The 60948-nt window shown below is 43.1% G+C and overlaps 5 protein-coding genes across 7 annotated transcripts in view; 4 read left to right on the forward strand and 1 right to left on the reverse strand.

Annotated features, from left to right (window-relative positions):
• Positions 1–6170, forward strand: part of LOC120497836 (protein-glutamine gamma-glutamyltransferase E-like) — a 17307-nt gene extending 11137 nt beyond the window's left edge. For all 3 annotated transcript variants that reach the window (XM_039699779.1, XM_039699778.1, XM_039699777.1), the window contains exons 8-13: positions 904–1007; positions 1474–1719; positions 2703–3008; positions 3665–3822; positions 4038–4171; positions 5790–6170. In XM_039699779.1, the coding sequence (XP_039555713.1) occupies positions 904–1007; positions 1474–1719; positions 2703–3008; positions 3665–3822; positions 4038–4171; positions 5790–5937 (1096 nt within the window). In that variant the 3' untranslated portion in view covers positions 5938–6170. The remainder of the gene's footprint in view (positions 1–903; positions 1008–1473; positions 1720–2702; positions 3009–3664; positions 3823–4037; positions 4172–5789) is intronic.
• A 5656-nt stretch (positions 6171–11826) lies between these two features.
• Positions 11827–23164, forward strand: LOC120497842 (protein-glutamine gamma-glutamyltransferase 6-like). Its single transcript, XM_039699787.1, is given in 12 exon segments — positions 11827–12040; positions 12754–12993; positions 16678–16796; positions 17035–17160; positions 17494–17674; positions 17912–18047; positions 18414–18517; positions 18707–18949; positions 19617–19934; positions 20878–21041; positions 21703–21827; positions 22866–23164. Coding segments are annotated over 12 exon segments (2121 nt in total). The 3' UTR covers positions 23017–23164.
• A 2376-nt stretch (positions 23165–25540) lies between these two features.
• Positions 25541–39495, forward strand: LOC120497843 (protein-glutamine gamma-glutamyltransferase 6-like). Its single transcript, XM_039699788.1, has 13 exons — positions 25541–25547; positions 28228–28401; positions 28745–28984; positions 29493–29611; positions 30764–30892; positions 32078–32255; positions 33691–33826; positions 34208–34311; positions 35089–35331; positions 35793–36119; positions 37091–37248; positions 38904–39037; positions 39342–39495. The coding sequence occupies exons 1-13, from the start codon at positions 25541–25543 to the stop codon at positions 39493–39495; spliced, it is 2103 nt and encodes a 700-aa protein (XP_039555722.1).
• A 4678-nt stretch (positions 39496–44173) lies between these two features.
• Positions 44174–53703, forward strand: EPB42 (erythrocyte membrane protein band 4.2). Its single transcript, XM_039699774.1, has 13 exons — positions 44174–44326; positions 45802–45987; positions 46673–46903; positions 47495–47613; positions 48308–48430; positions 48794–48968; positions 49252–49390; positions 49774–49877; positions 50169–50411; positions 51247–51564; positions 52025–52185; positions 52423–52556; positions 53446–53703. The coding sequence occupies exons 1-13, from the start codon at positions 44317–44319 to the stop codon at positions 53594–53596; spliced, it is 2094 nt and encodes a 697-aa protein (XP_039555708.1). The 5' UTR covers positions 44174–44316; the 3' UTR covers positions 53597–53703.
• A 487-nt stretch (positions 53704–54190) lies between these two features.
• On the reverse strand, positions 54191–60296 carry CCNDBP1 (cyclin D1 binding protein 1). Its single transcript, XM_039699775.1, has 11 exons — positions 60146–60296; positions 59995–60054; positions 59172–59251; positions 58513–58594; positions 57962–58058; positions 57628–57701; positions 57254–57330; positions 56376–56629; positions 55939–55999; positions 54921–54967; positions 54191–54568 (listed from the first exon to the last, which is right to left on the reverse strand). The coding sequence occupies exons 1-11, from the start codon at positions 60210–60212 to the stop codon at positions 54460–54462; spliced, it is 1008 nt and encodes a 335-aa protein (XP_039555709.1). The 5' UTR covers positions 60213–60296; the 3' UTR covers positions 54191–54459.
• Positions 60297–60948: the final 652 nt, after the last annotated feature.

Consider the following 60948-nt stretch of genomic DNA (forward strand, 5'->3'; position numbering starts at 1 on the left):
GGATCAATAAAAAATACTACAGAATAATACTACAAGACTTGGTGTTTTCACTCTTTCTCAGTTAAACAAAGAACTGTGACACTAACTACAACAGCTAATTGAAGCCAGGGCAGGCAAAATTACAGTTATGATGCCACAGATGGCTGAAAATTTGCAATATTTCACTACATGTATCAAACAGTGGCAACTTAACCTAGTTTGAAATTATTCTTCAGAACCTTTTCACGTTAAACTGTAAAAGTCCAACAGAACCAGCTTTCTTGCAGTGACATCATTTGCACTGAAAGTAACTGCTGCCTCTATTAAGCATCAAGTATTGCACTACATGTATCAAGCAGTGGCAACTTAACCTAGTTTGAAACTATTCTTCAGAACCAGTTCCCGTTAAACTGTAAAAGTCCAACAGAACCAGCTTTCTTGCAGTGACATCATTTGCACTGAAAGTAACTTAAGTGCTGCCTCTATTAAGCATCAAATGCAGTTCAAACAAGCTTGCATTCAGCAAAGAGCAGAAGTAGTCCCTCAGTTTCTTGTCTTGTTTACTTCCCTTCTTGTTCTGGACCCTTTCTATCTACATGTGACATGTAGAACTGTAGCATTCTGCCAGAAGCAAATCTAAAGCTAAAACTAAGGAAGTGTATGGGCTCAAAGCTTTTGGAGAAGAATAGGCTCAAGGCATTTTTATAACTTCACAAATATGTTTTCTGCTCTTGATGTTTATTCCACAATGCAATTTTCAACACCTTTCTAGTTAATGTAGTGAGGGTAGAAGTGGTGAGTCTCAGATAAGAACTGTGCAAACAAAGACATTTAATCCACATAACTAAGATAGCTGATTAAAGAAGGTGGACAGGAATCCATAAATATGTACTAGTAGCTTACTTAGTTGATTTTTGCACACAGGAATTTCCATGTCTGGAATGAAAGCTGGTTTATACGCAACGACTTGGGCCCCTCATACAGTGGATGGCAAGTTCTGGATGCAACTCCCCAAGAAGAAAGTGGAGGTACACAAATTTTATTTCAGGATTAATGCTGAAAATGTATAAAGTCAGTCACTTTTAGAGAGAAGGAAAAAAAGTAAAAGCATTGTAAAATGCAATTTGTCAGCCTGCTCAGAAATAGTTGCAGAAGAAAATACTTCATTGGTTGCATTAGAAAAGCTTCAGATCATCTGTGGATGCCAAGAAAGAAACTAGAATTCCAGGAGCAGTTTTTACAGCAATTCCTATATTTCTAATGTAGGTATCAAATGCTATTAAAAATTGAGGGAAAATATAAAATAAATCAAGTGTACTTTCAGAATAAACACAAGATACATTGATGAGTGACCTTGTATGAGGGTTTATGTGAATGAAAGGGCTTGAACAGGACAGCAGCACAGGGCAATTGAGGAGTCAGTGATAAATATCTGTCTAATAATCTGCTTACTGTCAAAGATTATGCCTAAATTCCTTTTCCTTGATGCTGTAGGAATTTATCAGTGTGGTCCTGCCTCACGGCATGCCATCAAAGAAGGAGAAGTAGAGCTGGACTACGATGGCCCATTTGTGTTTGCAGAAGTGAATGCTGACTGTATGTACTGGAATTATGACTCTGCAACTGGAAAGAAAACTTTGATATTCTCTAAGTCTACAGAAATTGGTGCCTCCATCAGTACAAAGGCAGTTGGTAGAGATGCTCGTGTAGATGTCACCAGAGATTATAAATATGAGGAAGGTAAGTAAAACCACTGGTTCTTCTGATCACATAGTTGCTTCATTCCCAAAAATATATAACTTTTCAGTTAGGAGTCTCTTAATGCATTTATAAAGCAGGAGCAGAATTTATAATTGATTTATTCAATTCCTACACAAAAGGGAAGAAAAGGTACTGAGTAAAAAAATTAAACAACTGCCTTGCCCTTTCTGATATAGAGCTGCTTTGTGGGATCTAAATAAGTCAAGTCCAAGTATCCCCAAAGTGATTCACTGTTCCATGAAGTGTTAAATAGATATAATTAAATAGTTAAATAGATAAAGTGTTCACTGTACCATTTGCCTGTTGCTGACATGCACTGTCTGCCTCTGCTTAGTGAGAATTATGCTACAGCCCAAATATTTATCTGTAGGATAAAAGGTCTGTTGCAGAAACCTGAGCTAAATCAGCACTTAGGCCCAGGAAAAGCAACTCTTTCAAAGGGTGCAAGAGCACAGCACCTTCTCAGTCCTTCAGGTCTGATCATCCCCATGATATGTTTCTCTTTTTCCTTTGCTCATGAGCAGCTTCTGCTTTTGTTAAACTGTCATTACCTCAACCCACAAGGCTTCTCCCCTCCTATGGAAAAGGGGAGTGAGGGGCTGGGTGGATGGTTGGCTGCCAGCCAACCCACCCCACAGTGCCATCAGCCTTCCCCAAAATTTGGGCCTTTCTCTGTGCTACCAAATAAGAATTCACTTCTAAATGTTATAGCCATAAAAAAGGATCGAAATGGGAAAAGAGAAACTTTAGAGTTAAGGCTTTATGTTTGAAAAAATGTTATAAGAAGGAGAGTGATGTTACTGACTTCAGATGCAGAAAATAAGGTATGGCTGTGGAAAACAGAGGGCTTGTTTATCTCTAAGCACAGACACTATGTCTTGGCTAGCTTCTCTCTAGCAGCCATGTAATATAAGAAATGCATATTAACTGTTGAGGATAATTTCCATGGTTCTCCCTGACAGGCTCTGCAAAAGAAAGAGAAATTTTTAAAAAAGCCCGTAAGAAGCTAGGACTTGAGGATAAATTTGATCCTACAGCACCAAAACAGGAGGAAGTTGAACAGAAGCCTGACATCTCAGGAAAATTCAAGGTGGCTGGCTCTTTAGAAGTTGGCAAAGACCTCAACCTACTTCTGGTTCTTGAAAATTTGCAGTCTGATGCTAAGACTGTAAATGTAAATATGACTGCATGGAGTACTCTGTATACTAGAAGACGAGTTAATCAGATCTGGAAGGACTCCATATCTGTCACTCTGGCCCCAAAGGAAGGTAATTTTTCAAATACCTTTTAATCATAATGGTTTTATCTGTAAAGGGGCAACGGAGGCTGCTCAGCTTGGGGGAAAAAGCTCTAACAAACTGCAATCCTAAATCCCTGGGTAGAAGAAGCTGAGAAAAATATTACATTACACATGAATTAACAAGGCATGTTTCACACTATCATCTCCCCAAGTGCTTTTCACATTTTGGAAAATGTTACCATTAGGAGCCTGGGATAAGAGATATGTCAGCATCTCCAGCATGAAGTGAAAGATCATTGAATCACAATTGATACTGTCTTATACTAATCTTAGGCTTCAAGTCATTAGCGAGAAGCAGAAATAATTCATTTTTTTAGTAGGTAATTTAACTTCTGGAGAGGCACCAGTAAACTCCTTAAACTCCAGCTGTTGCATCTTTCAGAGCAATAGGGGGGGAAAAGAAGCCAGGCAATACAGTAGTAGTGAATGGAGAAGGGATAACATTAAAGAAATCACTATCTCTCTAAAGCAAACTGATAGATTTGCATTAATTAATTAATATTGGTAGTGATGGCTGAAAGCCCTCCTAGTCCTAGTCACAGCATAAAAGGAAAATACTAATTTTAGATATGAAGCTCCGTGGGTTTATAAAGGTGTGTAACAATTCATTTTTTTTCCTTCTAGAAAAACAATTTCCCATTAAGATAAAGTATCCTGAATACCAGCAGCAGTTAACTACAGACAAAACAATCCAGGTCACAGCATTATGTCATGTAAAAGATGGCATTCAAGTGCTTGTGAAAAGAAACATCATCCTGGACAATCCTGACATTGACATACAGGTAAATTCCCTTTGTTGTAACTGCAGTGACAGAGAAAAGGGAGAGTGAGTTCTTTGAGAGCACTTTCTGCCCTAAATGAAATGCTCTGCTCACATTCAGAAATTCTGCCATGGTTCATCACAGCCCCTCACAATAGCTCCTCTCCTGATGCCTGAAAAGGCTCAGCTAGAAAAGAGCACTGAGAACCTGGCCTCACCAGCATTTTCTTTGCACAGGTGCTTGGTGAAGCAAAAGTGAATAAAGAGGTGTTAGTGGAGGTGGCATTTACCAATCCCATCAATGAGGAGGTGAAGGACTGCGTGCTGCAGGTGGAGGGCAGTGACCTGCTCCAAGGGATCCTGGAGCTACGGTGAGTACCAGAAACATCTGCTGCTATCAAACAAGAATGTGGGCATGGATGAGTTGGAACTGAATTGTGGGATGAGACATCATTTTCTTCTAGCTGTAACCTGGGAGGCACAGATTATGAGCACACAGTGATGAACCAGCTCTTCATCTAGGCTGGGCTTTGGCTCCATGGTTTGGGAGGTCAAATAATTGCTGTCATAATTGGATAGAACTTGTTTTCCTGCCTATCTAGCAGGACCACACACTTCCAGAGAAAAAAATCATGCTTACCCAAGCTGTAAATGTTGCTGAAGCTGTCTGTCCTGCTGTAGGACAGAGAGGTTGCACCTTCTTGTTTGATCAGAGGCCAACAATAGGATACACGGCTATTTCTGTCCACACTTACCCAAAATACAACATATTTAAACCAGGATATTTTTTTCACTGTATTAAATGGACTGCAGGTGCCAATCTGGGTACAGAGCATTGTAAATAAATTGTATTTATATCCAACAGATAGAAATACATGTAAAAAGCAGATACAGCAGTGTCTCAACTTTGGGAACAAAAATTAGCACTGCTTAGACACAGGTTGTGATCTCAAAGGGTGGGACCTCTGAAAAGCACAAAGCCAGGTCTGCTCCATGCTCAGCTTTTCCAGATACAGCAGATCACAGTGTCAAGAAACTATTTGATGATGTTGAGATAGTGATTGAGAATTCTGGAATAAGATACCTTTTTTTTTTTTTTTTTTTCACTGTCGATCCCAGTTCCCTATTATCTGCTTTGGTGATTTTGTAACTTTTCCTGCCCTTTTCCCTTCAGTATTTCATAATTGAAACAGAAAGATTAAATTTTCAGACTGTCCCTCATTTTGTACGGACAAGAAATTGCACAAAAATTTCAACATATCCTCACAAATGCAGTTATTTCTGGAAAATACCTGGGATATAGGAACATGGTCTTTAGCTGAATGCACAGACAAACACAAACAAACACAGCAACTTAACATTGCCATTTGCACTTGAGCAATTAGGAAGGGTTCATCCCATCATTTATAAGTTCTCCTGAGGGAATTTACCAACCTCCTGTTGTCTCTACCACATAATTTTATCCTCAGGCAAGACAAGACAATATGTCAGGGTAAGGGAAAAACATTAACAAGTTTCCAAGAGTTACAAAACACACTGGTGTAAAACATTTTAACTTCCATTCAGAATTTCCTGCTCTGTAAACACGGAGGTTTCCTTGGTGCTATACTCCATTCTAATTCAAGAGTTGGTATTAACATTCTGCATGGTCTCTGATTATTCTTTTGCAATGATTCAGTGATGTGTTTTACACCCTCTATTCTGCATGAAATCTTAGATCTCATTTATTATTATGTCCCCCTTTGTGGGCTTATCTGGGTTACTGCATAATTAATTTGGGAGAGCCTTTAATGTATGGATTTGAGTCTTTAAATACTTATCAGATAGTCAAGCCATGTGTGATCTTTTCATGGCCATCTTACTTTGAAGTGATAAGAGTAAGAACTCTTATCACTTCAAAGTAGGTGGAAGATGATTAGTGAAGAAACTAAGCATGATGCATAAGCCTGTTTTCAACTTATATTTTCCCTCTGTTTCCTTTTTTTTTAGCATACCACCACTGAAAGCCAGTGAGAAATCCAGTACCAAGTTTAAACTTATCCCTTCTGAGGCGGGTCCCAAACATCTACTTGTTAATTTCTCCTGTGATAAATTTGCAGATATTAAGACCTTTAAGATGGTAAATGTGATTAACTAACATGAAGATATACAAGGAGTGGTCTGTGTGTGTATAAACTGAACAAAATATGATAACAAATCTTGTATAGAAAACAATGAGATGATCAGCAAAACAAATCTTCACTTCCTCTGATAAAGGGTCACCGACACCATATAATTGCAATTTTACATTGTAATTTTAAATAAACTGAGGAATGGTTGATTGTTCATTTACTGTTGTGAATATCCATGTTATTAAAAAGAACATTTTGCCTTCTACTTAGAGACTCTTTGAGTTATGTCTGGCTTTCTTTGGAATGAATTCCTCCTGGCTCCAGATGCCTCTGCACACACATTCATAAACTCATTGTTACTTATTGAAAGCATTATCCAGTGGACTTCCAAACACTTCCAAAATATTTCTCCTTACTGAAAATGTGATACTACAACATAGTGAGGATGACTTGCATGATTTCTGTCATTTAGTTTTGTCTTCTTTGCTACAAACTGTCCTGACAGTTTCCTTTTTTTTTTTTTTTTGTTGGTAAATCACAGTGTCCAAATGAGGCATAGGAAATGTTCAACAGGAATTTGGGTGGTGTCCAATTTGAGAGCCATTCAACAAACACGGGGGTAATTGCCCAGCTCAGCGTACATATTTTGTACATATTTTAGATTGTTGATATTTTGCACTTGCTGAAAGTCTTCTTTGGGAATAAAAGGCAGGGCAATCTTAAATCTGGGTGTATTTTTATTTGAGGAGAGTTAGGAATTCTTTACTATAGGTGATGTGTCAGGAAGTCATCTCTTAGATTTGAGTTTAGTAAATCAAACTTCAACCTTTTATGGGAGACTGGTACAGGCTAAATGATGGGTTCCAGTGGAGTAGGTGTAGCCCAGTGAGTGACTTGGTTTATGGGCAGTAACTGTGTAACAGTAAGTCAGGCTCTGACTGAAAATGACTATGTAGGTAAAATGGATGGAAAGACAAGCTGCTGCTCTGGCACTGTTGGGCCAGGAAGCAATAAAAGCTTAACTCTGTGCCCCAGCTTCCACCCTAAACAGGGTACTGTGAGCTGTCATGAGGGCTTCTCACCGTTCAGGAGCACAAGAGCAGACTGGCTATAAAGCTCTTTTGTCCTTGTAGCCAGCAAAATTGCTGTAGCAGGGCACCTGCAGGCAGCCTGGTTTCCTGCTGCCATCACAGGATGTCAGTATGAGACCACACTGGACATCAGATGGGATGAGCTACAGAGAGGCTGTGCAAGGAGCCCACAGTGGTTCCTCCTCTTTTCTCCTGCTGTTTCTCAAGGCTTGCCAAGAGCTTTCTTTGTGTAAATCACAGATTCATGCAATGGCTTGGGTTGGAAGGAGCCCCAAAGTTAATCTGGCTCCAATCCCCCTGTTGTGGGCAGGGACAATTCTCACCAGACCAGGTTTCTCAGAGCCCCATTCAAGCTGGCCTTGAACATTTCCAGGGATGGGGCAGCCACAGCTCCTCTGGGCAACCTATGCCAAGGCAAAAAAATAAAATCTTCACGGGGAAGATTTTATTCCTAATATCCAATCTAAACCTAGTCTGTGTCAGTTTGAAGCCATTCCCGTTGTCCTGTCACACCACACCCTTGTAACAAGTATCTCTCCATCTTCCTGGTAGGCTCTTCAGGTACTGGCAGGCCACAATTAGATCACCCAAATTCTCTTTTCCAGGCTGAAGAAACCCAATTCCCTCAGATTTCCTCACAGGAGAGGAGCTCCATCCCTCTAATTATCTTGGTGGTCTCCTTTGGGCTACAGTAAACCACAATAGAAGTTCAAGCTCAAGCACAGCCTTGAGTTTAGAATGTAGATATACATGAAATGACTTCTTTTTACATCTCTTGTGTGTGTGAAACACAGATTTTGCTAAAGTCAAGTGAATTGCACGAGCAGAAATGAAACCTTCAAATCAGACCCTCCCCAGCAACACTCACTGCACATGAAGTGAATGAGTGTGAGTAAAAGACAACTCCAATACAGTCTTAAGGAGGAGATTCTGCAATGGGTTTTTGTTGGGTTTTTTTGGTTTTTTTTGTTTTTGTTTTTGGGTTTTTTGGAATTTAAATTGCTTTCCTCTTTGTAGCAAAAAGTAGTAACAAGACAATTATAAGATGGAGTTAGTTGCTCTGGGGATATGAACAGTAGACAAAATTATAAAGGAGATAAATAAAATCTAAAAGTTTTTCTCTGAAAGTTAGCAAATTGAACTGCAATTCCAAGACTGATACAAGGCGAAAATAGGAACAAAGTATTTTGAACCATTTTGGATGACGGGTGGGTGGCATTGAGCTAGGAAAAACACCTGTGACAACGTTCAGTCATTAGTCACTTAGGAACCATGACTGCTGCATTCCAAAGGGATTGCAACAGCAGCTGCTGCTGCTTTGCTGTGGTGAAGGTGAGACTGGCAGGTGCCAGTTTGGGATGTAGGCCAGTCTGAGAGAGGTTCTGGTGGCTCGGTGAGCACCACTGTGGGCGTGCCTTGCAGAGGTAAAGGAGGTGGTTGCAGCCAAGACAGAAAAAGTGTTCTGAGACTTAATTACGTGTATGAGCAGCAAGGAAGAAGAAAGGAAACAGTCAAATGCCAGTGGGAGCAATGTGTAACATCTGAGGCAATCACTGTAAGTACTCAGAGCCTGAACTTAAGAACTGGTCGATGCGGTTTGTCACTAGGGCCGTGTGTGAGGACCGGGGAACATCAGAGGCTTGTGGCTCTTATGGTTTCCAAGGAATATGAATTAAGGAAAAGAGAAAAAGACCAACTGAAGTAGCTCTGGACAGCAATCAAACCCATTTGAGGTGATTCCCGGAAGAAGCCTTGGCAGCCTGAACATCCTGGAAGCTTCCAAGGGAAGGAAGAACCGCTGAATTATAATGTAAGTGGAGATGTGCTGTGCCAGGTGTGCCACTGCCTAGTGGGAGAAGCTTTGGGATAGGGCTAGCATGACTGTCACATTAGTAAGGACTCTTGGTCTTTGTGATAGGAAAGCAAAGTTTCTCAAAAAGGTACAAAGAAGGCTATCTTGTAAAATCAACCTTAAAAAACAGCTGCTGGAGCTTAACTTTTGCTATTTCAGTTGGTTTTTCTTTCTCTGTAACTTAAAATTCAGACTAATTTATTTTAAAGTCTTTACTGAGTGCTAAAACATGATCAGTGGGGCTGCAGAATCTTAAGCAGATAATCCTCTTCAAAACGACATAATTTTATTACTCGTACTCTTTTACAAGGTGATGGCACAACACCAAAAATAAATATATTCATAAACCCCAAAAGAAATATAATCATGGTTGTTAAAATAGACAGGCTTAAAGTTTTTGCTGAAAAAAAGTACTCAAGGTTATTAGTTTTGTGTTCTTTTTGAAATAAAACTTTTGGGAAATACTAATATATGGAGCTAACTTAACAGGTAAACAGATAAACAGGTAAACAGATACTTGTTTCTAGTGGGAGCTTTTAATTCTATTTGTCAGAGGTTATTTGAGATAATATTAGACCAAAGAAAAAATCCTCTGAACTGAAACCAACCCACAGCTATTGGACAAACCCAGAAGTGACATTAACCAACTTGGAAGTTATGTCATCAGGAAATGCTCCTTTTTCCTTCAGACAGCTTTTACATCCCACCACGCTCCCCATTTCCTCATCCTTAAAGATAACTTATTCATGGCACACCTATTATCTTTGTAGGAAGTTCTTCTTGACTTGGGATTCAAGAGCATGCATTTCCTCTGAGTAAATAATTTTGGTATCTCCTCCCATAATTACACCCACGTTGAGTAGGAACTCTGGCATTAGACAGACATATATTATAGGAACCAGTTAATTCGTTTGACAACTTTACAGGTATTAATAACAACTGCTAAGTACCTCTCCCTTCTCTCAAATTTCAGCTGACAGCACAAAAAGATTGCTGGGTTTCTTCTTTTTATGATTGATGTGACTTGGACATCCTTGAAGAACAAAGTAGAAGTTGTATGCAATTCTAATAAGCTGAGGGAATGGCAGGTGAGTTCTGCAAGTCATTTGCTTCCCTTCAGCAGATATTTACTCAGGGCTGTTTCCTCAGGATTCATGCCCTGTAGGTATCTGCTCAGATTTCTTATCTAAAGGTAATTTTATATTGTAATTTGTTCTTGCACTTCATTTTCAAAGTTTAAATGTTGTTATTATTAAGAGTTGTTTGAGAATAATTTTTGAGTTAAACAGAGGATATTGGGACATGGAAGAGAAAAGAAATTTTCATTACTTGAAAAGGAATAATTTTTAAGTACTCTGTAAGAGATGTGTTATGCTTGGTATTAACAAAATGCATGTAATCCATTCTAATGAAGCTGTGAGTATGGAACCTATAGATGGGAATACAAGGATACGTTAAAACCCTACCAAAGGAAAACAGTAATTGAGAGCATATCTGCTTTTTCAAGTTTAAAATAAAGATGATTATTGAGCTGGGCAATTGCAAAGCAGGGTTCTTTCTCATTTAATGCTGGAAAAAACATTTACAAATCAGCTTTGCAGGGAGAGCAGCAGCTAAGTACAGTTTGCTGTTGTCCCATACATTCATGCTAAAAATTCTCTTTTTCAGCCCATCAATACTTTCTCACATTACCTTTGTGTGGTCTTAAACTACCAGAAAAAAAAAAATTCTTCCTTAAATTTAATTATAACAGTTTTTTGTAAAGTTAGTTTTACTTTTACATCTTCTTCAAGGATTAGATGTAAATTGTGGTTTAATATGCAGATATGTTGTTTCAGATCTGACTTAATATTTCACTGATAAGCTCTGTGGGATAGACCTAGAAGCTTGTTTGAAGATCCCTAAAATAATATTGCATAGGCATTAATCCATCCTTTCCATCCTATTCTTTTTGTTGTTAATATTGTTATCTTTTGATTTCCCTTTAAAATGGTGGTGGTCATGTGTCCCCATCCTGACCCACTCCCCCCACCCTCAGCCTCATTGCACTTATGACACTGACCTTGATAAAACTGACTTTGAAGAGCCTTCACCAAGGTACTTGCCCTGAGCATTTGTGAAACTTGAAACACAGTGCTCCAGGTGTATTTTTCAGAGTCTCCCAGGGGAGATATAAACACAGAAGGTGCTTCTCAGCATTCCCAAAGACAGCATAACTGCTCAGGTTTGAGCATGGCAAGAAAACATTGAAGGGAAAACAATATTGCAAGGGATATCATATTCATATTTGTTTGCTAACAAGGCAGTTTAGGATTTGAGGTGTCAGGAACCACTTTATGGGTTTTAAACCACAGACCATAATAACAGCATATGTGCAGGAGGACACAGTATCAGGGAACTCCAAGCACACTGCAAGAATTCTTCTATGACATGAAGTTACTGCCTACTAGAACAGGAACTCCAGTGGTCCAGCTGCCACTTGGAACAGAGCTGCACTCAGACAGATGGATTGATTTGTCAAAAGCTTCAGCATGTCCTCAAATACCTCTTGTTCATCCATGTAAGACAGATGATCTCTCACTATGCATTTTCCCTTGCATCTAGGCCAAATGGTATCAGGATCTAAGCAGAAAAAGTAAGATGTTCTAATTGCCATTCCTGTGATCCTAAAATAATGTATGTTGAAAACATAGAGGGGCTGCAGGACACTGTCTTTGGTGCTGATTGTGAAATGACACCAATTTGCCCCTGTTAATTTCTTTTTAAGTCCAGTGGTAAAAGATCATCCAAACCTGTATAGGAAGTACATAAGTGCTCTATATGAGGGCTCTTTAACAAAACCCAAGGAAATATTTAAATTATTGACCAATAGACTTAATTTAATGGGGCATCTGCTTTTTAGTTGCACTTCCTCCCACAAAAGGTAATTGCTCTTACTAACCTCATCATGCCACTAAGCAGCAAATGACCTCATGCCAGTTGCTTCTTCGTGACTTTTCTTGTGTTTTATAGACCTGACCCCAACACACATCAGCTGGCAGCCGTCAGTGAACGCAGCCAACCACCACACTGACAGATATGCCAACACCGAGCTGACTGTGAGGCGAGGACAAGCCTTCAACATCACCCTGTACTTCAACAGGCCGAAGCAGAATGGGGAGAGCCTGGGATTTGTCACTGAAATAGGTAACACTCCCACAGCTAATCCATGCTCTCAGAGAGCTGCAATCTTTACTCCTTGTAGTTCTCTCCTTATTTTATTTAGGCACACGATTTTTCTGCCTGTATTTTTAGTGCTTCCCGCACCCCAATGTGCTCAAGTGTGAGGTTAGTGTTGAAAGCACCCTGTAGCAGGCCCAGGGCCTGCAAGGCCTCCTTGGAGCTCAGAGGCCTGAGCTAGGAAATGCCAAGTCATCATGACTGGGCCTTAGAAGCCCCTCTCTTCCACCTTTTGGACCCTGCTCATCTCTCTGTAAGCCTATAGGTCATTTTCCCCTGACCCTTACTATTGGACAATCTCCAAAACCCCTGTAAGGTATATAAACCCCTAATTCTGCCTGGTTCGGCAGAAGAGCTGTCACTGAGAACCTTTGTGGCAGACCCTAATAAAGAATCCTGCGGAACCTCATACAGCGCTTCTCCTCTCTCCCCCTGCATCTGCTGCTGCGGCACCTAGCAAGCTAAAGAGCTGAAATCACAAAGAGCTGATAATCACAAAGAGCTGAAATCACTTCAGCTTGCTTAGGCTGTCGGCAGCTGGGAACTGCTTGGGAGTTCCTACGCTGTACTGAGCCCACTGAGCTGTCCTGGCCACGGCGCCCTGCTGGGTTTAGCCCGGCTGGAAACTGCCGCGATACCACCCTGTGGGATGGAAAGCAGTGACTCCTTCTTTCTGGCAGGGCCATCCCCCTCGGAGTCTCACCGCACCAGGGCAGCATTCAACCTCTCTGAGGCGGGGGGCAGCGGCTGGAGTGCTGCCCAGGGGCCCAGTGACTCTGCAGCCATGAACTTCACCATTTCCAGCCCAGCCAACGCCGTCATTGGGAGGTACAACCTCAGCCTCCGTGTCACCTCAGGCAACAAGATCTTCTCCAGATACCTGGGCCAGTTTGTGTTACTCTTCAACCCCTGGTGCCCAGGTAGGTGCCAATGCCTTTGCTCTTGAGCACAGCTGACCTTGTTGTTTTCCTGCCTGCACAGAGCTGCTCCCTCAGGCTGTCTCTCTTTGGGTCACCAGAGGCTGCAGTCTCAGCTCTGTGCTCGGAGATCTGGTGTCACTACATTAAAAACCTGCTGCCACCCCCCTTGTACTCTAACTCAATGTGCTGTATGGGGCTGTATCACAGACTCTTCAGAACTGAGCAGATCACTTTTTCTGTTGACAAGGGCTTCTTTGGGCAAATTCTTCCAGTGCATCACTGTCCTCTGGTAAAGGATTTCTTCCTAACAGCTAATCTGAATCTCTCTCTTTTTAGGTTATAACAGCTCCCCCTTGTCCTAGCACGCTCGGTCCATGTGAAGCATTGCTCTCCCTCCTTTCTATAAGCCCTTTAGGCACTGGAAGGCCACAATGAGGTCTCCTTGGAGCCTCCCCTTCCCCAGGATGAACACCCCCAGCTCTCCCAGCCTGGCTCCCGAGCAGAGGGCTCCAGACCTCAGAGCAGCCCTGTGGCCTCCTCTGGAGGCTCTAACAGCTCCTCATCTTCCTTGTGCTGAGAATCCCAGAACTGGATGCAGTGTTCCAGGGGTGTCTCACAAAGGCAGAGCAAAGGGGGACAATCCCCCACCTCAACCTGCTGCCCACCCCTCTGCTGGTGCAGCCCAGGATGTGGTTGGCATTCTGGGTGACAGGCACACTGCTGGCTCCTGTCCAATTCCCATGTTCTCCTTTTGGGTTGAAAATGGAGACCTCTTGTTGCTCCAACTTTTCTTTTCTGCATTTCTCCTGCAACATGCTGAGGCTGCAAATTTCTAACCTCATATTTTGCAACTATGCAATAGTGTAGAAACCTGGATTAGCCTGAAAACATGACACCCTGGTGTTAAGAGAACTCTTAGCCACCCCAGTGAGTAAACAGCTTATAAGAGAAAAGTAGCCACAATCATCCACTGTTTTTCCCCATGACCATATGTTAGTCAAGAGCCACTAAGAAATGCGTCAATAGCCAAGATGAAAAAAGCTGCTAATTAGCTCAGCAAGTCCTGGAAGACAGAAATAATTATACAAATATGTTCAGGAAACTCAGACCATCTCTGCACAGTCCTGAGGCAAAAAACCTCCCCAGAAACCTCTGAAAAATAATTTGTGTGTAACTTGTAATTGATGGAAGCCACAGTGCAGGGACAGCAATATGTGACAGCTCCTGAACTGGAGCACCAGCCTGGTCATGGTACACAAGAGACCAAACTCTTCTCAGATGAAAACAGAAAAATTAAGCTGTGCCCATTACAATTTTAAACTAATGATTTTGTGGAAGTGTCCTCCAGATTTACCAGATGATGCATTGGCTACTGACAGATAAAAGGGAGTATCCTTAATGCTGAATGAAGGATGCTGCTGAATAAGTTCTGCAGAGTGCAATAGCTCCCTGATCCTGAAAAACAGGAACAGATTCAGTTTGAGGGTATGTTACCACTATTGTAAGTGTCATAGCAGAAGGGAAATGGGAAATTTATTTTCTTGGCAAAGGATAAATGGCAAATCTGGCCTGTGGATATGGTTCCAGGTGGGAGATTAGTCCTTAAGCTGAGGAATACAGAAATTAATTCATTAACTGTGGTATCAATAAAGAACTACTTATAAGAAAACAGTCAGGACTAGAGATGAAAGAAAAAATATTGAATTGGAGCAAAGCTACTAGAGTGTGGATCCTCAAGTGTCATCTGAAAAAACACTCAGATCAAATAGTTCATCACTGACTTTGGCACAGTGACATTAAACAGCATTGTCCATGCCCAGATGGGCTGGGACAACACACAGAAATAACTGGCTAACCTTAGAGAGTGGAGAAGGTGAGAAGAAATAAGATATAATAATAGGAAATAAAAGACCACACCTCTAGGGAGAAATAACAATGATTTCAGTGACAGACTTATCATCTGGAAATCATGAAGAATGTGAAAGCCCTTATTAATCAGAGAACAAGAACCAAAGTGAAATGGCCCTGAAAAAGGAAAATGCAATCTTAAACTGTGTAAGAGAAAATAGTTAGTCAGATTTAAATATTAATGCCATTGGATAAGACGACAAAAATTAAACCATGTTCAGTGAAGGATAAATTAATACATGAAAAATCATCTGGATGAGAAAAAAAATTCTAGTTTAGTAAGCTATAAAGGTTTATTGAGAGCACATAAACCTTAGTAAAAAAGAGATGTTCTTCAAGTGATTATACAAGGACATTTAGATTGCTCAGAATAATAAAATCACAGGGCTAGAAGGATCTTAGAAAGTCATCTAGTCCCACACCAGGGCTCTGAGGCAGGTTCAGTTCAGCACTTAGATCATTCCTGAGAGGTCTTGAATTCCTTCTCAATGACCAGCCATTAGGGAAGCTCCAGCACCTCCCCTGGCAATTCCCTCCAATAAAACACAAACCTTTCTATTAGATCTTTATCCTATTAACTAACCAAATCTTTCTTGCTTTGACTTCAGTATATAATTTCTCATCCTACGTATGACAGACACTGAGAATAGATTTTATTTCCCCCTGCCCCATCCTCTTCACAAGAATTTCTGGAATTGATTACAATGCTTGCGCCATTCCTTGCTCCCATTTGCTTCCTACCTTAAATAATTCAGAGTTAATTCATACTTCAGATTTTCAGGAATGCTGAGCATTTTTAGTGCTCCTCCCACTTTTTCCAACTGGTCTACACCTTGAAATGCAGCACCTGAAACTGCACACAGGTCTCCAAGTCCATGCTACCCCAAAACTTCAGGAATCAACAGTGATGATATTATTTTTTAAAAGTGTGGACAACAACCACAAAAATAGATTTCTATCACATGATACAGTTTTTAAAATAAACTACAATTTTTTTATTTGCGGGAAGGGAAGGATGGGAAGTTCCTATAGGAAGGTAAAGAAGTTGATTCAATAAAATAGAAAAGCTGATCTTTTTCTATGTATTTCCTGTAATCCTGAACCTTTCAGAAAATATCTTTAAACATTATGGAATTGAAAGCAGAGCTAAGCAGATATTGCTGCCTAAAGAGTAACCAAAACAACCTAAACCTCTGTGGGAGGAGCCAATGCTTTCATAGCAGCTAAATACTGTGCCATAAGCTTGGAAAAACAATGAGGAACAATAAACTCCAAGTGAATGGCTGAGCAGGTTATCCTAATAACATTCCTGGTAGGACTTTGGAGCAGGCAAGCAAAGGGCTTCATTTAGGAATCTTAAAACAAGAAAAACACATCTGGAAAAAAAGAGAAAAATGTCATCTTTGTTGTTCTTTTCAAATATTTTTCAATCTGTTCCACTTCTAACTACCCCGAGAAGACAGGAAAATGTGGTGAGCTAGCCTGGACTTTTGTCTATCTTCCTCACAAAAACGCAATGTGCAGACAGGGGACATTTAGACAATACACAAGGCTACACTAAAAGTAGGGGAAAAAAGTTAAGTAATATAATATGGATCCTTCTTTCAGCCCCCCACATCTTCCCTGGCCATATACAATAACAGACATTACCACTGAACTGCACCTGTTCATTTCTATTTTGCAAATATAAGTTTTCTCCTTGCTAAATCAGGACAGAAATGTTTCTGAGAGGTTTCTGGTATTCTCAGCTTTAAGCCTGCCCAACTTGGTTTTCAGGTGATGATGTCTTCATGTCCAATGAAAACGAGAGACAAGAATATGTTCTAAATGAAAATGGAATAATCTTTGTGGGCAATGCAAGGTACATTGAAGCAAGAGGGTGGTATTACGGACAGGTAAGTCACAAGGAATTTGTTTGGACTCTCATTCTGTCTCCAGCAGCATTTATCTTATCATTATTTGCTGTTTCTATAATAACTGCACCAACCTGGGTAGCCTTACTTGTGGTTTCCTCACAGTGTGCCCCACTGTCCTTATCACCTTTGGGCTGGGATATCTCATGCAGTAAAATCTCCTTTAATTCTGCTTGTGAAACCATCCATTTCCTTAAAAATGTATCTTATTTGATCACAGTTTCAAGATCTCCTAAACATCTGTCTCACCATGCTGGATCTGAGCCTGTACTACCGCCAGGACCCAGCCATGGACGTATCCCGAAGGGGAGATCCCAAATATGTGGGTCGAGTCATCAGTTCTATGGTAAGGAATGGACAACCTAACCCCAACCCCATAGGAGGAAGCAGAAAGCACCACTGAGACCCAGCCACAAGGAACAGAATGAGCTGGGTACAGTGCATTGCAGAGAGTTCATTCCCTGCATTCTGTCCACTGGCCTCCCTTTAGATCAATGGAAATGACAACGACAATGGAGTTCTCCTGGGGAAGTGGCAAGGAAGTTTCCACTCGGCCCCAACCCCACAGGAGGGAGCAGAAAGCACCACTAAGACCCAGCCACAAGGAACAGAATGAGCGAGGTACAGTGCGTTGCAGAGAGTTCATTCCGTGCATTCTGTCCACTGGCCTCCCTTTTAGATCAATGGAAATGACAACGACAATGGAGTTCTCCTGGGGAAGTGGCAAGGAAGTTTCCACTCGCATGAGAACCCCTCCAGATGGGATGGCAGCGTGGTGATCCTCAAGAAATGGCGTCAGGACAACTACAGACCTGTCCAGTACGGCCAGTGCTGGGTTTTTGCTGGTGTGATGTGTACAGGTAAGCTGCCAGGACAGAGGGCTGGGGTGAAATCAAGGCATCTGGGACCTCTGGTTTTATCAAAACTACAAAGCAATAATTTCTTCAAAAGGAACAGTGCTGTGAAGATCATTAATGCTGAAGAATCACAAAATATTTAGACACTTTGTTTCTCAGATATTTGTAATTATTGAACTAAAGTTCTGGGTGTTCTGTTGCATGTCTTGCTTGTTTGTTTTTTTATAAAATATATTTCAGTTTTGAGGTGCTTGGGGATTCCAACTCGTTTGGTTTCAAATTTTAACTCTGCCCATGACGTGGATAGAAACCTGAGTATCGATAAGTACTATGACAGCTCTGGAAGGAGTCTTAATATCAGCAAGGATTCCACATGGTAAATATAATTTTTTCCATCTCTCCAACAACAATAGAGAGGCTCTAGGAGACCTAAAAATACTAGTAGTACAAAAGCAACGGAGTGGGCAAAAGGTAATACAACCATCTAAATTAATACTGCAGACATCCATTTGGAAAACAAACAAACCACATACTTCATGATTTTCTCCCTCCCTGCCCTGAGGTCTATACCTCAAAAGCAGGCAGTAAATCTGTCCTTTGAAAGAGGTACTGTAACTTGACACTTTGTGTCTCAGTTTAGAGTTTAGAATTTTTTTTAAAAAAACACTACTCCTCTCCAACTGGAAGTTTGCATGACTACTCTATATGATTGTTCTTTTTAGACATTGTTCTTTGTCTCCAGGGATTATCATGTCTGGAATGAAAGCTGGTTCATTCGCCCAGACCTGGGAAGGGCATACAATGGGTGGCAAGTTTTAGATGCAACTCCACAAGAACAAAGTAGAGGTAACAACCTAAGCTCTCAGCCTGACTTAAGAGTCCTTCTCCAAACTGAGCAGAACTAATAACGTTTAACTTTTTGCAACTCCACAAGAACAAAGCAGAGGTAACAGCCTAAGCTCTCAGCCCGACTTAAGAGTCCTTCTCCAAACTGAGCAGAACTAATAACGTTTAACTTTTTTTTTTACATTTTAGGAATTTTTCAGTGTGGCCCTGCATCTGTCTTAGCCATCAAAGAAGGTGAAGTCAACCTGGATTATGACACCTTGTTTGTGTACTCAGAGGTGAACGCTGACTGCAACAGATGGATTGTGTACAATGATGGCACCAAGAAAAGAGTTTACTGTGATACTGAAATCATTGGCAGGTCTATCAGCACCAAAGCTGTGGGCAGCAATGGCCGTGTGGATGTCACTGCTAACTACAAATATCCAGAAGGTAGAGGAATTAGCACCAGTGATCTCCTATTATTGCCTACTGAATCCTTGGTGCTGGGAAGCTGCCATGGATTACCTGCTTGGTTTAAACATCTCTTCCCTGCCTTCAGAAAATATTTCTGCCAGTGTGCTCAGATTACTTTCTTAATACAATGGGTGTTATATTTCTGGGTTTGTGTATTCAGTAGCTTCCTTACTAAGGGACATTACAAAATATACTTTAGTCCCTTCCACAGAAGTGTAAAATTTAATGCACACACAAAACAGGGCTATAAAATATATTTTACTACCCAAGGCAAACAAACCCTCAGGGTTTCACTCCTCAGTGTTTTAGTGCAACTATATTTAATACAGAGGCTGTCTGCCATCAGATCAGCAGAGTATCACTTAGCACATTACTGCATGTTCTGACCAGAGAAAAAGAAATCTCACTTCTAAACAAATGCAAATACAAATGCATCATATTTTATTTTAGTGATTTATTCACCTTGTCATGGTTTAACCCCTGTGAAAAACCTGAATAGAGACTTAATGAAGATACAGGGAACTTTTGGGTATTGCATGTTTCTGAGTGATGCTGATACCCTGTGTTGGTCTGAAAACCTTTACACAGAGGAAGTGCATTTGCAACAAAAGTAGAATTTTACTTTGTTCTCTGCTTAAACCAGGTTCTTCTGAGGAAAGACGAGTCTATAGAAAGGCCTTGAGTAAGATACTGGGAATAAATATCACAGAAGGACACACAGAATCTCCTGGGGGAAGATCTTCAGAGACAATGAGAAACCCTGGCATCGCTGGGAAATTCAAGCTGGCTGAACCTCCCGTGTTTGGCAAAGACATTAACCTGGTCCTGGTCCTCAGCAACCTCTCCTCCGACCGCAAGAGCATCAGGGTGGACATGAGTGCCTCCACCATCCTGTACACCAGGAGAGCAGTGGCAGAGATCCTGAAGGCAGCCACTTCTGTGGAGCTTGGTCCTAGACAAGGTAATTCTTAATGTCCCTAAGGAGCCAATATAGCTCTGCTCCTAGCCACAGGAAGGCAACTGGAAGGGGGAAGCACCAATATCATACCTGTATCAGCTTTTAGTGCAGCTGCTCATTATTTATGAGTACTTTTTATTTTTTTTCATCTAAGATTTTTCACTAGTTCAAGCATTAAGTGGATGTCTCATGAAATGTTACATAGGAGCCTACACTTATGTTATAGCTCCGGGAGCAGCACTCTGTGTGTGTGTCATGGTTTCTGTATGTACATTTATGCGCATGTGTGTGTGGTGATTATTAGATGGGAACACATCTTACTCTTAACAACTAAAAAAGTCTGATGTGTGTCTTCTGGCACCCAACAGGCAACACATGAAAAGAAATCAACTAGGAAAAAGCTTAAAAGTTGCAGTGAAACTCTGTCTCTCTTTTGAAGAGTAAAGAGTATTGAAATTATTATAGAGATCTTTTTCATCCCCAGGAGCTACAAAGATAAACATTTTTCCCATACACAGCAGAAAAGTTGTAGGACTACAATGAGCAACTGACCAGGTCACTTGAAAAGGATCTCTGTGAAACGTGACCCAAACTTTCTTCTTGACTGAGGTAAAATAAAAAGGATATAAGGAGGGAATAGATTAAAATAGTTATACCTCTAATCAAAAGAAATACAAAGGACAGGAATCCAGTAAAATGCAAATAAGCAGACTCCTTCAGTTTCAGGCCAATATCCTCTATTCAAAAGTGTAAGGGTCAAATGAGTTCAAGTAGGCAAGGATCACCAGAAAAGGGAAATACACAATCACTCTCACAAGAAGGAAATATAAACAAACTCCAGTGCCATCTTTTTTTCTCTTCAGTAATTAATAAAACCCCTCACTATAACTCTTTTCTTTTTAGCTTGCTTTGAAAATGTAATGATTCCTACATGTCTGAATTTTAGGGAAGCATATCCGGGTAAAGATCCCTTATACTCATTATGGAAAATATCTGACCACTGACAAAAGGATCCAAGTTACTGCTTTGTGTGAAGTCATGCGCTCGCAGGGGCTGAAGCTGCTGGTGGAGAAGACAATCATTTTAGAGGACACAAACATCATCATTAAGGTGAACAATTTTCTCCCTGATGTTCTGAACAGATGCTAAAAGGTCTTTCTGGAGCTCAGATCTTCAGATGAAAATCTGGGGATAAATGTATTACATTTAGGCTTCCATTTCAGATGTTGCTCCAAAATTCTGCCTGCTTGAATTGAGAATGAAAGGACGTGAGAGGCCAGTTCTGAACCTTGGCCTGAATCTGCCTTGTTTTTCAGAACAGCTCTGTTACCTTCTTTTTTCCCGTCACAAGCCACTGCCTTCTGTTCCACAGTACTTGTTTTCATTCCATGTATTGGCAAGTGTTTGTGTTGTCCTTGAAGAACTTTGCCAAAATACAGATTTAAACCCTTAGTTCTAACCAGTGCTAGAGCCAGTTCATATTGTTTTAACACTTTAATCCTAATCAATGATGTGCCAAAAAAGCCACTCAACAACCAAAAGGTCAGACAGATTTCATGGGACATGTCTGTGTAGCCAGGGCTCTATTTCATTGAAATTATGCACAAAATATTGCAGACAGCTGGACAGCCCCATTGAGCTGAGCCACATCCAGCCTCAAACATGAGGAAAGCTCGTGTTTGCCACCTAAATGCCACTTGCAGCTGCACTGAATCCTGACTCCAGGAAAGCATGAAGCAGGGAGTGATCAGAAAGGTGCTTTGTGCTTCAGGTGCCCCGGAGGATTGTGGTGAACAGAGCTGTGTCCCTGGAGATCTCCTACGCCAACCCGCTCCCGGAGCCCGTGAGCCGCTGCGTGCTGCTCGTCACTCTGATGAACCAGCAGGTCAAGATCAAGTAAGTGCAAGCTGCAGCAGCCCCTCACTGCTGCCAGCACCACCAACAGCACGTCTAACTTCTCCAACAGAAGGGAAAACCACACTTGATTAGTCATTTTTATATTTTTTATTTCTGAAAACAAAAATGCCACCAAATATGTAGATATGATTCCTTAATCATGTGGGGTTTTTCCCACATGGAGCTTCTTTTTCAAACCCGCTAACATTATTTTTTCCTGGGAAAGCAAATGCATGTGTCAAATTCCTTTGTCTCTCTGCAGCTATTCTACAGTTTGGCATTCTGTTTTTATTTTTATATACAATACCCTGATACTACAAAGATAATTAGGCTAAAGCAAACAAGTTAGACACTCCCCTTGGTCAAGCCCAAACAAAAAGTTGCTCTGTTCTCCTTTAAAGCAGGAAAAAACTTGCCTTTTGAAAACATAAAAGCAAATTGTTATTTTTATTATTTTCTTTTCCTCCAGACTCTGCTGCTTTATGGATCAGCTCAGTGTTGAGTATTAGTTTGTATTTCCTAAAGCTTCTTCTATTGTAAAACAGCCTGACTTGCTTTGGCTGTGGAACTATTTGGACTTAATAATCCATTAAAAAAAGGGAAAACATTATTCCAGTAAAAGACTAAGCCAATTTAGGCCAAAAGGAGATACACACCAAAGCACAATGGTCATTAGAAAAATCATTATTGCCAAAATGGATATGAACCAAGCAGGCATTGGACAGAGCACTGACCTTTGACATCAAAGCTTTTCTATTCTGAGTTTGTGCTGACTATCCAAATTTGCATCCAGCCCTAGGATGAAGCTGTGACATTGCACCTCTCTTTTCCATAATTCCATTTGAGAGTAAAGGGAGATGGTTCTGTCCTTTCTCATTTCTTAGTCTACACAAAGCCTCAAACCCTCAGTAATTCTCAAAACCCAAGGCTGGGTCTCAAATAACTACAATTCTGTTTCTTGGGAATCTAATAACAGACAATGCAAGCCTGAACTAATTTTTTTTTTCTTTTTCTCTTTCTATTCTTTTTTTTTTTCAGTTTGGCACGACTGGCACCGAGGGAGAGATCAAAAATTTATTTTGAGTTCACACCTCGTAGGGCTGGGCCCTTACAGCTGCAAGTAGACTTCTCTTGTGACAAATTTTCACACGTTAAGGGATTTGTAACACTTGCAGTAGCACCTGCATAATGTGATGGAATCAACCTTCCATTTCAGCATTAACACAGCAAGACACTCTCCTCTGTATAGGGACAGTGGTGACAGAAAGGAACTTTGCACAAAAATTGATGAACTCTTACATTGCAATAGAATCAAGTCTACTTTCATGGTGCTTAACTATTTAGTCTCTAATTGCATTTCTCTTCCCTCCCACTCCCTGACAAAAGAAAAATTAAGCCCTTTCTTTATAGAAATAGTTTCACTATTTTCAAATCTCATTCTGTTAAGCTCCCAGTTTTGACTTTTCCTCAAATAATTAATACAATCTCCTTTTGACCACACTCTAATTGTCAGCAATAAATAAAAATCATTCTCAACTGTATTGCTTTGTAATGATTTATATATTCTGTGGGGGTGTTACAAGAAATCACAAGACTAAGGAAAAGGGATTTTTTTTGCTTCATTTCACAAGCCACTAACCTAGAAGAGTGGAACATTTCCTCCATTGTTCACCTAATATCTAATATGGATTTTTTACACCTATAGTTCCATGAATGGGGAGGAAAAAAGCCTAGGGAGGATGGGAAAAGTGATGCTTGGCAGTATTTGTGTAGCCTGTGGGCACAGGCCTGTCACAGAGTGGAGAACACATGCACATATTCAAAACAGTAACTTAATTCTTATGCAGCCTGACAGAGTCCCAGGCTCCACAAAGCACAGGGAGTGTTTTGCAATAGTGTGGCAGCCCAGCCACACAGGGTGAATAACTCCTCTTGCCCACCAGTGCAAGGCCACTGAGGACAAGGAGCACATCTGGCTTCAAACCTTCCCTGTGACCCACTCAGGGGCAGCCCTGACCCACACTTGTCAGTGTCTGCAGACAGAAGCCTCTTTTGTGGGTTCCCAATCCCAGCCTCTCCAGGTACCAGGTCTCCCCTGAAAGCCACCTTGAAGTGAGGATTCCCTGCTCCTGCAGCCTCTCCAGGGCTGCTGGGACAGGTGATGGCTGGGCAGGTGCAGGAGCTGCCAGGTCACCCTCGGAGCAGGATGTGGGGCAATCGTGGTGTGCAAACAACTCTGCCAAGCCTGAAGAGTTATATTTGCTGTGTGACTTACAAAAAGTTTAAAGCAGAATTAATAAGCTGGAAGAGAGCTGTTGGGCGTTATGGACATGGGCGTTTTTGTCTGACAGTTCAGAGTTTGAGGTTTCAGAGTCTGAGGGATCCAGATATAATCACAGATTTTTACAGGAAAAAAAAAACACACAAGAAACCATAAAAAAACCCCTTTAGATTCCCTTTTTAAAATATGTATTTTAACTGCAGGCAGTTAATTCACCTTTTTGGTTCCTGGCAATCTTGATATGAAAGTGGAAACAAAACAGAAAACAGAACTGAAGGAAAGACACAAGACAGAATGTAGAGGTGAGGAAAATAGGAGTTCATCCCTGCTCCTGACACCCCTTACTCCTCATTACAGTTCACTGGAAGTCCAGAGCAGTCTGCATCCTACTCTTGGGACAAATTGTCAGGGCATGTTTTCAGATAAGCTGTTACACAGGATGAGGGAGGAGAGGGCAGGAGGGAGCTGCAGGAGCAGAGTGCTGTAATTACAGTGGGCAGGGCTCACACCAGAAGAGCAGTTCTGCTGCTTCCTCCAGGGCCCAACCAACCTTGCCATGCCAAAGAGCTACAGAGAAAATATGTGCATGTATGATGAACACCAAACTACAAAGAAAAATTATTAGAAGCAGAGGCAGCCATTAAACACTTCTCTTTACTTAACCAAGTCCCCAGTCACAGCTGACTGCACAATGCCCCCTCCCTGGGAAGTGTTTCTCCTCACAGAAGAAATGCAGATTATATTATGCAGAGTACATTATGCAGATTATAATAATGTCAGAAACAGGTAATGAGAAGGAAGCATTATTACAATAATGTTGTGGCAAAGACAGAACGAATTATATGCAGTTATGTGGAAGATCTTCAGACAGATGTCTTTGAAAAAAAGAAAAATTGGAGAAAAAAGCTACTGGCAGTAACACCAATTATTATAAATCTACTTGGATTACTCCTTGTCCCACACAGCTGTGCTGTACCATAGGTATATTAGTCTACACTTGCCCTCTCTACATACACTCCCCAAAAACCTAAACTGACACAAACCAAACCATCTAAAATTAAGTTGCTTCTGTCTACTTAAGATAGTATTTCCTTCATTAGACCCAATTTTGGATGCTTTCCTCTCTAAAATGCCAGAATACTGATTCTCATCTTTCCCCAGTCATCCACCAGTTTTACATAAGGATAATTGGATTCAAGATTGTGCAATTAAAGCAGTCATCAGTGGATGCTCACGTAGGATATCACTACAAAAACAGTAGCTACCAACCACAGGTCACACCCAGCTTGTATAAACTCCAGCCTATGTAGCCGAGTCCAGTCCTGAGCCTTTCATTACCGGTGCTGGTGGAAGAGGATTTAGAATGTTCTTGCACACTTTTGTAACTGTAACCTGAGCTACACACGAGTGTGGAAAAGAAGAAAGAATCCTTATGGCAGGTAAGTTCATCCAGCCCTATGGCTCCAGACATCCCTCTTCCAATCCAGATGAGCAAAATTTGCTGAGGAAACAAGATAAATTACATCTAGCTGCTCTCTCAGGAACTTTGCTTTTTTTAGGTTGTGCATTTATTGTTTTTTCTACTAGAACTGATTTTATTTTTTTCTTTTATTATCATGAGTCTTGAAGCTTTTTTTCCCCAGTAACACAGAAAAGTAGAGTAAGAAAATATTTTTTCTATCATATCAATTAACTGCTCTATTCAATGCTTTTGCAGCCAACTAATTAACCATTGGCTAGTGACTGGGGCATCAGACTGCTACATGGAAATCCCAGGCTCTAAGATCAAATGGAGTCTGGCCTCAGCCAGGTCCCTTGGTGGCCTCTGGGCTCCCAAGAGGGGCTCTGCCAGCCAAGTGCTGCTTGTCTGTCTGGGACCGCACTCACTGTGCTCACTCTTGTGTTGACTGTGAAGATCTCGAGTTAGACACATGCACCATGGAATACTCACATACAGACTCCACAGTTTAGCCTAAATAACTGTTATAGCTTCATCTTTCAGAAAAAGGCAAAGAGAACCCTGTGTGCACCATGGTCAGCATCTTCAGCAGTGACCACCAGGCTTTTCCTTCTGAACATGTTCCCAATGTCTGTCCATTGCAGGATGGACATCCAAACAAATTTTTGGCCAATTGTACACTGACAGAATTACAGAAAATAAGTTTTCCTCACAGGCACTGAAAGAAGAAAAAGAAATTATAAGATTGAAATTGAAACTGTGAAGATCAAAACAAGGCTTAATTTGAGATTCACGTGGACAAAAGACTGGCGTCAAGCTATACTGTGCTCTTGCCACATATAGGAAACTTTCCTTTCTGATCTCCTGCACACATTCTCTGGAAATGCTGAACTTCACAAAGCAAATCAAACTACTGATATAGTAAATTGTTAGAGCAAACCAATGCTAGCCACTGCCTTCTTTATCTTTCCTCTCTTCCTCTGATGGGCATCTTGTCCTTGCCTGTGACATTCCACTCTGACAGTCTTTAGCAGCACTGTTTAGGTCCTTTAACACTCATATCTCACTAATATCATGGGTTGCCATTAAATCCTCTATGCATGACATTTTTATTTACAAATGTGCAAAATGCTCTCAGTTTCCTGCATCCCTGCCCAGATCAACACGTGGTGCTCCGTGCCCTGCAGAGCCCGGGCATTCAGGACACACACAGATAAAGTCAGCAAGGCAAACTGACTCCTTTTCAAACTCTGGCTCCAAGGGCCCTTCAGAAACACCTTCTAAGCCACCCTTAAATTAGAGGACTTGATATTAGGAATGATGCTTTCCATGGGTCCTGTTCAATTAAACATGTTTAAGGCAGGAAAATGAAGTGATGATGCAAGCAACATGCTTTCCAGGCATTTCACACCATGTGACTCAAACATCAAACTCCTGCCAAAGGAATTTTTGTCTCCAGGTGATACATCTGAAGCAAGACCCTTAACTGAAAACATTCACACATGCTTATGGACACGGACTACAGGGAAGTCACTTGTTCAAGGCCTTTACTGCCTGGAGTATGCCTCAGAAATGCACATTTCTTCCAAAAAGCAGAAAAATTAGTATAATTACGCCTTTATCAAGCCTTCACAGAATATAACTCTGTGCTGCAGAAAACTGAAATCTCATCCTCTCTGTTATTATAGTAGCACCACATAGATTGTCTCAGACACGAGCCCCTTCCTTGGTTCAGTGAAATGATGGAAATGTTGCTTACAGCAGCATTATTCTGCACAGCGTTAGCAAACTCTACCCAGAGCAGGAGGTTTTCTTTGCCTGACACTCCTCTGGAATATCACACTGGGAAAGGGCACTTTCAAAACACCTGTTTTCATAGGGAAATCTACATTTTTCTGCTTTGTTCTTGTTTGTTATTGTGGGAATTTTTTAATTTATCAAGGAAAGAGAAGGCTTGAAGCTTTTGTAATCTGAGCTTCAGTGCCCCATTTTCAACATTGGGCAACATATCATGATACAATAGATCAACCCATAGCACTGCCTCGAGATATGCCACTCCTCTGCTTGTAATCTTTTTCCAGCAGAGTCTGAAATAACACCCAGCTTCAAGCTACAAGACTGTAAATTAATTTAGATACAAGATACATGAGAAGATAACAAGCAAGTTCCACACTGAAGATACCAACCTCCTAGCCATCATTGTCAGGCAGTGTTTCCAGAACCAGCCTTGCATTTCCTGATGAGAGTTTTAATACTTCTTTCTGTAAATCTGTAAAACATTATGGGAACTAGATATCACCACAGAAAAAGGGCAGGAACATGAGGAATAGAACAGTCTCTTCAGACTTTAACAAAGTCTTATCTAAACACAGAAATTTTGTTGGTTTTGGTTTTTTTTCATCAAAGATTAATTCTTTGAATTTTGAATTTTTGAATGTTTTTTTCTCTTTCTGACAGAATCCTACAGAAAAGTGTTCATCTTTTAGCTGTTTGTCTAACTTCCTGGCCTTTCTTCCATTTTTAATAACAATGGATTTTTCTTTGTTTCTGTAGTACATAATGCCAGCTATACAGAAATAAAATTAGCACATTAGACACAATGAAAAGTTGTTCAAGTATGAAGGAAATGTTTTTAATTAACATGTCTTGTGTCTTTCTAGCCCTAAAAATAGGAAAAGTCAACTGGCAATCCAAACTAAATAAAGCTGCACACCACACCTCTGATTACAGCAGCACAGAGCTCATCTTGAGGAGAGGGCAGCCCTTCAACATCTCTCTGAACTTCAAAACAGCAGCACAATCTTGGGACAACATCACCTTTATTGCAAGCACAGGTAATCTCCCCATGGCAGTCATCTCACATCCAGGTTATTCCAGCTCCAAAATTGTTGTGCCATACAGGTGTACACAGCCCATTCTTGAGACATTAAGGTTTGCCCTGTTCCACTCAGCATTCCTTGCCCTTTTAGGCTCAGGAGCTCCCATTTTACAGTTTGACCTACACCTTAAGGCAAGAGACAGTTAATAATTAAAAGGAAGGCAGGAGCCATCCTCATTTCCAAACCAAGGCTGTATCTCTGCTCCTAAGGACATGCAACACTGCATGTTATCTTCATAACATAATTCACCTCTACCTCCCACAAACCACCACCCCCAGTTCATCATTCCCTCTGGCAGGACCATCTCCAGCAGAATGCCAGCAGACCAAGGCCATATTTAGCCTTTCTGAGGAGGGTGCCAGTGGCTGGAGTGCAACCCAAGAGCCCAGTGAGCCTCGCTGCCTGACCTTCACCATCCTCAGCCCGGCCGACGCCGTCATCGGACGGTACAAACTCCAGCTCCAGGTCCTTGCTGGGAGCAAGGTCTCCTCCAAAGACCTGGGCCAGTTTGTGCTACTCTTCAATCCCTGGTGTCCAGGTATGCTCTGAACCTCCAAATGACTCATTGTCTCAGCCAGGAAACCTGGGTGAAGCCTGTACCTGACAGTCACAGCTACAGAAAGTTGGGTTTTTGCTTAACATCAAGGATCAAGTTTGTGTCCCTTCTTCAGTGCTGCAAGGCATCAAAGACCCAGACTCTTGCTTGTAGGATAGGAAATCAAAGGCAGTAAATATTCCAAATATTCATTCTAGAATCTTTTTCCTCTGATATTTCCTGTGATTCTTGCATTTATCTGTAAAACAAGTTACATGTACCAGTAAAATACACACTGTACTTATTGAAGGGACAGGAGCACAGTCAGTTGCCCTGAAAGGAATTTCATGTTCATTTTACTCACTCTCTAAATGGTTACACAGGTGTAGCAAAGAGTCCTAAGCCCGAATGCATGGCCAGTCTCATCTGATCCCTAGAACTGCCCTGTGTAAGATTTTCAGTTAGAGCAAAACAATTTCCTTCCAGCCATCATGTCTTGTTCTGCTTGTAGATGATGATGTCTACATGGCTGATGAAAAGGAGAGGCAGGAGTATGTCCTGAATGACAGTGGAATCATATTTCAGGGAGTGGAGAAAGATATTCAAGAAGAAGCTTGGAACTATGGACAGGTAAACAGCATCACATCTTCCAGAACTTTCAAAATAAGAGTAGTGGGTAAATAGGCTCTTGAGGAGAAAAAAAAAAATCATTTTCTCATAGTATAAGAGTTCAATATTACTCACTTCAGATTTTCTTGCAAATAGGTAGCTCATTTACATTACACTACAGACAGCAGCATCAGGATTGTTTCCCCTGTGTGGCATGTGCTCATACATAAATAAAAGAAACAAAGCATAATTTTAGGCAAAAGCTTTCTTTTGCATGCTACACAAATTGGTAAAACTGTATTTGGGGTTTTTTTGTCCCTTGTAGAGTGCAAGGAAAGCCACTGGGTACTGCAAAGCCAGTGCATGTAAATATGTAATCTGTTTAGTAATGGGGAGAAGACCCTAAAAGGATACCCCAAATGTGTTGGAATGTTTGAAAATCAGTTTGGCCCTCCAAGTGTAACCACTGCAACCACAGTCAGAACTACAGCCCATCTCCAGCCACACAGCCATCCTGCAGCTGCCCAGGCCAGCCAGGACCATCCCTGGCCACTTCATGCCCTCCACCTGCACCAGCATTTGCAGACAGCATTTCTATTGATCCTCCTGATGCCATGGCTGCTTTTACACTGATCAATGAAACAAGGCCAGAGCTCCTTTCTGTCTCAGAGGTCAGGGGCCATCCTTGCCTGGCCACATCCATCCAGCCAAGCACTGGGGCATTCTCTGGGCCCAAGCAGTGTCTTGGTGACCCTAATCCACAATAACTATTTTTGTGGGTTTCTTTCAGATCAGATCACCTGATATGAGGTGGAGGCAGCCCATGAGATTAAAGCTTTCATAAGACAGGTGTCTGAAGGGGCAGGGCAGGATGTGGGAGGGTGTGACCCCTGCTGAGCCCAACCCACAGTGGTCTTGTCTGTGCCACCAGGACACGTAATGTCCTCATGAATGCCAGTGGCCCACACTGTGCTCAGACATCTTTTAAATACTATGGAGAGTTGGCAACTTAATGGTTATGTTTTCTTCTTGGCCCAGTTTTCTTTAACAGTACAAAAACTCCTCTATTCCCAACATCTTCCTCCCATGCTCTGGGAAGGAAACTAGGTGGGGAGTTTATCCTTGGGTTTGCTTATGAAATCAGCCTCAATGTATTGCTTGTCTTGATTGCAGTTTGAAGAGGACATCCTTGATATCTCTCTGGCTGTTCTGGACCGGAGCCTGAACCACCGTGAGGACCCAGCTGAGGATGTGTCCAAGAGGAACAGCCCTGTCTATGTGAGCAGGGTTATCAGTGCCATGGTAACGTGATCCAGCACTTACAGCTGGAAATGCACCTACCAACAAAACCCCAACACCATTCAGCATGAATTCCTCAATATTTTATAGGTGTAACCAAGCAAAACATAGCTACAAAATAGGTAAAATGGAGATTTATTCTTCTTCCCAAAAGTTTGCTCACAACTGAAGGAATGTTTCCAAGAACTTTTGAGGAACATCAAACCTCACATGTATTTTCCTGACAGATTTTCAGTCCATTAGATCTTTTCGCTAATTTGGAAAACATTTGTCTATTCTGAAATCACTTGCTAAGTTTTTCAAACACCAAGAAAATATTTTGGAAAACCAGTGCTGCATTTAATGTCTGAATTTAGCATTCTTTACTTAAGGAATATTTGTTCGGTGAGGTTTTTACCATTTCCTGCAACAAATAGTTACAACTCCTCAGCACACACCCATCCTCACAAACACATAAATGCACAACTAGGCAGCTGAAAAGTTTTCTATTTTATAAATAATACCTGCCTCACCACATCTCTTAGCAAATTCCTCCTTTGTAACTGATATTTTTCAGCCTTTTGTACAGCACTCACTTTAGACACTCTCAGCTTCAACATAAATAACTCTACTCAGATGTACAAAATTACTATAACTACAAATAATTAAGGAAAAAATATTAAAAATAACTTGCTGCATCCTGTTCCACTACACTTGATACTTAAACAAGGCTCTACAATGGATGTGTACAAATATATGCAACCGCACCTAACAAGTTTGGGCAAGCTGTAAGTACTCTTTGCACATTTGCAACAAATGAACATTCAGAGAAAAGATGGATTTCTCAAGGCTTCCATAAATCACTTGAGAATGTGAAGCAGCATGAATGCACAGTCTAGCAGAGTAATGATATACAAGGAGGTGAGATCAATGGATGGAACAGAGAAAATGTAAGCAGGTGTCAGTCAGTACATTTGGAACCACTTGTATTGAAAACAAGGCAGTTTTGAATCAGCCGATTCTACAATCTGGTCTGGGTTTGGTCCAGTGGTGGCCTTTGAGCAGACAAAATTTTATCTAAAATTCAAATACTCTGTCCCACCACCCAGTCAACGAGAACAGCGCTACCCACACAGAATCACTTCTAACTATTTCCCTCTCTCTTTTCCTGTAAATACTTTAATTCTGTCACGAGAAGGACTCTTTCAGGTTAACAGCAACGATGAGAAGGGCGTGCTGGAAGGGAAGTGGAGCGGGAAGTTCCGCTCAGGAACAAACCCCCTGCGCTGGAGCGGCAGCGTGAGCATCCTGCGCAGGTGGCACCGGGCCCGCTACAGACCCGTGCGCTACGGCCAGTGCTGGGTCTTTGCAGGAGTCACCTGCACAGGTACGCTGGGACAGATGGAAGTGACACCCACAGGCTGCTCACTACGACGGGATTTTACCAATATTACTGAGCGGGACTGCCTTGGCTTGTCTGGTTCCTGCTGCTGAACCAAACAGTGGCACCTGTGGTCTTTGCTCCCCAGAGAAACTATTTAGCTACCGGTGGTCGCAGCTGGGCAGGTGGGGACAATTCCAGGCATGCCCGAGCTCCAGTGCTTATGGCTGGGGCTTGCTGGTAGAAGAGGGTCGCTCCCTCAGGCTTCCCTGAGCTGGAGAAATTTTTTAAGGCGATGGTGAAGGAAGGAGTGGGTCCTGATGGAGAGTTTTTAATCCATAGTTTTTATTCTGGGCCGCGTGGCGTCTGAAATCTCCAACAGAACTCCCGACCTTGTGCTGTGCTTGCCCTTTTACCTGGGGAGAGCGGCAGGGGAGGGAGCACAGGGACCACCAGCCAGGTATGGGGGGAAGGAGTCTCAGGTGAGAGGGACACCTGGGTGGGCCAATGGCCCCCCAGGGGGTGGAGAGCATCCTTCGAACCTGCCAATCACTCCACGCTCCTCTGTTATTTCTGGGTTGGTAGACAGTGCCCAGCAGGGGTCAAGGGTGGGGGAAAGGAGAGGTGACTGACACCTGGGGAAGGACCTGGGTAACTGAGGCAAGCCATGATATCACACCGCAACACACTACGAGTTCTGCAGGCTGAACTTTCTGTGGCAATTCTGTTCCAGCTCTGACAGGGAGAGTGAGGAACCTCTGCTCTCCGTGCGTGAAGGGTTAATCCTTCAGTTTACAGGTTGTAATAATGCATGCCAGCTTTGTGAGTAAACAAAAACCAAACGGGTTTTCCAGGCCAGGCTGGTGAAAAGAGCAAGGTTTCCTGTTTCAAAGCTAGGATCCAAAGAAAACCAGTACTCTTATAAGTTCATCTTCTCACACTGCCAGTTTTCTACTGCTGTATCTTACCTGCTGGTGACACAAGAGCAAGTCACAATTCTGAGGACCTGAAAAGAGAGCTGCAAGTCAGGAAAATCATTTCATCCTATCAGTGTCCAGTCAGAGGTGCTCTGAGACACACAAACCTCTTTGGGGAAAATACAAATGAAAAATGAGAGGTGTATCTCCATAAGAGGAAAAAGAAACAAGGAACAAACAGAGGCAAAATGGGAGAGAGAAGAGGATGAAGGATCAAAGATTAAAATAAATGGGTGAACCAAACTCTTATTAAAAAGGACATGACAGCTAACAATGTCATGTCAGTGGAAGTGTCTTTTAAGCCATTTTGCACAATGACTGTGGCTTGCATCTTAGCTGGAGGGAAATTTCTGAGGGCTTGTTTCAACACTGAAAACATACACTAAACTGTGTGACCAAGAAAAAAAATTTCTATATGTCTGCAAAATAGGTTTACAGAGGTTTTATGGTACTCTGTATTGCAGTGCTGAGGTGCTTGGGAATACCTACTCGTGTTATTACAAACTTCAACTCTGCCCATGACAAGGACCTAAATCTGAGTATTGATAAGTACATTGATGTGTCTGGAAACAACCTGCACTTGAGTGAAGACAGTGTGTGGTAAATATACATATTTCTTTAATATTTCTTCCATTATATTCCCCACTAATTAAAATCTCTAGAATTGTTCTCCTGAAAAACCACCCTGACCTCATGTTCCCAGTGATATAAAATTCCACACCAGACCTTTGGCTTTTTGTTCAGGAATGTCCAATATTGAATTATTGACTCTGAAATGAAGTATTTTCCTTTTAATATTTCTTTTTCATAACATCCCAACATTTCTCAGAGGTATAACAAAAAAAAACTTGGCAAAAAGGGGAAGAAGTACTCATGTAAAGAGTACAGCAGCTGCTCTCTCCACAGAGTTTTCATTCACTCAATTAGGACTATTTCTTGCATTATACAAATCTGATATTCTGCATTCTACCTCCCTTGCAGGAATTTCCACGTCTGGAATGAAAGCTGGTTTGTTAGAAGAGACCTCGGCTCTTTTTATGATGGATGGCAGGTTCTGGATGCAACACCCCAGGAAAAAAGCAAAGGTAACACTGTTGTAAATATAAAAACTTGTAGATAGTGTTACTCCTAAAGATTACCAGGAGTAAAAAATTTAAATTTGAAATTACCAGAAATTTCAGGGCAAATCTCTTCTATATATTCCCTGTAGATGTAGCATTAATTTGGGTGCACAAGATAAGCAATACCCACATCAGTCTCCAGTTAGGAGCTTTTCTGTCAGCCTCTGGATTGCTGACCAGCATAACAATTCTTTCTTTTTAAATTTCAATTCTCTGCCTCCACAAAAGCCAGCACATCTTAAGTTCACTTATCTCACCCTGCCTTGTCTTAGCTTCCCCACATCACACAATCCCATTCCTTGCTAGCAGGTTAAACAAATTCAGTTTCCTGGCTCTTCTCAACGCACAGCCAGCATTGTTGATTGCCATCTCTTAAGTCTGACTGCACTTCTGACTCCTCTCCTTTCACCTGACAGCTTTGCAGCCTTTGGTGGGTGAGGACATTTCTCATGGCACACATCACCAGAAGCTTTAGCTCTCCCCACCAGCCTCCTCTGCAGCCCCACCTTTTGATACAAAGTGCACGTGGAATCTCTGGGCATGCTGTAACCACATTACACAGACACGAAAACAGTGTACTTGACCCAAATGTGTCTTTGGAGTGGCTGCCTCTCCCTCTTGCTGTCAGCATGAGGATTTATGTTGTTTTACTTCTCCCAAATGTGTTTTGGAGTGGCTGCCTCTCCCTCTTGCTGTCAACATGAGGATTTATGTTGTTCAACTTCTCCCTCTCTCATACAGGCATCTATCAGTGCGGTCCTGCCTCCACCAGAGCCATTAAGGAAGGGGATGTGAACCTGGATTACGACAGCCCCTTTGTGTTTGCAGCAGTGAATGCTGACTGTGTTACTTGGATTCGCTATAGCAAGAAAAGAAAAGAGAGAATTTATTCTGATACCAGGAAGATTGGAAAATTTATCAGCACCAAAGCAGTGGGCACCAACTCCCGTGTGGATGTCACTGCTAATTACAAATATCCAGAAGGTAAATTCTTTTTTACAATAATTTTGCCACCGATGATCAGATGTGAAAAGAATTAAGGCCTTTGTTGGACTGAGTACTGACTAATTTTCTTTACTTCTAGAGCCAAGCAATTGTGAATTTTCAAAATCTTAGGGCTCCTTACCTGCTGGAGGAGATGACAACTGCCCCACCTTATGCAGAGCTGAGCTCTCCCAGAATTACCTTTGTACTGCCCACAGCTCCTAAGGGGTGCCCATGAACAGGCATCTGGAGCTGATGGGCAGGTTTTACTTTCCAGCCTTCATGGCCATGTACATTCATTTGCTTTTGTGCCAAAATTCACATTAGGGTTAGACCTCGATTTCTCCTCTTGAGGGTCTTTGCCCTTGTCAGCTTCCCTAAATGTCTGAGATCACCGTGGCTCCACTGCACTACACCCTGAACACGCACGAGATCTCTGACCATGGTACCTTTCAATGCAGGATCCTTGAAAGAAAGGCAGGTGTACAAGAAAGCACTGAAGCTGCTTGGAGTGAAAAGACCTGAGAAAAGAAGCAAAATTCCAAGACCCAGAAGACGATTTTCAAGGACACAGCCTGCACAAGCCCCCAGCATCTCAGGGAAGCTGCTCCTTGATGCATCTCCTGTGGTTGGCCAGGACATCCTCCTTACCCTGACACTCAAAAACTTGATCTCAGATTTTAAGACCATAAAGGTTAAACTGAAGGCTTTAGCCATCCTCTACACCAGAAAACCCAAGGCAGAGATTTTGCAGTTGCATAGGTCTGTTAAACTTGGAGCTGAAGAAGGTAATTTTGATTTTATTACAGCTTTTATTACTGGACAAGATATAGTTTTGGGTTGTGGTCAGATCACATGAAAATAAAGAATGGCTCATGAAATGTATGACTTGCAAACAGTTGGAGGTCAAGGCTATTCAGGGGAAAAGACACATATTTTCCCTGTCTTAAGCATTTGTTTTCAGGCACTGATGAAAAGGAGACTGAGCAGAGTGACCTTTTCTCTGACCCAGCACAGCCACTGTTGGTGCTACAATATGACCTTTTTGGCTGAGAGAACAACTAAGAGACAAAAACTGGAGATCAGTGAGATTCTGGCTCCCCCTAAGCAAAGCAAAAAGACAGATTAAAGGGGGGAAAACAAGCCTACAGCTTTCACAGTAGCACAACAGAAACCACCAACTGCAGGAAGAGCTGTGCCACTTGGTCTCTGCCCTGCTTTTAGAGGGACAGCGCTGAAAAATGAGAGGCAGCACAGATGAACACAACTACCCTCTCAAGTTAATACATAACACGTTAGAACTCATTCCAGAGTTCTAGCAGAATTCTTTTTCTCACTACACTGAGTTCCACTGCCTTCCTCACTGGCACAGAATTCTGATTGTGCAAGGCAGAGGCTGAATGGTTGCACCTGCAAGGGCATTTCAACCAACCAACCTTCTGACCTCTGCCCTCTTTGCAAGGAAGGAGCAATAAACCCCCCTTCAGATAAATGAAAAAAACACCAGCAGGTATACATCCATCCATCCATCCATCCTCGGATCTGTCCAGGTACCAAGCTGTACCTGATCATTTAGGGCTTTATGTAAATGTAAGTAGAAGTTACCCATGAGCATCATTCCTGTCTGTTGGTGTCAACACTCACAAATGTGCAGCCCCAGGGTGGCAAGAGTACTACTCCTTAAAACACAGGTATCTTACAGATAGCTGATACTCAGACAAAAGAGGAGAGGGAAATTTTGTTTCTGTTTCCATTACAGTGAAAGAGATTTCTTTTAAGATCTCCTACTCCCAGTACAAAAACTCTCTGATGGATGACAGGAAGATCCTGGTGACTGCTGTGTGCCAGATCAAACGGGGAGCCTCACTTCTAGTTGAGAAGGATATTGTGCTCCAGGATCCTTTTCTCTCCATCAAGGTAAAAGCTAGTCCCCTCTGTGACCCTTGAGAGATGTGCTGAGAAGCAGCAGCTGGAATTCCTACTCCATCTATTTCTTACGGGAAGTGAAATCATGCCTAAGGGTGATTGGATCTTGTTGCTGTAGTAATAGGCCATATTATACAAATTAAATTAAATACAATGAAAAAAGGACAAATTTTCCATGGCATAGCTGTGCTGGGATATTCTTGCCAGTGCTTGTTAATGTGGCACTGATAAAGTTCTCAGTGTTACAACAGGTACAAGGTAAGTTTACCTAAGGATGGACAGGCAGAATACAGACAGACAAAGAAATCTCATCCATATTTAGACCTCCCCTTCTGTTAGAAAAGTCTGATCAATATCTTCCAGATTATTTAGGAAGACTGATTTTTACCAAAGACATCTTCACTGACCAGCTGATAACACCTGGGACAGTGAGCCCCTCTATCACCAATATTCAAAGAAAGTTCTTTAGCTGTATCATGATAACTGTCACTTTTCATCTTCTGCAACACTTCCCAAATGATTAATTAGAACTGGAGGCTTTCTCTTTTTTCCTCTTTTAACTGACTTTTGACGAATGTTGTACAATGAATAAAGAGCAGTTCTTAGCCTACAGGAAAGATCCTGCACTATGTTTGCCCAGGGACAGTCCTGGCTTTGCATGGCCCATCACATCCACATAAACCAGCTGAACTGGTTTTGGACAGCAGATTTAAAAGCTGCATAACTCATGGGATCAAATGCTATCTGCTCATCTTACTGTAAATAACATAGAGGGAATATGGTAATGAGCAGAGTCCTTCAGGGCCTCCAGACCAGATTAGTTGTCCCAAACCACTCTGTCAGTAGCATACAAGAAAAGAAAGGTCACACACAGAAGTAAAAAGTGTGGTTTTTGCAGGTCTGGCAATTTCTGAATACCAAGTTCTAGTGAGACTTTGTAAAAAGTCTCTGTGCTGTACCATACAAATAACAGAGCCAGATTATGTAGGGCAGGCACCTGGATTAAATTACTTCAATTCAGTGATTAAGTGTCAAGAAGCATTTCTGTTTCTGTTGATTGAAACTTCCCTATAAACATGGAGACAGTAACAGAGAAATGCAATTGGGCTGATGGCACTCAGTGATGTTACCTAATATTACATTATTTACAAATATATACCAGATACACCAATTCCACATGATCTCAGGCAAAATAAGGTAATGAATATGTTTATTTGCTAATTTGCATTCTTTTCCCTGAGACACCACAATTCACCTCTCACACCTCCCATGTTCTCCAATCCCAAACCTTTCATTTAGCCTAGTTAAAGCTAATTTAAGGTGCCTGCAGTAGTTAACCATGTATGCCAATACTTGTATTCTCATTCTGTTCTCACTCTGATGAGTATCATGTTATACATGAAACCATGCACTGACCTAGTTAAAAAAGGGACATTCTACAGCAGTTTGCTGATTCTCAGCCCCACTGCATGGCTCATTCAAGGCTGAACTCTGTTGCCCAAAACTATGCACATGAACTAACTCCTGGCTCCTTCCTGCCCAGGTGATGCCAGGGGTAAGTGGTTTGCAACGGGAATGAAAGGAGAAAAGCATTAGGAAGACACGAGGCTGATGCTGTGGCTGAGCAGGATGTTCTCTCTCTGTAGGTCCTTGGTGCAGCTGTGGTACACAAGCCTGTCAATGTGGAGGTGACATTTACCAACCCCCTGTCTGATGAGGTGACAGACTGTGTCCTGAGAGCTGAAGGCAGTGGCCTGCTCAAAGAGCAGCTCCGAATCCGGTACGGAAACGCTTCAGGCTGGTCACTTGTTCACCTTGCTGGGAAATCTGGAGGACCAGTGGGGTGTTTAAAATGATTCTGTCAACCTCGTGGCTTTCATCTGCACCAGCCTTGAACAAAATGCCACCATGTCAGTACTCTCCATACAGCAGATGGAGTTTTTGAACTGCTTTTGTCAAGATTTGAATTACGCAATGCTCAGGGAGTGGAGAGGTGGCATACAGTCTTAAATTTGGGTAGTCAGAAGAACACATAGCAAGAATTTTTTAGCTGTTTTAACTTACAAATGCATTCTCTCTTTTAGTGTGGAAAGAATGGCCCCCATGGAGACTTCAACAGTGGAATTTGAAATCATTCCCTACAGGAGTGGCACCAGGCAGCTTCAGGTGGACCTGGTTTGCACCCACTTTTCAGACATTAAGGGATTTGTGATGCTTCATGTGGCTCCTGCTCAGTGATATAACCTGTACAAGAGTTCAGTTTTGCCTGTTTATGAGGCTGGTGCAGTGTTCATGCATTCTTATGACTGGAAGCACAGAAATGCAGATTACTCAGCCAAAATAAAGTGATGTAATTTGAACAGAAACTAATAAAAAGGTAACAGACACTATACTGTAAAGACAGTGTCACCTTTCTCATTCTCTAGCCTGTTTTATGGGCCTTCACACATACAATTACTAGTGGGAATCATTATATAATTAAACTTTGAGGAGAGGATCAACTGTGATGGTTTGCAGCATTAGAGCCTGTAGCAATAATAGCAGCTGGATTTCCAAGGAACATCATTTAAAATCACTGGTTTTATAAGCTTCATGGAATGCAATTTAATTATCACAGAATAATAAAATGGTTTGAGTTGGAAGGAGTCTTAGAGCTCATCTTGTTTCAGCTGCCTGCCATGGGCAAGGACACCTTCCACTATCCCAGGCTGCTCAGAGCCCCATCCAGCCTGGCCTTGGACACTTCCAGGGATGGGGCAGCCACAGCTTCTCTGGGCATCCTGTGCCAGGGCCTCTCAGGGAAGAATTTCTTCCTAATATCCAATCTAAACCTGCCCTCCTGCAGCTTAAGGCCAGTCCCTTGTGTCCAATCTCCCTACACCCTTGTGAAAAGTCTCTCTCCAGCCTCCTTGTAAGCCCCTTTTAGGCACTGGAAGGATCTATAAGGTGTCCCTGAAACCTTCACTTCTCCAGGCTTACATCCACTAAATATGTTTTATTCAGTACTAGCCAAAGTACTATCCAAGTAGCTGACATAATTAAATTCTAGAATTAAATTTATCATTTAATCTTATTGCTAGAAGGAAAATACAGCAATAAGATATGGCAGTGCTACAACAGAAGCCTCTTCTTATGACCGGAAAAATGAGAAAATAGAAAAGTAGCAAAAGAAGGACATCAGAAAGAGAGGAAAATACAGCAATAAGATATAGCAGTGCTACAACAGAACCCTCTTATGACTAGAAAAATGAGAAAATAGAAAAGTAGCAAAAGAAGGACATCAGAAAGATGTACAAAAATTCACAATTAACAGTCACTCATCCTCATCCCACAAAGCTGCTTAAAGCAGATCATCATTCATGAGGGAGGCATTGTGCCACCCATATCTAAATCCCTAATGTGTCCATTCACTCCTTGCAAAGTTAACAAGCCAATATAGCAAAGATCTGAATGCTCCTAAGAGACAATTTGACTTTTTCCTCCTGACAGTGCTGTCCAGCAATGCAGGACCAGCTTCCCCCAGAATGTCCCAGCACACAAACTGACCCTGTGGCACAGATTAAACTGAGGACTCATTTAAATATTTCTTTGATTTAAAGCCAACGAAATCTTCAAAACATGTAAAGTCCTATTTTATTACATTAATTACAATATTTTTTCCACCCACACATATACTTATAGTGGATGTGGAAGCTTGGTAAAACTAGTCAGCCCAGAGAGACTGGAATGAAGGTTGAAAAGGACACACACACACACATACACAGGAATTCAGATTTCTCCAGGCAAAGGAGAGGGGAATAGGTAGCTTTGCACCTATCAATTAAGTCTTGCAGGATCTTGGAGAGTCAGGGAATACAATCCTCCACTCGCCTCAGAGAAGGCCTTGAGGTAGTGATGGTATTTCAGAAAATCTCATTAAATCTAGCAAGAATGCAGACTGACATTACATTTAACACACAGTACAGCCAGAACATTCAAATTCCTTCAGTATTCCTTCTTAAACACAATCCAGGCAATTATTTCAGACAGTGTTTGTCACACGAGCTTGGAATGACCTCATCCTAATTAACTGCCGGTAAAGGAAGGCTGCAGTTCAAAGGGAAGCCAGCGCTGCAGAGCCGGTGCCAAGTTCCAGGCTTTGCAACACCCGCTGGGTTTTCACAGTGTCAGCATTTTCACCTGCCCTCAGCAACCACACCCAGCTCAGTTTGAGTGTGAAAATGCAGATCTGGCCAGTGCCACGCAGGAGAAACACATTCTTCCTGCATGAGACGTGAGACAACTGTTCAATTATGCTAATGATTATTACAGAGAAAAACACGTAAGTGCCCCAGGAAGGTTTTAAATTGCTTTTGTCAAACCTACAATCTTTACACAGCCCTTGGTCAGAAGTCAGTGGGAGTCGGTGGAGTAGAATGGCTAATTGTCAGTATTTTTCTTTATAAATATGCAGTTTAAATAAGAGCATGCCCAAGAGGCTGACCCAGCCAGCCTTCATTCCAGTCTGATCACTCCAAAAAAAAAAAAAAAATCCACTGAGCACTCACTGATATGACACATTCATAACTATGAATTGGTCTTGAAGCACACTGAAATCAGCCCCCAGGGTAGTGAATGTTTCTCCCCATCATTCTGTTCTTCTAAGTTTCTAGATTCAAATTAAAAAAAAAATCAACAAGAAATAGCCAAAGTTGCTGGTCTCAAATCACATTGCTCTGCCACCAAAGCCCCACTGCTTTACTTCTTGGTCTGTCCCTCTCCTGTACTGAATGTGAAGGGCACTGTTCACTGTAAAAGACAAAACCAAAGGCACATTGTAAGCATTTCTGCTTGCTCTAAAGCAACAAGAAATTACCCTCAAAATAAAAATTCCCATCTAATTCATGGGTATGCCACATCAAAGCTGGAAATGTAGACAAAATAAAAGGGTGTATATAATTTTCGATCACTACATTCAGAGAGAGGTCCAGTTATTAAAAATGCTCACTCAGGAAACAGTTTAAGCTTCTATTTTTAAAGATAATAAAGTTTATATGGATTTATGTTGGGACCTGTGAAACAAGTATCCTTACACACCATAAGATAATAAAGTAATATCCAGGCAGGATGGACACTTTCAAGGATCTATGGATTACTTTTCCTCGAGATTTCTGGGAGCATGTCAGGGATGCAGTGGATAGAGAAGTGACAAAACCAACTAAGTTTAACAAAGGCAGTGCTGGATTCTGCACCTGGGATGGGGCAGCCCAGGATGTAGGGACAGCTTGGGGACAGGGGCCCATTTTCACCAGATGGAATGCCAGTACAAACACTTGAGTACTACAGGCAGAAGTCTCTTTTGAGTGTTAACCTTTCTCGTGGGCTTTTTTAGCCAATTTTAGTGTCAAAAAAGACACAAAGGGACGATAAGTAGGTCTGTTTTCCGAGTTGAAGTGCAGGAAATCCCACTTGCAGTTGCCAATTTGACCAAGAGATGGTACTGTGTGTATACACAGTCGTTTCAAGGCAGTGATGATGGGATAAATACCTCCTTGTATCTAAACCACTCTGATTTAGAGGTTCAAAACTGATACATATACCAAAAAGGTGCATTTAAGAACATTGATGATGCAAAGAAAGTCAGAAGTTTGAGCCCAATCACTTGGTTTACAATTTGCTTAGACTGAAAGAGCACAGATTAGCCATCACATACTGTGTTTAGCTCGTTATGTAAGAAAAAAGCTCAAGACATATACAAAAATCACATATAACTGACATTGAGCAATGCATGCTGACAATAAATGCAGAATTTTCTGGAAGATTTTCCCTATGTCCTTCTTAGTGTTGCCAATTTCTGCAAATCTGGTGACCATCCAGGCTTTGTAATAATGTCAGAGCAGTCCAAGCTCACACAAGGCAGGAGCGTGCCCTTGCCACAAGGAAGGGAAGGAAATCCTGGGCTGCCTCAGGTAAAGAATTGCCAGCAGGTCAAGGGAGGTGATTCCTGCCTTCAGGCAGCACTGCTGGGGCCACACCTGGAGTGCTGTGCCCAGGGCTGGGCTCGTCACTGCAGGAGGAGAGCAGCAGCTCCTGGTGACCCTGCTTGAGCAGGAGCTTGGACAGGATGACCTCTGAGGTCCCTGCCAACTCAACCACTCTGCAATTATTCTGTGAAAGTGAATCTGTACAGTTAAGGCTACGCTGCAAAAATCTAAAACTCAGGAGTTTGTTTTTAGCTTAAATGACGCATATAAGCAAACAAGTGTGAAGTTTAATAAAGAAATACTGAGAAAACCACCAAACTCTCTGGACTATATTATGTAATCAACTTCTCAAATTATTTTTGAGTTTGTTGGAGATCATACGTTTCTGCAAAACTATTGATGACTCACTCCAGAGTGAAAGCTGTTCATTTCTGATATCTTATTTCTTGTCTTCTGACCAATTATTATCAATCCAGTGGCATTCCTTTTATATTACAACAACTTTAGGAATGTATTTAGTCCAAGTCTCCAGCTCAGTATTTTTAAATAATCTGCACTAAGCTATATAAATTTAGTTGGTTTTTTTTAAACACATTTTCTCATTTTTAAGTGGTTTCACTTTTCTGAATAAGGTACAAGAGCAATGGGTGCACTGAATATATTTTTGAACTCCTTGAAGGGTTTAGGATCTAAGTAGCTTGGGGTCAATGTTGGAGAGCAGCTGTCCAACACCTACATTGAAATGCACTCTGTGCATTGTTCAGAGCCATATAAAGATTTGCATTTCCTGCTCTGGGCTCCTCTGAGCACAGCTCCTTGAAGGAATTGGCACAGTCTGTCTCTAAATTTTTCACATCCTGCTGTGGAATTTCACCTCATGTGTAGCCTCTCTTCAGTGTGGTCTGAGAGATAAAAGAGCCCTCAACATCTGCACACCAGATAAGCTGGGAAGGTGGCAACACCACGTCCCACCCTGTACAAAGAAATCAAGCAAACAACTTTGCAAGAGAACAGTTTTTAAGACAGCTGGAGGAAGGAGCCATTGCCCACCAGAGCAAGCAGAAGCTGAATATTTTCATGGTACCTGGAACCAGCCATGGGCCAAGGTAAGAAAAAATAATTTTTGTTAGTTCCAAGTGTGTGTCAGGAAGAGACAACTGCTCTTGCTCCAAGACAGTGCTCATGAGGCTTGTGGAAGAGCTGAGCTTGCAGGGCAGGAGCCAAGTGCTCTAAAGGCTTAGGGAGCTCAGTTTGCATGGCAGACTGCACAAAAAGACACAGCAATCAAAAGCTGGTATTGATGCCTGAGAGGAGTCTGAGAAGCAGCAAGAGGCAGTTAAGGCAGACAGGTGAGGGTTTGGAAGCAAAGGTAAGTGAATCTTCAGCACAGAGAATGAGGGGGTGGGAGGAATTAAGGAGACTGCACAACTGAAACAGGGAGATGACCAAGTGTTTGAGGCCCTGGAGCAGGGAAACAAGGTTCCAGGCAGCCTTGAAGAAAATTACAGTAAGATCCATGAAAAGTCTTATGATGGAGAGGGAGCCAGACTCCACATCACTCACTATTCTACAAGACAGAACAGACATCTTCATCACAGAGAAGGAAACAGATGAGGTCAGAGCTGGCTCCATAAGGCCTGAACTGGTGCAGGACTTTGAGCTGGGACAGCCACGATGGGATTTGAAAGCTGGACCAGAATCCTTCACTGAAAACATCACATGGGAAAAAATTTATATGGGGAAAAGAGAAACAAAGCACATAGTCCAGTAAGAGTCCCCAACAAATACAGAAGTGACATCACAATGGGAGAAGTACCAATGCAGAGGAGAAGACAGGATGAGACATCAGGAGAGAGCAGAGCAGTGAACTCTGCAAAGAGACCAGTAATGGCTTTAGCACAGGAACAATCAATTTAGATAGCAGAGAAATGCTCCATGGATTTTAATTTTTTAGCTGCAGCAAAGGGAGAAGCATGGGTCAGCAAGGGGAGGTAGGTGACAGCATGTGTCACATAAGGGGCAGCAGTTACAACCCACAGGGCCAAGGATCCTAGTGATGGGCTACAAGCCAAAGAGGTAAATAAGGTCAAGATGATCCCAAGGCTGAGATAAAACAGGGAGTAACTGGGTGCTTTAACTTGTGACAATTTTTTTCTGTATTCTGGTGCTGGACAGAAGCACATATGATTGTATAAAGCCTGTGTAGGAGACAGGAGGAGAAGGAGGAGAATCTTTTCTCTCTCCTGCATCTCTGGGTATGGCATTGCCAACTGATGTGGTACAAAGTAGGAAAACTGGTGTTTGATCCTGCTGTGCATTTGAACCAGCAGTGAAGTTTGCACCAGTGCACTTAATGATGTCAGGTGCAAGCAAAGGCAGCTCAAGAGTCACTCAACACCAGAACAACAAGCTCAGAGTGAAGGTCCCTACCATTGCTGGATAGAAAATCTCAAAGGCAGGAGGAGAATGTCTGAGTGGAGAAACACCTAATCAGCTGTTTTTGTGTCCCAGAGTGTGGCTCAGGGCCCAACTGCAGCCAGCTCACAGCCCCAAACTCATTCTCTACCTTTTCACACTACAGGTCTGAGCATCCAAAAATGCGATTTCATGATCCCAGAGAACAACAAAAGGCACCACACAGAAGAAATCAGCACTAAAAGGCTCATAGTGAGGCGGGGACAGCCATTCACCATCAGTGTGAGCTTCTCAGCTCCAATACACAACTACCTGAAGCAGATGAAGAGGACCTTCCTCATTGTACAGACAGGTAATGCCACTACAAACCTATCAGAGCTCTGCTCCTCCACCCTCCTGAAGAACAGATCTGGGGGTAAAAGCCATCTCCAGAGCTGGGCAGGGGTGCCAAATTTAGATGTGAGGCCAGTGAACTGTTTATGTAAGGCAAAGCAGAGTCTCCAGCTGCTGCAGGGTCACAACCAGATCCCTTCCAGAAGAGACACTGCAGCACAATAACCAGCACAGCTTCACTATTCCATGATTACAAAATACTCATGGGATCTCTTCTCATGGCTTTTGGGTTTAGGAATGTTCAAACCTAGCTGGCCTGTCACAGGTTTTTCTGTTAGAATGTTTTCTAGTGAGACCCCTGAGAAGGGCAGCAGCTTTCAGCCCCAGCTTGTTTAACCATATTGTGAGCACTGGGCTGTGACTTCTGTTACAAGACACTAAATTCCACAGGAGCAGCAGGGCTGCACCATTCTGCCCATTCCTGGTTTCTACAAATCTGTGGAAAGCACGTCTCACTTTCAAGCATGGAGACCTGAGTGCATTACTGACCCTAGCAATGTTCAGTGGGCATTAAGCTGCTAAAGGACCACGACCCTCTCACAGGGAGAGCTGTGGCTCCAGAGATGGGCAAGGTCCCTGCAGTCAGCACAGGTGAGGAATAAACAATGTTTGGAATAAACACAACCAGATTTCTTTGTCTGCAGGACCACATTCTTCCAAAGCAGATGAAATCCAGGCTGAATTTCCCATCTCCAGCCTGGGAGACCAGAAGCAGTGGAGTGCAGCAGTGGAGGAACAGGACCCGAACTTCTGGACCCTGTGTGTGAACACACCTGCCAATGCCCCCATTGGCCAGTACAATCTGCTTTTACGTGCCTCCAAATCCCCTCAACTCCTGGGCAACTTCACCCTCCTCTTTAATCCCTGGTGCCGAGGTAGGTGGTCAGAAACAGAAAGGTAGGTTGGGATCAGCCTTCACAAAAAAAAAAACTTTGGAGCTGTGGCGCTGCTTCCATGGAGGGAGGCTGGGGCTGACTCACCCAGTGCTCCTTCCACTCCTGCCCTGCTCCTCACAGCACCTCAGGAGTGAGGTGGGGCCTCATAAAGCCCAAAGTGCCTCAGCACTTCTGCCTCTTCACTGGAGTACTCCACTGCAAGAGCCCTGTCCTTCTGCTAAGGGAAAAATGTTTGATTAAGTCTTTCCTATAATTGAGATTTTAGGATGAGTCAAGATTGCAATTGGTCTGGTTTAGGCCACTGTATCTTTCTTGGTATGAGAACTTATCAGCCAGGAGAGCAGAAGAGCTAGCCAGTGCAACAGCCTGGGTCCAGAGGAACTTTTTGGACAAGGCAATGGAGATGACAATGAAATACTTCTTTCCTGTCTGATTTACAGTCTGTGGTATTTTTCAGGGCAGAATGCCAGGGACTGCCAAAGCACAGGGGAATCTGCTGATGCATGAGAGATGCAAGTGCATCTGAGACCAGCAATGCTTTCTCCCTGATGCTTTTTTCTTCTAATCTAGATGATGAGGTGTTCTTGGCTAATGAGGCACAGCGGCAGGAGTACATCTTAAACCAAGATGGCATCATCTACCAGGGGACTGAAAATGCAATCCTAGCCCAACCCTGGGACTTCAGTCAGGTAAGCAAGAGGTCCAATATGTCTGTGCTCTCTTCCAACCACTAGCAGAGGAAAGGTGCATAAATCTGGTGTGTACAGGATGCTCTGATGAAAGAGTTCTATTCACCTCCATGTTCTCTGCACCCACTACCTCCTGTGCAGGAGAACAGGGACCTGTGCATGAAGTCCTATAACCCAGCACATGTAATTTTAGCTTCCTTCTCAGGCAGTCCTCTATAAAGGAATACATTAATCTGTATCTGAGCTGTGTGTGTCTTCCTTTCATCAACAGGTATAAAAACATTTAGCATTTAGAGCTCAATAAAACTGTCTCTATATAACAGGTAAAGTGAGGACAAGAAGATCTTTCCATTTGTCTAAGGCCATCTGACATAGCCAGTGATTGTTTCACTTTTGTGCCAGCAGATCATAAAAGTACCTGTGTGCCAACCTAGAGAGTGCTCCAGAAAAGCATTAATTTCCCTCAATCAGGGGACACAGTATCATACTGACACATTTCCCACCTTCAATAAAGTTGGAAGTCTGTCCTCAGCTCCCCCTGCAAATCTCTGCCTGGAGCCCTCCTTCACAGCCCAGTTACCTAAAACTGTCAGCAGAAAGGAAGAAACAACCTGCACAGTCACAAACCCTTGTAGGCACTCAGGAGAACAAAAGTTCATGGAGAATTTCCTGAAGTGATGTCTTCTTGTTTCAGTTTGAGGAGGATATGGTTGACATCTGCTTCATCCTGCTGGCTCTGGGGGAGCACTTCCAAAGAGAAAAGGATCCTGCCCAGCGCAAAAACCCCGTCCACGTCTGCAGAGCAGTTGCTGCCATGGTAAGGAGGGCACAGAGCAGCCCTGACCCGAGCAGGGGGCACCTTCTCACCCCCAGGTCAGGCCAAACCACTGACCAAAGAGGAAGCCAGTTCCAAACAACACCTGCTGCCCATCTCCAGCCTGTCCTGATACTCCCTCAGCAGACAAGTAGTGCTGCAGGAGGTTCTTAGCAGTAAAAATGCTCTTACTGAATAAATCTCAGGGGAGACTGCTGCCCCTGTCCAGCCATGACCTTCATGCTTTGCACAAAAAAGTCCTCTTGGTTTCATCTGCTTTGGGAGCAGCTTCCACAAACAGGATCGGGTGGACCTGCCAAAAAGAGGCAATTCCTTAATGCATCTTTCTCTCCTCCTTCTCCGCAGCTGAACTGCAGTGAGCTTAGAAGCCTGACAGAATATGAGCCTGGGCAAGATTATAATGGGACAGCCCCTTCCACGTGGCTGGGAAGCAGCCCCATCCTCCAGCAGTGGATTGCATCAAAATTCCAGCCTGTGCGCTATGGGAGGTGCTGGGTGTTTGCTGCAGTCCTGTGTTCAGGTACAGTGCTGCTACAGCCTTCCATCTTCAGGTGAGAGGCAGATCTTTAGTTTCATCAACACTCAGCATCACTGCCTTTGAGATAAGAGTATCAGTACATCCATTCACTGAATGCTCATGTGAAATCTTATTTCCTGAGGGAGGAATGCCTCTTGCAAAGTCCAAACAGCAATCCTAGTGCTATTCCTAACAGGCCTAGCACCAGAAGAGGCTCTGCATCAACCAGCAGAGGCACCCTTAGGGCAGGATGCACAACTGATTCACAGCTCTCTCTTCTGCACAGTTCTGAGGTGCCTGGGAATTCCTACCAGGGTGGTCACTGGCTTTACATGGGCTCACAACACCAAGAGCAGCCTGAGTGTGGATGAGTATTATGATGAAGATGGGACCCTGCTGACACAGGACAAGAGTGCTCGTGTCTGGTAAGAACACATGGCAGGGCCCAAGCAAGAATTTGAGACGATACTTGGATGTGGGAAATGAAACACGGGGGAAAGGAGAGAGGTAAAACAGCTGCAAGGAGGTGACAGGAGACAGCTCAGCTGAGATCCTGTCTACAAGATTTGTCCTTGATAAACTGCTGCAAGCCTAACTCAAGAGTGCCCTATTTCTAGAGCCCACAAAGGAAGAATGATAGCCCAGTCCAGCTACAGAAACTCCACTTGTTTCTCCACACACAACTCCGCTCTTCTCAATATGAACTGAACTCTTTCAAGGGAGCATTAGCCAGCTGTGGTTTGGCAAAAGCTTTCTGTACCTCAGGGCTCAGTCCCTGGATATAAGCTCATGCTGTTGCCTCTTACAGGACCTTCCACGTTTGGAATGAATGCTGGATGGCTCGTTCAGACTTGCCACCAGAGTACAGTGGGTGGCAGGCACTGGATGCCACCTGCCAGGAAAAAAGCAAAGGTAAGGACTTGAGCAGGAGGGAAGTGAAGCAGGGGCAAATAAAGCTGTTCAATATTCCTCCTTTCCCATCTTCCAGTGGAAGGATGCAAAAAGACAGGAACTCACCCTGTTGACTTTAGGCACAAAGCTCATTCATCTGTTTGGTTAGTGCAGCTCAATGTAGCTCTAAGAGCTCTATCACTGCTTCCTAATGGCCTCCTAAAGTAGATATTTCACCAGTATAGGTCTAAACTAGGGATAGGTTTAGTTGGGAAAGCATCTGATTCTTAACTGGACAACATTTTCTCTTAGGTCTATCCTTCTGTGGGCCAGCCCCTGTTCATGCCATCAAGGAAGGGGACACACAAGTTGATTATGATGTCTGCTACTTCTTTGCTGCCATCAATGCCAAGTGTCACGTCTGGATACACAAAGCAGACGACACCCTCAAGCCAGCTTTTGGTGGCACAAAATACACCGGTAACAACATCAGCACCAAGAGTGTTGGCAGTGAGCGCTGTGAGGACATCACACAAAACTACAAATATCCTGAAGGTATGGGACAGGCACGGGGCTGAGCATGTTCCTTGGCACTATTACAAGTCAGGAGTGAAAGACTAGAGCAGAGCCAAATTAGAGCACCAGGGTCAACCACTTCTCACTAATCTCCCTTCTTCAGTGGCACTAGAACACCTAATTCTCCTTGTCTGCAAAGCCAAAGCAGAGGTCATCACCCAAACTTTGCCCTGCTTAATGGCATTAAGGTCTGTGGAGGACCAGGTGTTTTTAACCAAGAACTTTCATGTCTGGAATACCTTTTGTGATTTCTGTTATCTCTACACTCTGTACATGCACCTCCCATTACCTCTGTAATATTAATATGGATAGATGTATTTCAGACTCCAGCTTTCTGAAAAGGACTGTTGTTCTCTCAGACACTGCCTAAATCTCTTCCTTGACAAGTAGCTCCCCTTGAGAATCTGAGTGCTGTTTCCCTGGCTCAACCATAACACCCCATCTTAACCTGTGGCTTCTTGTCTCCATGGCTGCAGGAGACAACTGCAACTTCTCTACACATGAGAGCATGGAACTGTGCCTTAGCTACAGCAACAAAAAAGCATCTGCCTCTTCTACTCTGAGATGATAGCACCAAGGGGTTTTAAAAACTATGACAACTATTCCCAAGTAGAATCTGTCAGCCACATCCGTGAATATCCTGACAGCTGAAGCTTTCAAACTGATCAAACCAGAAGCACAAAAGGATGCTTCTGTGCTCTTAGAAACAGTTATCTACAGTACTACCAGGAGAAATAAATGCCATTCTTCTGCTGCTTCTCACTAGTAAACAGGAAAGAGTACCTAAGTATGTGCTTCCTTCTTTTTGTGACAGGTTCTCTCCAGGAAAAAAAAGCACTTGACAAAGCCTGCAGAAATATGAAGGAACTTGAGACAACCAGCAGCAGCAGCACACAGTTTATCTTCATTCCTACTGCTCTGGAAGAGCCAGTGAACCTTTTCATCCACTTCCAGTCAAGTAGTTCTTTGCAACTGGGACAAGATATTACACTTTCCATTGAAGTGTTTAACCACAGTGATAGAGAAAAGGCTACTCATTTGGTAGTTGGGATCCAGGCTCTGCATTATAATGGTGTGCCCATTGCCCAACTTTGGAAGGAAGAGTTTCATTTTAACCTTCACAGCAATTCAGGTAAGGACTCTCCTAGGTGCATGGCTAGGGAAGTCCTCTACTGCTCTCATTTCAGGAAAATTCTCCTAGCCCTAGGTTTACAAAAGGTTGGCTGAATAGCTGTTTCTAGGTGACTTCCCAGATTGTGGAATCTCCCAAATTGGAGATATTCCAGAACTGACTGGACACAATCCTGTGCCCTGGGATGACCCTGCTCGGGCAGGGAAGTTGGACCAGATGACCCACTATTGTCCATTCCAACCTCAACCATTCTGTGAAATAAAACACTTCAGCAACATCACCTTAGAGATTTTCAATCTGCAAATCCACTTGAGGTCACTTAAGCATTTAAATGCTGCAGCTTTTAGTACAAAAATTGAGTACAATGTTGGGCACTGAACACTCCTAGATGTCATGCAGGGAAAGACCAGACTGCATCAGACCCAGACTCATCACCTGCTATTTCACCACTCTGTTCTAGTCAATAACCTGCAGGTCTCTGTGCCTTACACGTGGTTTGGAAAAGAGCTGGGAGAGAACCACCTGCTCAGGCTGACTGCTGTGCTGAGAGACGAGGACTCCTCCTACATGTACCTGGCACAGGAAGAAATCAGCCTTTGTGATTCCCCTCTCACCATTGAGGTAAGATTGGGCTGTCATTCTGCCACTGCAGTAGGAAGAAAATCATAGACATAAGCAGCAAAACAATTCTGCTGGGTTCAGGGGCTCTCTGGGAAACCAAAGCAGAAGAAATTAAAGTGGACTTTGCCTCTTCTTGCAAATGGCACCTCAGGCACCAAAAAAAATATCACACATGTCCCTTTAATCATAGAAGAATATTTCTTCTCTCAGTTTCAGCTCATTTGCTTCTTTCAACAGTTCCCAGAAAACATGGTCCAGTATGAGCCAAGCACAGCAAAGATAAGCCTCCAGAACCCCCTCATGGAACCCCTGGAGCAGTGTGTGATAGCAGTGGCAGGGCGAGGGCTCATTTACAGACAAAGGAATTACAGGTAAGTGCAAAGGGATGACCCAAGAACAGCACATGGAAAAAGACACAATACAAGCAAGAGAAACGCTCGTACAGGAAAGGCTGTCCCCAAAAATAACCAGGCAACAACATGGCAGGAAGATATAATTACAGCACAAAAGCCCCAAGCATCCTATCCTTTATTTACAGATAATGCAGATGATTTTTACACTGAAAAGGAGAAAAGCCAGCTGAGAGAACTTTCAACAGATGTGTAATACCTAAGTTGAAGCCAATATGGCATCTATGAAAGCTTCAACATCAAAGGCATAGACAGCAAAAGGACAACCTCCCCAATAAAAAGCATAACCAGAGAAATACCCCAAGACTTAGTCAGAAACACACTTGAAATAAGACAAAGTTAGAGGTCACTGAAATGAGCTATGAAATTTAGAAACTATTTGCTGTTGAGAAATCAATTGCTTTCTAATGAGCAACTTGAACATCCTTAAGTGGAATAAAACTGTACTGTTTATGACATCTTTCCGTCCATTACCCACTGTAAACAATAAAGACAGTGGTGTCTTCCCCTTCTCTACTGAAGAACCAGGCAAATGTGACTTAGCCAAGAGCCACCAAAGGGGCATGCTCCTCTTCACATGACAAACACCCCACATTTGTCTCAGGGAGCTGCATTAGGACAGTCCCCTTAGATGTCCCCATGGAGGTTTCAACTCTCCTGTCCTATCTCCCTCCCAAACTACTGTTAGATGACAATTTCATCTGTGGTAGTTCAACTGCCAGCTTTCTCCTATTTCTTTTTTTTCTTTCCTTTTTGGCACCACATTCCTGTCCAGCTAATGCATATCCCAGACACGGGAAACTAAAACCACAGAGAGGCAATTCCTGTATAATCCTTTCTCTCCTTTCAGGTTGGGCTCTGTGCAAGCTAAAAGCACTCAAGAGCTGCAAATCCCATTCACCCCTACCCAAGCAGGGCCCAGAAGACTCACTGCACGTCTCAGCTGCCTTCAGCTGCAGAACCTGAAGAGCTACAGAACTGCCAACATTGCAGCTGCCTGAGGCCCAGCTCAGAACAGGTCCTTACAAAAGAGTGGCTGTGATCTGTGCCCTGGTCACGGGCAAGCACAGATGTTAACAGTTTAATAAAAGCTATATTTAAAACCATGTCTAATTTTGATTATTTGCACAAACTCAACTCTCTCCCATCTGCCACTATGTCCACTCTCTGCAGTTTTAGAAGCTGAGCCTCACTGTGACAATGATGGGCTGAATGCTGAAGCCAACATTGCAGTTCTCACCACACCTGTGCTGCGCCCACCAGTGCTTAAGTCTTTTGCCCTACCTGTGACAAAGTAAAGGATATCCTGGAGCTTTAAAGTGATGATAGATGTAGCATGTCTCTAGGGATATATATATATAGGGGGATATCTCCCCCTATAGATCCTTGGCATTGGTAAGGTAGTAAACAATATTTTCTGCTGCTTTCTGAAGAAATAAAAAAGAGAAAGCTCATTCGCTGTTCTCTAAAGTTAGACAGGAAATAGCAGCAGTGCAGCACATTTTATAATTATTCACTGGGTTGCTTGCAAGAGAAGCAAGACCCTTTCATTCTGTATATATCCTCTGCCCTCTGAAGATAGATAAAACAACTAATGTAAATCTAGCAATATTTTATTTTTCTCTGAACCCCACAGTCATTGTAATGTCTGAAGAATGGGGCACGTTAAGAAGCAGCACTGCATTCATCCCAAGAATCCAAGCAAAATGGCAAAGGGCAACTTCCTGGAGAAGTTTTTCCAAGTAGCAGTGAAGTTCTCTCCTACATTGTTCTTATCATTTTCCAAAGAGCTGAAGAACAGCAAAGTTCACTGGAAATGCAGATGCCAGAGCCAGTGGCAGCAACACACGTAGGCATGGAGGAGTTAAAGCTGATCCTGTGTGAAGTTCTTGACTTTGTTCATGTTGTGATCTACTGCACCAGTTAGAAACTGCACCCAGCCTTCCTCTGATGGTGGACATACATGGCTTGTCCTGCAAAAGTGGAGGAAATTCATTAGGAAAGCCTCCTGGTGTGTTATGCATGCAGCAAAACAGGGGTATTGTGAAGCTCTGAATAACCAGCAGTAAAACAGGGCTGCTGTAGCCCCAGAGGGCTTTGAGCAAGGAAGAGCCCACACTCATGTCTGCAGTCCCAAACCCAAAACAAGGGAACCACTATCATCCCTAGCATCTTTTTCTCACTCCCATCCCTTTGTGATTAGATATCATTATTGCTCTGAAATGCCAGCATCTACTGTCTAGAAATGAGTCATCTTTGACACGAGGCAGGAAGGTATCAACCTTCATAGCAGGGAACACACACAAAACTGCAGCTCATACTCACTTTGCAATCTCTAAGACTTTCTTTAATACTGAGGCCAATTTAGCAGCCTAGAAAGAAACAAAAGGGAAATAAGGTGAGCCAAATGAGAGGAAAAGGAGGGTCTGAACAGTACTGGAAAATAAAGAGGACTATAGGGGTGCACAAAAGCCAAGAATAAATAAAACTGCCATGGATCCTGATGCAGAATGAAGTTATCCATCACTGCCATATTGGAAGTGCCCCCCAACCTACTCCTGGCTGTGACAGGTAAAAAAAACCAACTGGCTGTTTTTTAAAGCGTACATTACAATGCATTTTTAATAAAAGATAAGCCTATTAGAAATTAGTAATTGATATTAAAGTTAATATAAAAAAATTTATATATACAAAATTGATACATAAAGTTGCAAGTGATTGATTTTAATGCCATTTGATATTAAGAAATTCTTTTTTATTCCAAAAAAATCAAGCCACTGGCCAAAGGCATGAACCAGGATTAAGAATAAAAATAAATCCCAGATATGAGGAGATTTGTACTTGATTTATGATCAAGGGATGTTTCAAAGTTCAGTCAGGTTGCCAGGGCATTGCCCAGTCAAGTTTTGAGTGTTGCCAAAGATGCAGACTCCACTGCTTCTCCAAGCAGCTTGTTTCAGTGCTTAAATACACTCACTGTAAGAGTTTTTCATTTCATAGACAGCTTTATTTGAACAAGACTGCACTACCCAAGGAGGGAAGTACATCTGCAGTACTTAGACATCACTTTCCTGAGATTCTATCACTGGAAATCTCTATGAATTATAGTTCAGAGCTGAAGCTTTAAGTACCCTGAAGAGGTACAGATACAGAATGTGTGTGCACCTGAAGGAAGTTAAGTGTGCAAGAACAAAGGGCACTCTTCATCCCTAAGAAATTATTACTGAGGCAGTTACTAGCACCCATCTCTGCCTGAAATCACAAAACCCCTCCAATCTGATTTCTTCCTATTCCCTGTGCTGAGATACTCAGACACTGAGGTATCAGTACTGCAGATACTCACGTTAAGTCGCACAGCCAACGGGTTCACAGGTGGGTACATGCTCAGTGCCAGCTCATCAACACTGGAACAGAAAAGAGGAAGGTATGTTCTGGTAGCAGAAGTCACAGACCCTGGTCAAAGCCTGCACCCATCCTGAATGCAGGTCAGGACAACAGAGAGATGCCAGCTGTACCTATGGGATGCTTCCCACTGCTTTCTCAGTCTCCTGTGTGTCCCTCTCACCGTGGAGTGAGATGTGGTCACAGCTACATCCCCTATGCTTCTCTCCTGATTTACACAACCCTCAACAGCTTAACAGCCATCCCACCACATCTGTGTCCACCACCTGCTTACAACTCCAGTATCATAAAGGTTGTTCCTAACTCCTTACTCAAGACCTCCAAGGAAGACCAGGACTGCTCTAGAGAGAAAAGCAGCATGGGGAGAACCCTGCTTACCTTGGGCTGATCTCATTAGCAATGTCTGCCAGGTCATCCAGCTGTGCAATGTGCTCTGGGGAATCAGCTTTGCCATGGGCCTTCACTGCAGCCAAGCCCTTCTTCAGGCAAGCTTTAGAAGCCTTCATCAACCCCATGCAGGAGCTGAGCAGCTGCCGGTCAGCCTCGGACCAGTACGTGTCTCTGTTGCCACGAAAGCCCAGCTCTTCATCTTCCATGATGTCCCCATAGGGGTCCTGCCCTTCCACCAGTGCCTGAGAACACAGAGGCACTGAAAACCCAGAGCCCAACATCAATTCCAGTAATACCCAGGAGCAAAGGGAAAGCATAATCTAGACATCATTTAAATAATTAATGGAGAACTCTCAGTTGGTTAATGCTAAAAGAACTGGATTAAGAAAAACTGTCATGCTAACAGTGCAAACAGCAAGAACCTGGTGAATTCTGACATGATCCTAAATTGCCTCCCCCATCCCCAATTCAGGACATGGCTTTACAAAAATCTTACACAATGTAAACCAGGCTTGAGAATAAAACCTCATTACAATCCATGCAAAAACCAATAATCTATGTCATGCTGGAGCAAATTTATATTAAAGCCTGTATGTAAAATAATTTCTGTGTTCCATCACCGAACCACCATAGAGGGTGGCTAGGCACTGGAACAGGCTCCCCAGAGATGAGGTCACAGCCCCAAACCTGTCAGAGTTCAAGGAGCATTTGGACAACTCTCAGGCACAGGGTGGGATTGTTTGGGTTGTCCTGTGCAGGACAAGGAGCTGGACTTGATGCTCCTTGTGTATCCCTCCCAATTCAGAATATTCTGAGTCTATGAATCCACCATTGCAAGTCCCTCTAAGGCTTAGGGGCTTCCTTACATGTTCCATCTCCTCCACAGCATCCTTGACCACACCTAGAGATGCAGCCAGAGCCGACACAACTGCTGCCTGGTTATCTGCAAAAGCAAAAGAATGAAAACTGTGGCACCCCACTGTTTCAAATCAGTTTGCAACAACCTCCATCTAGGCTTGCAATCACTGTAGGATCAAACTTCTTGCAGAGCTCAGAGCTGCACTGTTGTCAGGCAAAGAATCTGACCTGATTTCCAAGCTTATACATTTCAAAACCAGTCAAAATTTTGAGTTATTCTCCATTCAGCCTTCATTGTACCAGCTGGAATGCCCTTGAAAAAGCTTTTGATATTCCAAGACAGTACATCCTAGAGCTGTTGCTCTGCATTTGCAACACTCACCTCGTGGCAGATTAGACACTTGCTCACAGGCCTCCCACACACCTCCAGTTGATATCAGCTGTTCCTGAGACAAGCTAAAAGAAAACAAAACAAAACCCTCAAGGTTAGAGTCAATAACAGCACTGTGCTAGACTGTGGTTTAATTTTCTGCACCAAAGATGATAAACACCAGCAAAAGTTCTGCTGCAAAGATGTCACCAACCAGCTTGTCACTAGGATGCCATGTCTGTGTAAAGCCCTTGCTGCCCCTAACAACTATACTTGTAACTTTTTCTTGCCTTTTTTCCCAAAAATTATCACAAAATCACAGAACCATGCAATTGAAAATTACAACCTCTCCACTGGGGCATTGAGAATTGTGTCTGTGAGTTGGATCATCCCTTCCACCACCTCAGTGGTAGCATCTCGAACCATCTTCCGAAGAGTAGTACCTGGGTGAGACAGAGAAAGAGCAAGAAAGTTGGCACAAAGTCAGCACTGACAGAAAGCAAGTGCTGAATATGAACACACACACTGCTCTGTTGGTGTGGATACACTGTACAAATGAAGCTTTGTGTATTCTGAAGAAAGGAAAATGCTTCCCAGTTCCAAAAGAACTCCAGACAAGGATTTCAAAACTTCATACATTTCAATGCTCAATCAACTACACAACTTCCTACATCATCACTCTCCCACAAATGGAAAACTGCAACAGCAGACAGACAAGTATCTCACTCATAAACACGTCCAAAGTCTACAGAACAGCTGATAAAGGGACACTATGTTAATGAAAACTCGCTGATACCAGACCTCATTAGGCTCTGAAACACTGGGTTTCTCTATAGAGTGGTGGGGAAAGAACCACCATCCTATACAGTGGCGACTGCCTTGCTGTCACTAGCTCACCTTGGCCCTTGGGTAGCCAGTAGTACACTGTGGCAACTGCAAGAATGGCATTTTGGACATCCTCACTCAGCTTCCGGCAGTTCTGAAAACGGAGAGGCAAAAGGGTCACCCATGAGTAACACACAGATGCACCACATTTAGAAATCCTCACAAGCAATCACTGGCTTTCAGACTGCTCTGAGTAAACAAATACAGCACAAGAAGCCACCAAAAGTAAGCTGTATGCATCTTAACCTGCCCTGTGATTCAGTAACAAAACACTCCCTGTTGTGATGGTCATGCACCAGAGAGGAAAAAGTAACTTAGATCATTATTCTGAACTGAAGGTCTTTTATTTTCTCTCCTCTGAACATCTGTATGATAAACTTCTCACAACTAATAGCAAAAATATTGCATATTCTTTGTTAAACCTAAGGACTCTATTCTCCAATAATCTGTCTCTATCAGCAACGAGCTGTAGCTGTGAAAGAATATAAGAACACTTTTATTTAGTATATCTCCCTACCTTAGAGAAATTTGTTCTCTGGGCAGCTCTTGGATTATATTAATAATTATATTAATACACTCTACACTACACAGCCCATTTAGTCAAACGAACCAAGAAATTCCTGAAGCTTGCACACACACTGCAATTTCAGTCTGTCAAGGCTTTCTCTCACCTCTGCAGAAGGGAGTGGAGGCCTTGAGAATGCCAGACTCAGCTTTGTAGCTTCCTGTGATGTTACTTGGAATGTCTGACCTTAAAAAAAAATCCAACACGAGCAAAGGAAGAGAAAGTAACTCAGGTACAAGATAAAAGAACAGAGCAGCTTGATGAGCAGTAGCTCTGATTCTGCTACTTGCTTACTATTACACGCAAGACATAGAAACATATAAACTAAACCCCACTACAAAGAAAAATTCCCTGCTGCATTTGACTACTTGCTTACCATTACACCCCAGCCATAACAAACATATAAACTAAACCCCACTACAAAGAAAAATTCCCTGCTGCATTTGTGCCATGCATGTTGCTTGTGTCCTGTGTCTGCCTTTTCTCACCTGGCTGGCAGTGATAGCCAGAACCCCAGCCTGCATCCCGGTTCACGACCGGTTCACCAGGATGTGCCAGGAGGCTTTAACAGAGACCTTTATAAATCTTTTATGAACGGTTCAACACCGGCCTTTGCTTTGCCACACCTTGGAGTGTCTGGTGACCAGAATTAGGGTGGTCAGGCACTGGAACAGGTTGGCCTGGCATGTGGTGGAGTCACTAACCCTGGGGATGTTTAGGAGCTCGATCTGGCACTGACGTGGTTTAGGATTTACAGAGGCAGCGCTGGGTTAACGGCTGGAATTGATGATATTAAAGATCTCTCTCTTCCAACCTTGCAGATTCCGTGACTCCCTGAGGGGAGGGCACGCCCCACAGCTGGAGACCGGCGGAGATAGCAGCCCTGCCCCGGCACCCCGCATCCCGGCCCGGCCGCTCCTCGCCCGTACCTAGCGCGTCCCAGAAGCGCGGCAGCTCGAACGGCTCTCGGCCCTCGCTCGGCTCTCCCTCTGCAACGGCACAGACACAGCTCAGCCCGCGGGGAGCCGGCCCGGCTCGGCCCGACCCCCGCCCGGCCCCGCTCCCGCTCCCGTCCCGCACCTCGCAGCCGCGCCAGCACCGCCCGCAGCGCCCCGCGCACGTCCCGCAGCGGCTCCCGCGCCTCCATCGCTGCGGGGCGGCCCCGGAGCGCCCCGCGCGTCACGTCCGCTCCGGGAGCGGCTGGAACGGCCCCGCCCCGCAAGAGAGAGCCCTGCCCCACAGACAGCCTCAGAGAGACAAACCCCGAGAGTCAGCTCCACCCCACAGACAGCCTCAGAGACAGCCTCAGAGAGACAACCTCAGAGAGACAGCTCCACCCCACAGAGACAGCCCCACAGACAGCCTCAGAGAGACAACCTCAGAGAGACACAGCCCCACAGAGACAGCCCCACAGAGACAGCTCCACCCCACAGCCAGCCTCAGAGAGACAGCCTCAGAGAGACAGCCCCGCCCCATAGACCCCCACCCCACAGACAGCCCTGCCCCACAGAGAGAGCCCCATAGAGCCCTGCCCCATAGAGACAACTCTACAGAGCCATTCCCGCCCCACAGAGACAGCCCCACCCCACAGAGACAGCCCCATAGAGACAGATCCACAGTACCCCAATAAGCAGATATTGGAAGCCCCGCCCCATAAACAACCCCATAGAGACAGCCCCATAGACAGCCCCACCCCACAGAGACAGCCCCATAGAGAGAGCCCTGCCCCACAGAGACAGCCCAGGCCGGTTGGCAGCAACACACACAAGTTTATTAATGAACAAGCAAACGGGGAAAGCAGCGGGGCTGTGCCCCTGCGAGCGTGTCTGTGATAAAAAGCGAGGCTCATGCCCTCTACATCAGCCGGCGGAGGTCCTCGAAGT

This window comes from Passer montanus, unplaced genomic scaffold (assembly GCF_014805655.1).
Source record: "Passer montanus isolate IOZ18808 unplaced genomic scaffold, ASM1480565v1 scaffold139, whole genome shotgun sequence".
NCBI lineage: Eukaryota > Metazoa > Chordata > Aves > Passeriformes > Passeridae > Passer > Passer montanus.

Bases quoted from the DNA above. Each gene is read 5' to 3' on its own strand.
- LOC120497843 (XM_039699788.1), top strand. The intron at 28,402-28,744 runs GTAATCTCCCCA...TCCCTCTGGCAG, and splicing joins CACCTTTATTGCAAGCACAG to GACCATCTCCAGCAGAATGC. The intron at 34,312-35,088 runs GTAACACTGTTG...TCTCTCATACAG, and splicing joins ACCCCAGGAAAAAAGCAAAG to GCATCTATCAGTGCGGTCCT.
- EPB42 (XM_039699774.1), top strand. The intron at 45,988-46,672 runs GTAATGCCACTA...CTTTGTCTGCAG, and splicing joins CTTCCTCATTGTACAGACAG to GACCACATTCTTCCAAAGCA. The intron at 48,431-48,793 runs GTAAGGAGGGCA...CCTTCTCCGCAG, and splicing joins GCAGAGCAGTTGCTGCCATG to CTGAACTGCAGTGAGCTTAG.
- CCNDBP1 (XM_039699775.1), bottom strand. From the start codon at position 60,212: ATGGAGGCGCGGGAGCCGCTGCGGGACGTGCGCGGGGCGCTGCGGGCG. The intron at 58,059-58,512 runs GTGAGCTAGTGA...TGTCTCACCCAG, and splicing joins CTGGCTACCCAAGGGCCAAG to GTACTACTCTTCGGAAGATG. The intron at 54,968-55,938 runs GTGAGTATCTGC...GTTTCTTTCTAG, and splicing joins CGTTGGCTGTGCGACTTAAC to GCTGCTAAATTGGCCTCAGT.